General features: G+C 44.3%; 2 protein-coding genes and 2 long non-coding RNA genes across 5 annotated transcripts in view; 2 read left to right on the forward strand and 2 right to left on the reverse strand.

Moving 5' to 3' along the window:
• Positions 1-3,006: 3,006 nt before the first annotated feature.
• Positions 3,007-14,960, forward strand: FGF3 (fibroblast growth factor 3). Its single transcript, XM_006111464.5, has 3 exons — positions 3,007-3,826; positions 6,732-6,835; positions 12,161-14,960. The coding sequence occupies exons 1-3, from the start codon at positions 3,556-3,558 to the stop codon at positions 12,491-12,493; spliced, it is 708 nt and encodes a 235-aa protein (XP_006111526.1). The 5' UTR covers positions 3,007-3,555; the 3' UTR covers positions 12,494-14,960.
• Positions 14,961-15,947: 987 nt separating this feature from the next.
• Positions 15,948-22,812, reverse strand: LOC142829170 (uncharacterized). 2 transcript variants are annotated; one of them, XR_012903554.2, is made up of 4 exons: positions 22,198-22,812; positions 21,707-21,802; positions 20,104-20,174; positions 15,948-17,743 (listed from the first exon to the last, which is right to left on the reverse strand). It is a non-coding gene; the product is annotated as an uncharacterized LOC142829170 (long non-coding RNA). The 2 variants fall into 2 exon arrangements; XR_012903555.2 differs by having other exon boundaries at positions 15,949-17,743; positions 22,123-22,812.
• A 4,380-nt stretch (positions 22,813-27,192) lies between these two features.
• Positions 27,193-55,026, reverse strand: LOC149524346 (uncharacterized). The gene is made up of 3 exons (XR_016349567.1): positions 54,529-55,026; positions 37,683-37,767; positions 27,193-27,267 (listed from the first exon to the last, which is right to left on the reverse strand). It is a non-coding gene; the product is annotated as an uncharacterized LOC149524346 (long non-coding RNA).
• A 13,195-nt stretch (positions 55,027-68,221) lies between these two features.
• FGF4 (fibroblast growth factor 4) overlaps positions 68,222-71,897 on the forward strand; it is a 6,260-nt gene continuing 2,584 nt past the window's right edge. The window contains exons 1-2 of the mRNA XM_006111466.5: positions 68,222-68,910; positions 70,367-70,470. Of these exons, the coding sequence (XP_006111528.2) occupies positions 68,613-68,910; positions 70,367-70,470 (402 nt within the window). The 5' untranslated portion in view covers positions 68,222-68,612. The remainder of the gene's footprint in view (positions 68,911-70,366; positions 70,471-71,897) is intronic.

Below are 71,897 nucleotides of genomic sequence, written 5' to 3' on the forward strand. Positions count from 1 at the left end.
TTGCTCTTAGATTTGTTTAATACGTATATGTATGTATTTAAACAGAATTAATAATATAAGGCAGTGTTAGTCATAATATATTATATATCTGCATATATATATATATATATATATATATATATATATATATATATATATATATATATATATATATATATCAGTAATTCTGTGGTTGCAAATTGGAAATATATATCAGAAATTTATTATTAAATTGAAGCACACCGCTAATAAAATAATCTGCCTCAAATACTTAACATAGTGATTTGGTAGGAGAATTATTCTCTGAATGACATTTACATATAAGAACATTTAGAAACATTTAGCTAACAAGATCAGTATAAAAAGTAACCGCATTTAATGTGGTCCACTTAAAATTACACATTCCAAGTGAATTAATAGGTCATTATAGGTTGTAATTCTAATTTAGGTGCATGCTGTCTAGAACTTTTTCTCCCTTTTACATTAAATAACAGACTCAAACTGCTCCCTGATTATTACTTTGAGACTACAAGAAGCTTTGGGGCATAATTAAAAATATTTCTAGAAAGAATCGGTAGACCACATCTGACGTCCCACCCTCTGTTAGAATTAGACCACATCAAAAGGACCTTTTTTGTTTTCAGAAATGGTCACCAGACAACTTACAATGTACAAGAGTAGGCTTATGTTTTATTGTATAGATGTCTGACTAGGGCAAAACGACTTAAGGTTGCTTGCTATTCAATGTTGCACCAAGTGAGACAAGGTAGCTATATAACCCTTTGATATTTCACTGGAGGTCGTATTCATTTCATTTGAAAGGGAACCATTAATGACAGACTTATAAGTGTTCTTTTCCCTAATAAGTAGAATACACATCGTTTGGGAACCATGTCTGTATTAGATGCCCAAGGCAGAAAGATTTGTAGATGATGGTGCTAATTATGAAAATGGTAACCATAATGTGATCAAGATGGAAGCAATTTGAGCAAAAGTCATTAATGTGTTACTCTTCTACCCACTAGCCTTTTTGGTTTACTATTGTAGGAGGGAAGAAGTATCTTGTGGGATTTTTTTCCGGAGTACTAATGAAAAACTGTCCAGAAATCTAAAGCTGTAGATTGTCAATTTCACATCTTTAGGGGGATCCGACAATCTTAGTGATAACCCTGACTTTATCTATGAAAGGGCTTACATCATATTTATACATAACAATTATATTTCTTGTCCTTTTATAATAGCTATCTGTTTATATAGCCTCAAAGTATTTTCCACATCATCTTAGTACCTAGGTGCTATTTTGTGCAGTAGTTTGTGGGTGGTAAAGAATACATAAAACCCAAAGTACGATTATTGTCCTTCAGAAAAAGTTTGTTTCAGGGAGGACTTTTGTTTGAGTGTTAGCTGAAGGATTTGGCCGTTATGTAATGCTCCTGGGCATTTTTGTTCGATTGTTTGTTTTTTAAGTTTAGTGCCTTCTGTGTTTATAGGTTCGTTTTTTCATGAGCTATTATATTTTATCATATTTGAATACCTTTAAAATATTGTAAATACGTTTTCAAATACACTGTGCCTGCATAATTGCATGTGTGTACCCTTGCACAAAACAACACTAAAGAATTACTTATCCAAACATTCATCAGTTCTAACATCAACTCTCCTCGTGAGGCTGGGACAAAACTTGTGGAAAGAAGAGGGAGGATTCCTGGTACTGGTCGGAAGAGTCGCGCCTGGTTCCTTCATGTATTTGCTTTTCTTCCAGACACCTACAGGGTGAGAAGCCTTTTAGCGTTGGAGGGCTACTAAGTTTTAAGACCATCTAAAAGGGAATCGCTTTCTAGATCATGTTGTGCGCCTGCCATTCCTTTTAGAAAAAGATCGCTCCTCTTCGGTTGTTTTTCCGTCCAGGAGAAGCTTATTTTCTTCTGCGTTGCTTTCAAATGTAAGAAGCTCTTCTTAGCCTCCGAAGGAAAGCCTTATTTTATCTATTTTCTTATAACCGACAGTAAATAAAACATCCTATTGGTCAAGGTCAAATGCTCCATTTTTGACACGGCTCCCTTCCAAGCCGCATTTGAGTGGCCTTCAGACACTAATTTTCTCTCAAACACGTCTATGAAATTTGTAATTATTGACTTGCTTTAGATGCAAATGTAATAAATTAGCTTCTTTCGAGTTACATACCTGGGCAGTACATATCTATATTTGACGTTGGATACCCTTTTGCGATCCTTTTTAATTATAGGTAACTCCCCTAGAAGGGGGAAGGGAGTTGATGTAGTTGTGTGAAGCTACATACTAGCAACTGGAGAAGTCCTAGCGAAACCTAACTGTTTTGCCTGATGTAATTTACCAGTGAACAACAATGATAAGTTAAGGAAAAAAGATTAACACGAATGTCTTGCAAATATATGCAAGAACACACACACACACACACACACACACACACACACACACACACACACACACACACACACACACACACACACACACACACTTTCTCTCTCACTGGGAGTAGTTTGCATCATTAATTAATTTAGAAATGCGTCCGTCTTAAAAGACACATCCAAATATTGCTTACTAGCAACCGTGAATTGATTGATTTACTAATAACTGTTTTCCTTCAGCATTCAGGACAAAGGGAAGAAAGAAGTTGAAGTCACTAAAGACTGACAGTGAAATCCTTTAATACGTATTTTCCTTTTAGCCTGTGTGTGAACCCCTTTTATTATGCTCCCCTTTTAAAATGTGCATTTGTAAAAGCTACTTCCCCACGTTGTTTTATTTGGACGTCAGTCATCCCAGTTGTCATGTATTGTCATCTGCGATGCGGAGTAGCCAGGGCGAAGTGACAGACCCCACAGAGGAGCGCCTCGCAGTATAATTTTCAGATGCATAATTGTTTTATTTTGGATCTTTCAAAGCAGGGCAAGCCAAGGCAGTAACAGTGCTGCGCCCCTCAGATGTGCTGTGGCTGGCTGCTACTGCCCCCCTGCCTTCTCCCCCCCCCCCCCCCGATGCGGTTACCCGCAAGAAGCCACCGTGTGTGCCTCGCTCTGTGTGTGTGATGCTGTGTAATTTTATCCAGGCTGCACTCTGGGAGTTCACACAAGACTGATACCTTTGCCTCCCTGCTTTGTATCAATTGGTCGCAGATCAGGCTATTGTTGCAGGAAGCGTCTTTTATTTCTATGCTCCGTCGATCAACGAATCCCCCCCCCCCCCCCCCGTCTTTTCCTGAAATTCAGTGGCGCTCTCTCTTTCTCTCTCTCATGCATTCAGTCTGTCTAGCTGGAGACCCAAGGAGAACTCTGATCACTGCAGCTCCATCTAATCCAAACAGCTGGGACTCCTCGGTGGCCCCGGCCCGTGTCTATTGATTTAAGTAGCGCTAAGACAGATAAAAGGGACAGATCGAGGCAGATACAATCTTGCCAATGCGTCACGAGTTGAGCCAGTGTGCGCTTTGCAACTGTGGAGGGCTGCTAGCAAGACTTCTTTGATGGGACCCCTGGTGTCATCTGCTCCAAGCCTTGCTCTCCCCAGCAGACTAAGCGCTGCGGCCATCATGCCACGATGGTTATAATCTGGATCTTGCTGCTGCTGAGTTTGTTGCGGGAATCTTGGTCCCAAGGGCTGGCCGCGGAGGTGCTCAAGGTACCTTCTTGTGCCAAAGGCCAGGCGTGTGACCTAAGGCTACGCAGAGATGCTGGGGGGCGCGGCGGGGTCTATGAGCATCTCGGGGGAGCGCCCAGGCTCAGGAAGCTCTACTGTGCCACTAAGTATCACCTCCAGATCCACCCCAATGGGAAAATCAACGGCAGCCTGGAGAAAAACAGCGTCTTCAGTAAGTACCATGCGTGCTTCTCCCCTGCCCATTTCCTCCTCTATTAGCTTTGCAGGGGGCTTCCAATTACCAGCTGAATTGTCCTTCAGGTCTAACCTTAGAAACCAAAGCGATGAACAAGCCTGGGGATATTTAGAGTGAAGTGACAGTGAAACAGACACACGGGGGGTGGGGGTGGGGGCAGATTTGGACACCTTGGCTCTCAGCAGTGCCTTGCTCCAGCGTCAATCCTAACTATGGTGCTACTAGTGGGGGAGGAGGGGGCAGGGTTAAGGGAGCAGAATATGCCCCGTTATTATTAGGATGTTTGTATTCAGATTCAGCCGGATTTTGCCCTGGGTTTCTTTGCAGCCCCCATGTGCCCCTCCAGAAAGCAAGGAGTTCCGAAGTTGCTGAGAGCCGTTAGAGGAACAGCGCTTCTGCCCCGGAGTGTGGGTTTTGTTTGATCACACTGGGTCCATCTCTTTCCTCCCCCCTGCCCTTTTCGTACACAGTATTCGCCCGACTCCTTTCCCCACGGGCAAGGCACAGACGGGAGAAATCCAGATGGGGACCCAGAGCAGAATTATGGCTGAGATGAACCGGGGGCAGGTTCGCGTCCTCGGTTTTCTCCAGAATCGGTGCCCCTATTAAATGACTAGTTCAAGTTAAACCAACTTCCAGGATCCCCCTCAGGGAATTGCCCCCAGCTCGGACAGAAAGCAGCCGGGGCAATGGGCAATAAATCCACCCCCACCTCCGCTTTCTAAAAAAGTCAAACCAGCGTTGTTTCCCTCCCGTTGCCTCTGGTTTGGAGACAGGAGGGGGCCTATAGACCCAATCTCTCCCTCTCCCTCTTCTCTTGCAGCTCAGGTGTAAGATGCACCAATTTACGCCCCAAGCCCCCTTTTCTTTGGGCATCTTCTTTGCCTCCCCCCGCCCTCCGCTGAGTCCCTCGGGTCGCAGGAAGCAGCTTGTCGGGGGGAACGCACTCGCGGGGATCGAGCGGCTGCCTGCCCCCAGCTGTCACTCCGATCCGCCGCAGGCATCGCTCCTCACCTTCCCTTGCAAGGCTCCCGGCCACCCCGCCAGGACCAGGGCCAATGTCCGAGGAGCCTTTGGGCAGCCAATGGCTTTCAGATGAGCTCTCCCGCGTCCGGCTGTGGGCTGCCTCCCGGCCCCCACCCCCGGCTGTTGGGTTGTCTCCTCCTAGGGGGATGCGAGGTGGGAGAGGCTTTTACCCCGGAGGACCCTGCTGGCAACCAGCCGGAATTAAGCCGAAACGGGGTGTGCCAGGAGCAAAGGGCGCTGTGCCCACGACACGACGGGATTTTAGAACACCAGGCTGCACAGGCCAGCGCCCGGCGGTGCGAAGCAGCGGTTCGAACAGGACTTACCCGACTGGGTGGAGATTGAGGGCAGAGCAAGCGGTTAACTCAGCACAATAGGAAACAGCGCCTCCTCTAATGGGCAGGAGACAGGCCTGGCTTGAAACGCCAGGGATCTTACCATTTCGGCTTCTGCGGAGTTACAGAGAGCTTATGTAACCCGCACACTAGTGTGGTTCCCACTGGCTGTGTGGGTTACACTTGTAAACCAGAAGTGCCGAAGTGGGAGCTTCAGAAAGGAGACACACATTTGCAGGAGTATCACAACTCCCCCTTCAGCATCTTCCCTCACACAGTTCTGTCATGATTTGCCTCTTAGCATCTTTTGGCTGGGTGTAACCGCTTTGGGGGGCTGGGTTCCCCCCCCCCCCACACACACACACACTCTCTTGTTTAGTGCATTAGACCTGATCTTCTGTGGGCTGAAATATCTTCTTTTATTGTCATAGGGCAGGTCTACACAGCAGGGCTAAAGCTGAAATAAGCTATGCAACCTGAGCTACATTAATTACCAGGCTCATACACACAAATTACTTTGGATGCCTGCATGCTTTTTTGGTAAATGTGGACTGCAAGGGTGTGAATGCACCCTCATGGTTCCCCAAGTAAGCAGAGAAATCAGCCCCAATCTTTGGCTGGCCAGAGCATGAGGGAGGGAGGCTTGGGCAGCATACTGCTCCTGCCCTCCCCCAGCCATCCAGAGCATGCTTACTTGGGAGATCATGGGGAGTACATTCACACATCCTCCCCCTACCCCATACAGTTCTGATTGTATAGCTTAAGTCGAAATAGCTTAGTTTGGCTTTTGGCACTGTCTACGCAGCAGGAAGTCTGAGGTGGAGAACTGTTCCTCTAACTTCCCTTACGCCTCATAAAATGAAGATTACAGGAGTCGGAGTAAGAAGTCCTCCAGCTCCACATTATGTTGAAATAACTGCTCATAGTGTAGACACAGACATATGTTATTTTGGAATAAAGTTAGTTATTTCAAATAACACTGCTGTGTAGATGTGCTCATACAGTCCTTGTTTCAAGCACTCCATCAACTTTCTGGATGACAAGTTCCTTTCATGACTCTGTATACATCTCTAAGAATCAGCCATCTTACTCCACTTTATGCTGGAGACCTCAGAAAGAGCATTGTCCTGAAATGGGTACCTTTGTGACCAGTTTCAATAAGTCAAGTGCTCTGGTGTCCCAAGAAAAGCATTAAAGGGGATTTGAACTTTTTTATATATACATATAGGATTAGGTGAACCTGTAGTTCAACGTTTGGTCTTTCCTTCTCAAAATAATTAAATTTCAATCAAACAAGTAGGGATTTGCTGTCAGCTTCAAACACTTTCCTTCTAGTTATTTTATTTTTATTGTCTGATTTTGTTAGAGTCCTGTTTTGTGTACATGACTGCAGTATCTCTTCTTGCATGTGTTAGTGTAAGTGTGAACTCGTATTCTGGAGGTAAGTGGCTATTCAGATGTATTTCAGAAAGTTACATATGAAGGGGAACAGCCCATTTCTCTTCTGTTTCTTTTTCTAGGTATTCTAGAGATAACTGCAGTTGATGTTGGAGTTGTTGCCATCAAAGGTTTGTTCTCTGGCAGCTACCTGGCAATGAACAAAAGGGGCAGACTTTATGCTTCAGTAAGTTTCTCTTTGAGACTGGGGTACCTTAACTATTGTATTTAAATGTTCTATATGGGACAAGGGAGAGAGGAAGCACTGTTATCCTGAGTGGACAGGGTTTATCTACTATGCATAAACAGAAAAAAGATTAAATGCCATACCAGCTTTATCTTTGAGTTTGTTCTAGGAAATCAGTTACAGTTTGCAAAATGATTTAAGAGCCACAGAGGACTGGTGTTATAAAAGTGCTGCATATTCTAACTTTTCTGGATACCTCTACATCCAATGAGACAAAAATATTTTTTCTGGAAAAGGCTAATATTATCTTGTCAAGTTTTGGGGTTATATAGAATTAAGCATGAAAAATACATCAGAAGCGAGCCTCTGAAATATATCAATATCTATTCACAATGGCCCAAATTGTACATTTGACACCAGGAGTAGGGCAAAGTGTAAGATGGAACTTGAAAATTAGAAAATCCTTCACTGATGTCAATGGGAGTTTCTCTTTACAGAGTACAAAATTGGGCTCCATGCAAATGTAAGAAAACTAAAGCTGTTGCCAGAAAACAGAGCTATAGGGGGAAAAGCAACTACAAAAAGTCATAAGAAGGTGTAAATAGCACCTCAATCCATTAATTTACCTTTACTCTTTCTTCCAGACTTTTAGGGTGAAATCCAGGCTCCTGTCAAGTCAATAGGAGTTTGCCATTGACTTCAGTTTGGCCAGAATATCACTTCTGGTGTGTAAAATACCTCAGCTTAGTCACCTTTACATTTCCTTAGGTACCAGAAACTATTTACCAACATGTAACTTACACCACTTTATTATCCATCAACTTTGAATTTGGTCCAATGTCTTTGATTGTTCTCTGGCAACCTTGGCATTAAACTGTTATTATGTAGCAATGATACTGTACAAATTCTCAGGAATCCTGCAACATGAAAGCAGATTTTAAAAGAAAAAAAATGCAGGGTAAAATATAGTTACCTGAAACTTGCTTCCCACACCTAGTTATTATATGTAATTCTATTGATTGAGCAATATGATACCTTCTCAAGCTAGGAGAGGTTTTCCATGCACATATGGCATGCATAACTCAATCTTATAAGTGAGTTCTCAGCTAACCTAATATATTTATGTATTTCTATCACCTCCAAAGTATTTTCTGTTTGTTTTATAGGAATCTTTCTGTAGTGTCAAGAGGGACTTGAAAAAGGGGTGGTACATACAGATGATGGTCCTTTGTTTGAATAGTGGACTTCTGTCAAAAGTAGCTTCACCAAAGGAACACTGCTGAAGTGGAATGTACCTTTTGTTGGCTCTGTTATGTGGCACCAGAGACAGGGGCTATCCCTGTGCTCCCAACTAGACCTATTGACTGAGCATCCCTTTTCCAGAATGGTGTTCTTCCACCAGCTCAGAAAAGTAGTCCATCCCAAATGAACGATGGAGGTTAAAGTAAATTCTTACTTTACCTTGTTCAGATTAGATATTTTCCCCCCAGGTCATTTAGGCTGAATTTAAATGCTGGTAACAGACTCCTAAGAAAAAAGGTTCACCTCTCATGAGGGAGAGAAGCAAGAGATGGGCCTAAGGCTATGTCTACACAGCAGCATTATTTCAGAATAACTGACATTATTCTGAAAGAACATAGTCTGCATCTACACAGCAAGTAGTTATTTCAACTTAATGTCAAAATAATGTCAAGCAGGAGGACTTCTGACACCTGTAACCCTCATTATATGAGGTGTAAGGGAATTCAGAGGAAGTGACTTCCTGCTGTGTAGACAGCACCAAAAGCCGAAATAAGTTATTTCAACTTAAGTTACACAACTGGCATAGCTCAAGTTGCGTAGCTTATTTTGGCTTTAGCCCTGCTGTATAGACATCCCTTGAAAGACCTTCCCTCTTGGAACTCTCCCTTCAGTGCAAGAAAGAGGTTCAGGCCACTTTGTGGCTGCAGAAATTGGTCTCAGCTTCAGTTGGAGAGGAATCAGCTGCAAAAGGGTCCTTTGAATTATGAAAAATTGTCTTTGCTACTCCTGCTAATGTTCAAAACTTCTCCTCTGGAGGGGAAGGGACCAGAGTGGGAAAAGCTGTTCTGTTCTCAATTCTTTTGCATGGGGAAAATAACAGGCAACAATTCACACCAGGAGAGAATATACCATGGACTTGTTATACATGAGGAAATGTATTAGATTGAGTCACCGCCTCTGGACTATACACAAGTCTAGAGCCAGTCACTTGAGTGTGCACCATTAGTGTACTGAACCCCAAGGGTTCACACAGGCCCACAGTAGCAGGCCCATGTTTTCTGACTCCAACACTGGCCTTTCAGGTGTCAATGATTCCTGTCTCTGTCTGACTCCCAGCAGCAGGGGGCTGTTAGGGGTATTGTACTGTGCCCCTTCAGGCAGGGCACAATGCTCTCAGTTAGTATTTGCCATGACGGCAGGCAGCCTGTACCAAAACAGCATTCCAATTTATTAGTCAGTTGGCACACAGAATCTGAAAGTCCTTAGGCTACCAAAGAGGGACAAACCCTAAAATACAGGCATTCCCGATCAAGCCAATACAATCAGCCAGCTAAGCTGTTATGGACTTCCTTGCTGGCTCTGCCTCACTCCCTTTGCCCTTAGTCCCAGGTAAGAACTGTCAAGTCTCTCCATAAACCAACCCATATCCCCATTGTTCTATTATGCAATAACTATTCCACTAAAGCGGGGGGGGGGGGGAATCTAAGGCCCAGGGGCTGGATGCAGCCCTTGACTTGCCTGGATCCAGCCCCCAAGCTCCCCTCCCCCAGTATTGGGGAGTCTGTGGTGGTGCTCCAGCCCTTCCACCATCTCCCCCAGAAGCTGGAGCACACAAGGCTTTGGTGTGTGAGGGGAATGTGGGGAGTGTCGTTCTGCTTCTCAGATGGGGACCACATCAGTGAGTGATTCTTTTTCTTTTCACATGTGTGAGGCCCCCAACTGGTTTTTCTATGGGTCAGCAGCCCTCAACCCCCCCCCCCAAAAAAAAATTCCCCACCCCTGAATTAGAGCTATTCTGGAATAACTCCCACTGTGGACACCCTAGTCAAAATAAAAGTGACTTTATTCTGAAGTAATAACTCTGTAAGGCCTGGTCTACACTACATGGGAAGGTCAAAGTAAGATATGCAACTCCAGCTACGTAAATTACGATCAACGTATCTGGAGTCGACATATCTTACATTGCGATTCTGCACCATCCCATAGCAGGAGGCCGATGGGAGCAAATGCAGAAGTGCAGAAGGAAAACTGCCTATGCCTCCCATCAAGATGGTATCTGATAACCACATATATTTGTCTTTTACAACATTCCTGTGAGATAGGGCAGCGATAACAGTCCCATTTTACAGATGGGGAATAGATGCACAGAGAAACGTACAGCCAGATTTTTAAAGGCAGTTAGCTGTCTAAAGATGCAGCTGTCTAGTGGGATATTCAAAATGTCTAATGGGCACATATCTTCATCTTCAGGCACATAAATGCCTTTAAAAATGGCCTTTAATGACTTGTCCGAGGTCACATAAGAAGCCAGTGCAGGGGCAAGATACTGAACTCATTGCCTCATGTGGGAGTTCTCAAACCTCATTTTCATCCGAGGGACAAAACTGGGTGTCTCACATGAAAAGTGAGCATACATTAAAGTGAGCAGCAAGTATGGGGTTTGATGAAAATGAATTTGTCATGGTTATAGGAGGGGAATGGCATAAAGGAGCATGTTTGTCCCACGAAGGATGTGTGTGGGGAACAAGGTAGTGGAGACACCTTACTTAATCCCTCCCACTGATTAGGTTTTCTACCCCTATATTTATACTCAACTTGGTCATTCTAGTAATATCTACTGATCAATTATGTTTTGCATAAGATACTTATTATGCCAATATCTAGGATACATTTTGCTATGCCAAAATATTGCAAAAGCACGTAATAGTTTTTCATCTGTCTCTGGTATTTTTCTCTTATAAAAAATGGGATGTACTAGTTAGTACCAGGTTGTTTCTGGTCTTCTTGGCCTGGTCTTGCTGTCCTTTACAAGTTATGCATAATTGAGCAAGCACTTCTGACTCTCCCCCACCCTTTTTGGCTTTGCCTGCGTGCACCAGACTTGAGTCAGGCCTAGGGTTTGCTTTGTTAGCGATCCATACTTTGGACAAGGCCTAGTAATGCAGACATTGTTGTTCTGGTCAAGGGAGGGCCATCCAGGCTCCCCTACAAGAGGTCATTCAGGATGAAGTTTATGCCCACCTTTTTAACCTCCAACCAGATATTGAGGAAGTTTAAAGGCAACCATTACTTAGGACTTAGATCACTGTAATAGTCCATAGGTGAATTGCATCTATCTATTAATATGCAGTTCATCGTCAAGATACACAATTTTGCCTCCTTAATGGTTTCAAAATGGTCATAGTAGGTAGACACCCAGGAAATTGAAATTATATTTTCAGTGTGCAGACATACAGTTATAGGTCTGTAAATGCAAGCACACTAATATTTTCCTCTTGGTTGGACAAACTGTAATGATACTCCTGAGTACTTATTCACCACTTTCCATCTTCAATGTGATTTTTCAGACATTAATTAATAAATCCTCATATCGCTATAGTTCCCATTTTCCAGATGGGAAATTGAACTCAAGATATTAGGCAATTTGCCCAAATTAACACAGTGATTTAGTAACAATGCTGGTGCTAGAATTTAGAAAGTCTGTGTTCCCAGTTCCATGTTCAAGCCAATGTAAGGTTTTTCTTATTAATTTGCATTGCGGTAACACTTTGAAGTCAGTGATCAGGCCTGTGTCAGTGATCAGGCTCCACTGTGATGGAGTCATATACACATGCACAAAGGAACAGAGCATGTGATCCAAGTACCAGAAAAGAGAAAACAGGTGGATACAACAAACAGATCTAGGGGAGTACAAAGTAATAGTGAGGTGGTTTTGATTAGTGGTAAGTCAATAAAGATCATCTACAGAGGGAAATATCCATAGACACATATAGCAATTTTAAAAGTAACAGTTTGGATTACTGTCCCTTTATTTCAGAATAGTTTGTGAATTGTTAACAATTCTGATACTGTGGGACCTTGTTAATAGATGGAAAGGTAGATAGAGGCTGTTAGTCTTCTCTGAATCCCTTTTATACCACCTTTCTTTCATTCTAATCTTAGGTTGCTTCTTCTATATGATGCAGTCCTTTGTTTAATAACCAATGAAGCCCTCTGTACATCCTGTCCCTGCACTAGTCAGGATGCTGAACTATTGTCTGTGCTGTCTTTCTGGAGCTGATGGCTGTTGTATTTGCTTTACAGGAAACTTACAATGCAGAGTGTGAGTTCGTGGAAAGGATCCATGAGCTAGGGTACAACACGTATGCATCTCGCCTGCACCGGACAGTGCCCAATGGAGCCAACCCCAAACGCAAAGCCAGTGCCGAGAGACTATGGTACGTCTCCATCAATGGGAAAGGCCGACCAAGAAGGGGTTTTAAAACCCGCAGGACACAGAAATCCTCTCTCTTTCTGCCCAGGGTTCTGGATAACAAAGATCATGAAATGGTCCGCGTATTTCACACAAATGTTAAATCCAGAGAGAGTCTACTGAAACCTCCAAGTAAGAATCAGAGAAGAAGGAGAGGACACTAGTGGATTCTTTGGGGAGGCTGGGATGGGGACTGAAAGCAAACAAGAGTTTTTGAAGTGTGCCTAGAAAACAAACAGCAGTGATTGTATGATATAGAAACAGGGACATTTTTTATACACTGTGTATATCTATATATATATATTTGATGTCACATTAAACCTATTTACTTTTAGATATTTTAGAATTATTACTGTGGCAAAAACAAGGGACATAAATTGAGGCACATTCAAATGTAAATTAGATGGATGTAATAATTTTGTCAATGGCCTTTAACATTTTTCTTTTCCTTAATTTTATTTTTTTTAAACTTACTTTAAGATGTTCTCTTATTGGTGTATTCTCCCAGTGAACCATTCTCCACTCGGAACATTTTACACCTATCACCTGTTTCTTGAAAGAAAGCATAGCACTTTTTTAATCCTTTCAGCGGTTTTCCAGTACAGGATTACATTCAAGTTATAATGGAGTACAGAAATATCAGAACTGGTTTATTTTGTAATTTACCTGTATTTATTTTTACCTTTGTTTTGACAAAGTCAATATCATTCTTTTTATCTCCCTTGAAACTAACTTAACCTGAAATTGTAAGGTTACTTTGAATTTAAACATTTCAACAGTGCTCTATGTTGCTAAGGTGTTCTAGAATTTTTTTAAATTAAAACATGAGGTCATCTCATCTAGTTATTTAATGGATTTCTGTGACGCTTGATAAAGCATTAAGCTTTATTAATATAAAGTACTGGAAGATCACATAAACCAGTTTATTAAACATTGATCACTTGCCCACCGACACTTGATTACTTGTCCTGTTCTTTCCCTCTGGAGCACCTGGCATAGGCTACTATCAGAAGACAGGATAGTGGGCTAGATCAGGGGAGGGAAATAATTTTTGATGTGGGGTCCACTCCAAGATTTTGGTAAGTGGTCAAGGGCTGCACTTTCCTATGGAGGGTATTTGAGTCTGGGACAGAGGTTGGGTGCAGAAAGGAGCTCAGAGTAGCAGATTGGGGTGTAGGAGAGCATGTGGGATCTGAGAGCAAGTTTGGGTGAAGGAGGGGGTTCACAATGTGCAAAGCTTTTCCTCCTCCCCCAACACAGAGAGGCAGATGGAACAGCCAACTGCTCTGAGCCCTGGGGCTGCTCCCTGCCTGTGGATCCAGTGGGATGAGCTGTGGGTCAGATTGAAAGGTTTGGTGGGCCGGATCCAGCCCCTGGGCCATTTCTTGCCTGCCCCCCTGCGCTAGATGGATCTTTAGTCTGAGCCAGTGTGGCCATTCTTATGAATCTTATTCATTGCTTTAAGACTAAAATATTAGGAAATAGGAACTCAGGGTCTGCCACTGCTATCCCAATCTCCTACTTGAAGTCAATAACTCAACTGGAAGTTGTATCTTGGGAAAATTAGCCTTCAGGAGAGGACCCTTGATCAAACATTCTCTTTGGGTTGTGTTTTATATATATATATATAAAAAATCTTAGTTCTGGGACTTAATACATTTTAACCTACAGAGAAAAGAAAAAAAAAGATTTGGTTATGATAAAACAGATTCAAGATGGTTTTTTCTATTATTAATTATTATTATTTTAAATGCTTGCTTTTAAATAGAGAGAGAACCAAGTTGCAAAGTTCAAATCCAGATCTGGATCAGTGAGCTTAGACTTTTTTGGTTCAATGCCTTATAGAAATGGGGTCAGTTGCAATTTTTTATTTGAATCCAGAAGCAAACTTTTGCTAAGTTAAGAGTGTGTGTGTGTGTGTCATCCTATTCTGAATGTGTATCTAGTTTTGAAAAGTGGAACTTAACATTCAGTTTATGTGATCATATTAACAGAGCAATATCTGATTTAGAAGTGGTATACATAGACACTCATCATATCAATCAGTATGTTAGTATGAGAGTCAAGGTGATCAGCACCTTGGCAAATCAAGTCCACATATAGCACAGCTAAGTGCAAAAGAGGCTGCAATGGATGCAGGACAGGCAGTAAAGCAGATTCAGCTATGATGTGTGCTTTCAAGGGCTCCTCTCTATGGTCATGTCTCACTGCCTCCCCCCTATCGTAGTGGGCACATGCTTTCTCATGCTCTGGCTGCCCTTGAATTTGTTGTAATTATCTCTTTGGAATCAAATTCTACTCTTAATTACATCTGTGCAATCCTGAGTGAAGTCAGCAGACAGAAAACACATTTAAAGAATATGCCCCATTTATGTGGCAATTCAATTCACCACCATAAACATCAGTGTATCAACTATAATTTCTTTGTGCCCATATAACTCCTGAGGGCAATGAGGGCTTTTCCCTTATTTCCAATTGGAATTGGATTGTTCCCTTTGAGAATAGTCTTGCAGCAATGTTCTAGAGTGATGACGCACAGTTCAGGGGACAATGGGGATTTCAAAAAAATGGATGCAATAGGGAGTAAAGGAGGGTACCAGAGTAAAATTGTTAATTTTCTACCATTATCAAGGCCTGTAGGCTTTTGGATATTGGGCCAGTGGTGTTGCTATCAATTTCCATGTGTCACTAGATCAGAACCTTGCCTATAACTTTGAGGACATTCTAGTCAAGCTCATTCCTTGCAGCCGGGCAAAGCAAAAAGGCAAGCAGAGAGAATTAGACAACAGATATACTGACTCCTTAGAGAAATGTGTACTCATGAAATTTTGCTGTGCCACAAGACTATGAGCATAACACAACTGAAGAGCTTTAGTAAGGCTGCAATTTCTTCTTTAATGCTACATATTTACTTCCTTTTCTATTATGGAGGGTTTGTATTCTTCTTTTCCGTATTTTCACTGGCAAAATGCTTTCCATATGAAAAAAAAAGTACTGAACTCAGACCTTTATTTTAAGCTATTTTAAATAGGCCTTTGAAGCTTTCAGCAGAGCTCAAGTTCAGATGTCTCCAGTTTCCTTTCAGAAGGTTTGAAGGATTTGGGAAGGTGAACAAGCAGATCTATAATTAAAGAACAGTTGATGGTAACTGTCCCGCTTTGTTAGCATTCTCAAGCCACCTCCAAATTTAGATAGTTAAAGAAAACTCTGTCCCGTTTTAGTTCTGCAATAGTTCAGATGCCACCGTTGCATAGCAGAAGAGGAGCCTTTCTGAAACCCAAAGAATATCCCCTTTCTGGATGCAGACCACAAAAAGAAATGCAGTGATATTCATAATCTTCCCTTTATAAAAATACTTCTGTACTAATCCCAAACACATCACTATTACTGTTGTAATCTGTACTTTTTTGGGAACAAGGGTTTGTTTGTGGAATTCCCACAGCGGGAAGCGGGGAAGGTAGTTACACAAATCTTGATGCTGCGTGTAGAGGTAAACAGCGAACTGCAATATACTTTGCAAATCATATCAAACATATAGAATTGGATGGAAAAAATAAATGTTCTGGACAAGAAGTTATCGATCATTTAGAGCAAGGAAAAAATGATCATGTGTGTGCTCGGAAGAGTTAAGTTCCCTAGTTTACACCATACTGATCAGTCACTGGTCAGGAAAAGGGAAATTAGAGACGTGCCTAATACTGTATTTCAAAGGGGAATAAATGTGAATACAGGGAATAGACTTTCTAAATCTATGTTTTAATGCTCAATTATTTAATGCAATTGTAAGTAGAGAACACTCAGGCCAGCAACCCAGCTAAATCTCTTAATCTGAAATGTGTAGAGGGTAATTATGTGATGCTGGATGAATTCAAAGAAACTTTGAGATAGATCTTTTTAAAAGCAGCAGCCACCAGAGAGATGAATGCATTGCCCTGCCTTTCAATAGAGGACTCCGGAGGGCTGTACGTATAGTGCATACAAACTGGAACAGACCCCCTTCAAAGCATTGGGCCACGGGGATTGTATACACCTCAGAGAATCAGACTATAAAAGGTCCTCATGCGGTAGCTTTTTCTTTAAAAAAAAAAGCCACTGCCAACCACATGTCAGGCCAAGACCCTGATCTATTATCCTGCATTTTACTGCCATTAGTCCCTATGTTAAAATTGTTATTACAAAAACATCAGTATCATGCAATAAATGAGAAACAGGGATACAAACAGGAGAGGTATCATGTAGCCCTCATGCTTCTACTCTCTTCTCTGTCACAGAGAGATGCTAGTGATAGCATGCCAAAGGTCTGAAAAACATAGCTAATTAGAGAAATTTTGGCAGGGCCATATGCAGTTCCAACAAAACTGAAATTCTTCCCTCAAATCAGGCTGATTTTGTCAGAATTTCATAGGAAGAAAACTAGGGAGACTGGCAACATCAACATGTCCTGCTTCCATATTTCTGGAATAAAATGTTTCAAGTTGGTTTTGAAATGACTGTTTTGGTTGAGAATGGTTTTCAATTTGCATTACACTATAATGTAAAATTATAAGTGTTTACATTAATTTTAAAAATTTAAACTAGCATTGAAACATTTTGATCTACCTGCAGAGAAAACCTGGAGTTTTTCTTGATGGAGAATTTCAATTTTTTCAGTTTTCATTGCCATTCAAAATCTTGAAATTCTTCATAAAAATTCCTCAGAGCTCTACTGGAAAAAACATCGAAAATAGGTAAGAGCTCTTCTTTCCCTTTTAAGTTCCTGCTGAAAAATGGCAATGGCATATTACTTTCTGAAGTCAGATATGAGCTAGAAGGAAAGAATTCTGCTAGGGTTCTCAGAGATGGTTATGCTATATAGGTGGTATATATATTACTTAGTGCAGCATAGTGAGAATACAGTAATGTATACATGGCTTACATTACTCAGTCCATGGTGTACAGCAAGCATGTGCTACTCAGACAATGGAAGCAATCTGAAAATTATTCTTGAATTTTTAGACATTTCTTAATGGCAATGCAGTTCTAAAACTCCAGCAGTAGAAACAGAGTTTATTTGCGTCCCGCAGTCTGTCTGCTTAGTGAGTCTGATATCCATATTCAGTAGTACACATGCAGGCAGGGCAGCAAAGGAAACCCTCTGGATCAAATTAACCAATTCCTTTTCCCTCTAATGAAAAACATATTGTTTCCATAGCTGTATGGTGAATGGCTTCAAAATAATTATTAGGGGAATATAGTGGCACTAAGATCCTCACGGGAGGGTCCAGCAAGGCAACACAGTGTTCCTAGGAATGGATTAATGTCTTTATGCCCCATGAGTCCTTGAACAAAGGAAATTTCCTCACTTAGTCCAGTTGTTCTAAACAGTACCTTTGAGGCCAGATCCTGCTCCTCTAGATGTGAAGAGGAAAAGCTCCCTATGACATAAATGAGAAAGGATCAGGCCATGTGTCATTATTTTTGACTTATTACTTAAATTGGAGGTACAAATTAGGTGTTAGTCTGAGAATATAGTGCACATTCAAATAAACATGCACCACAAAAAAGCACCACGTGAAAATCCTTCAGTTATTACTACATATAGACCTGATCTCTTTCTGCTGCTCTTTCCCATTCTCTGCTTATTTACAACCTTTCATGACCCTCTTCTGTGCTGCTGTAAGAGTCTTCTCCGCAGATTTTGTTATTTTGAACAGACTTTGTCCCTCTTGCTGCTACATTAGCTTTCCATGTGGGTATAGAACACTCCTGAAAAAAACTTTTTTCCTCTTTCACCTGTGACTCATTTCTCTCCTCAGCCCTTATTTTGCATTATCTTTTAAATTGTGTTACTAAATCCTAGAGAGAATTTCTAACATACAAACTAAAAAATAATTCACTGACTCTTTTGGAAGTGACAGACCATATCTATAGATTGACTGCTAGAAAATGCCATGCTTTAGCCATTAAAAATTTTAGGAATACATTTCTATGGCAAAATTCCAATTATTGAATTTTTTAACTCTGTTTAGACATAGTGCACAATCCTCTAAATTTACACACAAGTCTGCCTTTCCAGGGATATTGCTTTGAAATTTCTTTTTTTGTAAGATCTGACAAGCTATGAATGCAGCAGAATTTGGACCTTATTATAACCTCTACTTCTCATATATTTGCAGCTCACTGGCCAGGAAAGGAACCTGCATCAGTAGATGAAATTGAAGTTTCTATGTAGTAGGCATTCTATTTACTGAAAAGCACCGCTTTAAGAGCCAAATATAAAAACAACAGGGCTTCCCTCAGTCAAAGTAATAGTATAAGGTAGAACTTATTTCAGCCAAAGCAAAGGTATCAAGTATAGTTTACAGCAACCACATATTTGACCCTCCTCCCACCTTATTCCCTGACTCAATCCCCCAGGTCTTTCTAGCACATTTCTCTTATAGAGTAGGGAGTGGGGTGGGGAGGAGGGTTAATTAATTCCCCACAGCTGTCCCAGCCATGCTACCCTGCAAATCCCTGCACTCAAGAAAAGCAGCTGTGGTCTTTCCTCTAGCTACAAATTAACCCCTTCCTTGGTTGCTTCCTTGCTAATCTCTGAATAGGGTTCAATCAAATTTGATTCTGAACTTCATATCTCTAAAACGAGTCAAATGAAACCCAAGATCCAAACACTTCTCAATGTAGAAGTTTGAAATCAAATCTGAATTTTCCCAAATTTCAAGAAACTCAGTGTTGTAACTTGGGAAACTGAGATCTGAATTTAGATCCCAGTTTTTGGTTAAGAGCCTTCTCTGTTTATCAATATGATTATGCTACAACAATTAAATTACCTGAGTAGGAATTTGGCCAAAATACCAGATTTAATTATCCTAAATAGGGCCATAGAGTTTCATGTTTCATTCACACTAAAAGTGTGCTTTGGAACGAGACAGGAGCCCAGGAGAAACAGTTAGCCTGGAGGCTGATACAATTCAATTGTATCTGAATACAATTCAGATTGAATACACGACCCACTGAGGTACAACTCAAATTTATGTTAATAGGGACTGGCCGAGGGTGCTCCTTTTAAACACTAAAGCTGCATCTAGACTGACATGATTTTGCGAAAATACTTTTAACAGAAAAGTTTTTCCGTTAAAAGTATTTGCGCAAGAGAGCGTCTATACTGGCATGTGCCTTTTGCACAAAAGCATCTGTGCCAGTGTAGACGCTCTCTTGCGCAAGAAAGCTCCGATGGCCATTTTAGCCATTGGGCTTTCTTGCGCAAGAAATTAACTTGTCTGTCTACACTGGCCCTCTTGCGCAAGAATACTTGCGCAAGAGGGTTTATCCCTGAGCGGGTACGTCGGAGTATTTGCGCAAGAACCACTGATTTTGTACAGTACAAAGTCAGTGTTCTTGCGCAAATACTCGCAGCCAGTCTAGACAGGCAGCAAGATTTTGTCAGTCTAGATACAGCCTAAGACATTGTTGATACCATCCCAATTATTAAGAATAATAGAGCATCCTCAATAAAAAGTATGTGTCAGGATGCTTGTGAAATGTATACGGTCATTGTTTTGCCTGGGATAGTTACCGATAAACATTGAATGTAACTTTAGTCTCGCTCTGTAAAAGGAAATAGATGTGAGAAATCCCATATTGGAACAGCAGCACCTACACATAATTTCACCATTACTGCTTTGGAGGAGGCAAAAATCTCTGTAGCACTGGTCCAAAGTGAAGGAATAACTCTTGCTGCAGCATTATTGTATGGGGAACCCTTCAAGGGGTGAAAGTAACTTAAAGGACTTACCAGTATGTAGGGCAACTGGGGTCCTGGACAAGGAGGGTGCGGTGGCTCTAGGCCCCTGGAAGGAACAGGACCTTGGGAGGAAGAATTGAAGGTTAAACTCCCCTCATTGACCCTTCAGTACTATCATGGTGATGGCAGCTGGGAGCCACAGGGCTCTGGCAGCAATTTGAGGGGCCCAGGGCTCTGACTGTCACTGCCACACTAGTGGCAGGAGCTGGGGCAGCAGCTTCTTCCTCCCCTTCCTCCTTCAGCGGCCCTACTGGTAAGGTCCTTGAAGCACTGCTGCAGCAGCACTTTAATGTCGGCTGTGTATGGGGCAGTACTGTCAGCCATTTCTTACCCACTTTCACCTCAGGGCCCTACCAAATTCACAGCCATGAAAAATGCATCATGGACCATGAAATCTGATCTCTCCTCTCCATGAAATTGCATCTTTCGCATGCTTTTCCCCTATACCAATTTCAGGAGGGAGACCAGATTTTCTCAAATTGGGGTTCTTGACCCAAAAGGGAGTTTCAGGGGGAGGTGAGGTTGTAAGACTATTTGCAGGGGATCATGGTATTGCAACCCTTACTTCTGTTCTTTCTTGAGAGCTGGGTGGCCAGAGAGTAGTGGCACAGCCTTGAAGGCCTTACTTTGCCAGCAGCAGCTCAGAATCAAGGGTGACAGAACCATACCATGTCATCCTTCCTTCTGTGATTCTGGCTGCAGCACTTCCTTCAGAGCTGGGCTCCCAGCCAGCAGCTACCCAGCTCTGAAGGCAACATCACTGTTTGCAGCAGCACAGGAGTAAGATAACATTACTGCAACCCTCCCCAACAATATCTTTGCTCACCCCCTCCCCCCCAACTCCTTTTTGAGTCAGGACCCTACAATTATGACACATGACATTTTGGATTTAAATACTGAAATAATGAAATTTACTATTTAAAAAATCCTATGACACTGAAATTTACCAAAATAGACTGTGAGCTTCATAGGGTTCTATATAAATGTGATGTTCCAACTTTAAAGAGAAATTGGAAAGAAGGAATAATTTTGATTTCAACGTGAATTTTGGGGCAAATCTGTTTTGGGGTTTTTTGTGAAGGAAAGGGGCAAAGGAAGACATTTTCTGGAAAAGCGATGAAGCATTTGAAACAATCAGAAAATGAATTGTTGAAAGGGTTGCAAGACAGCTGTGAAACCATGTGCTGCTTTTCTTAACAGCAGTGATAGTACATAAGAACGTCCATACTGGGTCTGAGCAAAGGTCCATCTAGCCCAGTATCCTGTCTGCCAACAGTGGCCAATGTCAGATGCCCCAGAGGGAGGAAACACAACAGGTAATCATCACAGTACCTCTCACGTGGAGAGGGATCATATCATAACTTCTATGATAGTAAAGCAGACTAAAACAAATCCTAGAAGGTGAATATGGGGATAAGCTTTTTAAAAATCTTTGCAAGATAAACAATAAGAAAAATGTCTGAGTTGGAAATTTGACATGAATCTCAACTTTTTATACAGCACAGAAATTATGTGAGTTTTTGGTATGGCACTAGTCCACTACATAAAATCCCCTAACAAAACAAATCAGGGGAAAGAGATAGAAAATACAAACCAGTGATGGAGGTGATGGCTGGCACCAGTCTTGTTAGTCCAAGATAGCAAAGTAAACAAATCCCTTCTTCTTGATTAGCCATCAGTAATTCTGGAGCTGATTACAAAATGTCAATGAAAACAATTTCAATGAAAAACAACAAAAATGCACTTTTGAAAATTTCCACACTCCCCTTCCCCAGTTCCCATACATTATTTTCTGATCAGATCTAAATTAGTTCTTTTGTGCATGTATGTGTGTCTTTTACCCCTCCTCCCAGCTCTTCACCATGTGATTATATTCTATAAACCTACCCCTCCCCCCAACACACAAATCTCCCTCTCTCCACTTTTCTTCTGCCATAACATGAAGCATGGATAATCACAGTAGTTTTCGCTAAGCATGGAAAATCACAATAGTTTCATGGACACACACACACTTCATTCAGCAGAGTCTCTGGCTTCTCTGAACCCCAATCAAGGTGACAGAGTTAATTGCAAACATGTTAATACTTCACTAGATTGGATGATGTCTGTAAAATCCTTTCCACTGTACAGACAGTTCTGTTAGTTTCTGCGATCCATATCAGCTGACATTTCCCTAGGGTCTTGGCCACTCATAACAGTCCTGGAGCAAGCAGAAGCCTCGGTGCCATGTGGTTTGCAGTGGGGTATGGTAGGGGCATTTTCTTGGGTTCTGTCCTTCTTTCAGTCAAAATCTAATCCAGTGTGTGAAGGAACCGATGAGTCTGCATTCTTCTCTGCCCTATGAACTGTAAGGAGCCTGTCTGTATTTTCATTGAAATAAGAAAGCAGTCAGTATACTTTCAATAAATTCTTTATTTAAAATAGCACACAAAAAATAAGAGCTCTTTGTCATCTTGCTATTCTCCTTTCTTCTCCCTTTGTTTACCAGATTCCTTCTAGGGTTCTTTGATATGTAATGCATTGTACTAGTGGTAGCTCCATTCATCCCTGCCCATCCCCATCCCCCACACAGAGCTGGGATCTCTACTAGGCATCTTATCTAACCAAACTCCAGTCATCTGAAGAAGTCAAAACTCTAGTCATCTGAAGAAGTGGACTGTGCCCACGAAAGCTCATGATACCATCTATATGTTTTGCTAGTCTAAAAAGTGCTACCAGACCATTTGTTGTTTCTTTCTCCTGAATTATGGCAGACATTAATTCATTATCTTCAAATCATGTCTGATGCTTAAGTTGTCACCAAATAAGTTCAAACTGAAGCCTATTCCAACAAGTCCTTTAATCCTCGTAGAATGAGGTTTACTAGAACGTTGGAATAGCAAGCCCGTTATTTCGAAATAATGGGCTTGTTGCTAAGATGTGGAAAACACTAGTTCAGGATACCGGACATATCCCAAAATAACGCCATTGTCTAGACATACCCATACAGGCCCTCCATTTCAAGGCAGCCCCTGACCACCACAAAAAAAAAAAAAAATCTTGAGTGGCACTGAAACCCACATGCGTAAAATCACAGTCATTCACTCAAATATGGACCAGCTGGTTCTCCATCAGGGAGTGGTGGCTGGGCCAAATCTGTGTGATGAGGGGCCATATGAGAGTGGGGTAGACAATGGGAGTGAGGAAAACTGAGCGGGAGGAATTGGAAGGAGCTGGCCTACCTTGGGACGAGAGCAAGAAGGTGAGAGGAGTACTGGTGAGTGACCAAGAAGTTCCCAGGAACAGTGAGTGAGGAGCTGAGGTTGAGTTGTTGATGGGGAGTATTTGGGTGTATGGAGAGAATGGGGGTAATGGAGAGAATGGGGGTAGTGGGATTGGGGGGTTGTGGCCAATGAGGCTGAGATGTTGTGGGATGTATGTCAGGGCTGTTGGGATATGTGTTGGAGCTGTGAGGATAAATGGGGTCTGGTAAAGGGATCTTGGGGGTATATGTGAGCCTTCAGGGTTCTGTGTGGTATTTGGAGAGAGGGGTATTTGTGGCTGTGTGCGGAATTGGGTATGTGTGGAGCAGAGGTGCTCGAAATGAAGGGGATAATTTCCATAGTGCAGAAGCACCCAAAATTCTTTAATTTAGACCTACCTAAGTAGGAGAAACTATAGGGCTCAGGTATGTAAACATTTCTATCAGGTTGCTCCTTGCTTACCATGAAACACACAATCGGTGCCATCCTTTAGCATAGAGCGGATTGCACTCCCAACTTTGTGCTGGTCCCATTTTTTGGCCAGTGTGTGGGGTAGAGAAGAGCCTGTGACAGAAGTCCTACAAATAGGGACGTGAATACCCTACTCCTTTTTGTGTTGCTCTCCTAGTGGAGCAGGGTTGAACAATTGCTGCTCAGAGGATATGGACTGCTATGACAGGGGGCAGCTGCTGATGGCTGAGTTGTAGGGGCAAGAAGGGAAGAAAGCACAAGCACAGCTGAAAAAAGAACTCTACCACTGTCGTAACCCTGTGTCTATATAATACCTAGAAAGAAATAATTATAATGAAGGAGGAAGGTGAAATACATAAAGCAATTGAATAGTTTACTTGAAGAGAGATGCCCCACACAAGCTTATTTGCCAAGGAAAAGCTCATTTCATTCATCAGTGGGAGATGCAGGTATTTTGATTTCTCTAATGAAAACTAAAATTAGGATGACATTTTCTGATACTATTAAGTTACTTAAAACCACAAATATTTAGTGACAACACTCCTGAAAATCAAAAAAGACATGCAGACACTGTCAAAAGGAAAGCTGATACTTTGAAAGAAAAAACAGAACAAAACACCCCTTCCAAAATGGGGGTTGTACATTTAAGGGTATTTTCATGTTTAAAACCCACCACTAAGTAATCACTTTTTGTGGATGAGATAGCATAAGGCATATAAATCAACTAAAACTTTTTCCAGAACTCTGATTTTCATAGATGATGTTGATGCATCATCCTGAGCTGGATAGTATAATGATGAAGGGAGGGATTTTCAAAGGGACCTGAATGTCAGAGGGAACTAGGCACATAATTCCCTTCTTTGAAAATCCCATTTTAAATATACTACCTCATAAATTCCAGGAATTTGTGAAATGTGGTATCCAATTAACCTTGCTGTTTTAGTAAAAATTTAAGGTAAAGTAACAAGTGCTTCCCATTTATTATAGACCTATAGGCTTTGTGTACACTGCAGGGTTTTTGTGCAAGAAGATTTTTGTGGAAGAGATCTTCCACAAAAACTTATTGCGCAGAAGCATGTCCACACCTCAAAAGCACATTGCAAAAGCAATGTGCTTTTGCACAAGAGAGCATCCACACTGCATGGATGCTCTTGTGCAAGAAAGCTCTGATGGACATTGACAGAATGGCCATCAGAGCACCTGTGCTTTTTCTGCACAAGAAATCCCTGCGGAGCGCCTACACATGCTTTTTTGCACAAGAGCTGTAGCGCAAAAAGGAATTATTCCTTGTGAGGAGAGGAATAACTCTACTGGCAAAAGCCTTCTGTCCTGTCGATTGACTGTATTTTTTTTTTCTTTTTGCTCAAAAATGCACTTGAGGTATTGACGCTCTGCCAGTTTTTGTGCAAAAACCTTGTAGTGTAGATATAGCCATTATGACTACTTCATTGTTGTTGCTGCTTTAATTTTGGGAATACATACTACGTGCAAACTCAATCATCCAAACATTACAGGGACATTGATTAAGTCCGAATAATTAAGATTTGGAGTATCTGAGGGACTTTTCAATGTAAATAATAGATGTCAGACAATATTACTCAGATTACAGGGAAGATGACTGAGGTTTGGATAATCAAGATTTTACTCAGTTTAAAGTGTTCATCCGGGGGGAATCAATTCCTACAGGTCTAAAGGAGTAAAGAACATATGCAAACTGCTATGACCTAGTCAGCAACTTCAAGGTCAATATTAGGAGAACTCAACTTTGCGGGTGGGGGTGGAATTGCACATGGGTTGTTAAAATTTATTGCAATGTTTGCAAAGGGACACCTGCTAACTGTCAGAGGATTCTGCAGCATGTTTTCCTAAGCTAAAACTACAGGTTTTACACAATTTCCAGAAATGCTTGTCAAACTGCTGCAGACCCCATGAACAGTACAAAGCTTTAAAACAGAAATATATGTTTGAAAAATATTCAGAAGAAGATTCACCAAAGCTCTTCTCTTGGCAGTCTATTTATGTGTCTCCAAAAAGATGTGACACTGATTAAATGAGACTGCTGTCTCATAAATACTCAACATGAAGGACCAGAACTCTAGTTTGTATAAATCGGCATTGCTGCATTAACTTCATTGGAGCTATGGTACATCACACTAACTCTGATCTATTCTAGAGACTACTCTGCATGAAAACAAGCTAGTCTAGGGTACTGTAAAGCCACTATGAGAAAAGCTGACTCACATAAGTGAAGATTGCAGGACCTAGCCCTTTATGTCTAAATATATACAGCAGGATTCCAGCAAAACCCTTCCATTGTTAATAGTGAGCCATATTTGAACATCAAGATGATTCAAATCAGTTTTGTGCTGAATTTTTCTGTGTGTTTCAGTCTCTTGTGCTGAAATATTACTCCCCTACACGCTATTTTCAGCTCTGTGATTTTTCTTTGCTTTGAGCAATAAAACACTGTCTGCTCTTCAACACTAATATATAGTCCCTGAGTGAAGGCAAGGCTGCAATTCAAATCAAGACTTCTGTTGACACTATAATCCTTCGGAGCACAACTGGAGCATTTCATGAACAGTAGCAGAGAGCTTTCATTGATTTACTGCTTCGGTATTTAATCAAGAGCCCATGTTCTGCATTAACTGTAACATACCAAAAAAATAAAAATAAAAAAATCCCACACCATGACTTCTAATTGAGGAATTTAACTTGTTGCCTGTCTTGTAAGAAAACATTTGTCAAATATGTGATATGAGGCAGCTTTTAAGAATTCTCCCCTATTTTTAAATTGGAAGGGCTCCAGACATGTAAGAGGGTCCTCCAGATTTTAAATGAGATGTACACCAAAGAGACTGCCCCTCACAAACTAAGATTAGAAGGAGGTGGGGTTATAGCAATTGTACGTTTCCCTTCCTACTGCATCTCTCACTCCCAATGCCCCAGTCTGTAAGAATATTGTACTCAGCTGGGGATAATGTGTTCTGTCCTCAGCTACTTAAAACTGCTATTGACAAAGTTGCCCTACTCCTGAGTTTGTGTTTTGGAAGGCAAGTAACCTCTTCTACTATTGCAACAGTATTCTCCAAATGAAGTGCTTAACAACAGGAGTCAGACTGCACCTTCCTTGTCTTATCCTCATTCCCAATGACTGGGAGCATGTTGCCATCCCCCACTAACCGGAAGACAAGAGTTCCCTAGATTGTTTCCAGTTACGGAGCCAATAGTATTTCCAGTATTTTGGGGTTGTGATTCACAAGAAAGGCATGAGGCCCTGTTAAGGGCTTGTTCAAAGCCCCTATTTGAAGAAATGCTTTGTTTTTCTTGTTTATTGCATGGCTGCAGCTGTAACGATAACACTCACATATAATTTTCTCGCTCGGTCAATCCATTGTCCATGCAGCAGTCATAGTGCAGGATTCACCCTTTGCAGCAGCAGCTACAAGACGTAAGAACAGTGAGCTTAGAATCTGACAGCATTCCCTTTTTATCAACCTCCATCAATACTAATAGGGAGCCCTTCTGTTCTTTCTTAGGTTCATCTCCCACACCCATGAATAGGGCTACACAAACGTAAATTATTCCTTACAAAACCTATATGAAACAGCTACGGATGTTTATGATTATCTCCTTTGTAGTAGCATAGAACCTGAAGCTGAGAGGTTAAGGTGTTTGCCCAAGACCACAGAAGGAGTCAGTGTCAGAGCTTGGATTAGCATTCAAGAGTTTGAACAACTATACTGCACATTTATTTCCAAATAAGCTCTTCCAGAATAGTTATTCCAAAATAGCTTATTTTGAAATAGCACGTTTATACTGCAGGGTTCCCTAATGTAATCCAAGGCAGTCTTCCCTAATTAGTCCAAGGCAGTCTTCCCTAATGTAGACATGCTATCTCAATTTAGAGCCCCAGGAGGTACTGGGGAGGAATAACTTAGAATGGCCTTCTGAGGGGCTATTTTGAAATAGCATCAGTGGAGTGTCTACACACGCCATCTTTCAAAATAGCTATTTTGGAATAGGCATTATTCCTCATAGAATGAGGCTTACAGATTTCGGAATAAGCTGTCCGTTATTTTGAAATTATTTCAAAATAACGGAATGGCTGTGTAAAGGCTCACGTTGTTATTTCGAAATAACGCTAGTTATCTCGAAATAATGGTGTAGGGTAGAAGCACCATGAGTGAAGAATAGAGGTGGTTTCTAGAGGGATGTTAGCATTAGGTTTGTCTAAATTAAAATCAACCAGCAGGAAATATGATAACTGTTCACATATTTTTGAATAGTATGACCCAAGAGTGGGACATAATTGTACAAAGTATCAAAATTATGTGTAAAGGGAGGGAAAGGAAAAAGAATAAAGTAGGAAAAGCATAAGAGAAAACTAATGGAAAGATTGTTTTTAGACTATTAAATAGTCTCCCAGGGAAAAGGTAGAAGCCCCAGCACTTGACAGTAAAAACTAATTTGGATAAAGCACTGGAAAATATTTTGTAGGGGATTATCTACACTTCGCTATTAGGGAGATGTGACCTAATAGGTCTTTTTTAATCTCTAACTTCTATGTTGAGCTGCTGTCCCTGAGACCCAATCCTAATAGTCTCTCCAGTTTTCCAGATGAACTGTCTTCTCATATTTGGCCAGATCCTCAGCTCATGTAAATGAGAAGCTACACTGAGATGAATTTAGTGCCAGGAAGAAAATGGGCCAAATCCTCAGCCAGTGTAAGTGAACAAAGAAGACAGCAAACCTTTGTTCACTAAGGGTACACCTACACAGCATGCTATTTCAAAATAAGCTATTTCTGATTTTTTTTAAATAGCTTATTTCAAAATAGCACATCTACACTACAGGGGAGCCTCAGAATTAGTCCGAGGCAGGCTTCCCTTATGTGAACATGCTACCTGGATTTAGAGCCCCAGGAGGCACTGGGGAGTAATTACTTTGAATGGCCCTGGGGAGGAGCTCTTTCAAAATAGCAGCAGTGGAGCATCCATACTACTGCTATTCCAAACTAACTATTTTGGAATAAGTGTTATTCCTCATGGAATGAGGTTTGCTGATTTCAAAATAAGCCATCCATGATTTTGAAATTATTTCAAAATAATAGAATTGCTGTATAAATGCTTGCATTGTTATTTTGAAATAACACTGCTGTGTAGACGCACCTCTAGATGGCACTACCACAGCAATGTCTACTGTGGGTTAGATTATTCTAACGAGTCGGTGTCCATGTTAAGCTTCATTTTTATAACTGTGCATGGTAATCTACATGATCAATCTTTCAACTTTTGAAAGATTAGAAATCACCTCTCAAGAAAGAAGCCATTAGTCAGCAATCCAGCCACTGAGCAATTTGTTTATGAGGCAGAACCCCATTTGGCCATATACCTTCTTCACACTTGCATAGATGGGAAATGTTTCCTAGTGGGTAGAGCACTACCCTGGGACTCAGGCAATTGGGGTTCTATTCTCAGCTCTGTTCTAACGTGCCCAGAGTCACCCAGCAAGCCATGTCACTTCTGTGCCTCTGTAACATGAGAATTTTGACCTTCTTTACTTATCAGTATAGTGCCTAGCCCAATGGGGCCTTAAATGTAAAGGTCTGTGCACCAACTATTCATTATTATTTCTTGTTTTGAGAATTTTATATGGAAGATATTCTCCAAGAGTTGTCTGTGTAATTTATACAAAACATTCACCAGTGCATGCCTTTATTGGCAAGAAAGAGAAAGATTATTGCAGTCTCTTTCTTTCAGAATATGCAATGAGACTTTCTAACCCATGTGCTGTTAAGGATGAAAGCGCACCCTTCCAGAAATGAAAGAATAATGAGGAGATACTGCTTCATGGATACATTGTCTTCATGGATATTATTGCCATTTTAAAAACAACATTTTCTTTTATTCTTGTCAAGCAAGTTAAATATTCCAATAAACTATTTGCTCTTGGGTTTCTGATATATTAATTAGAGCTCTAATCTGCTGCAGTGAAAGTCACCCCACTGACTTCAGTCATACAGGATCAGTCCCTCATAAAATAATGTAATATGAAATAATGAGAGGGTGAGATTCATTATCACTTATCTGGTGGGGCTGGAGTTATCCAATGGGAAGAAATACTACCAAAGTCCAATGAGATATGAGATACGGTTACCAGGCAGGAATCCCAGGGCATTCAATTACCATGCAGGAATCCCATGAGACAGTATTATCAAGTAGGAATCTGTAGCATTCGGTTTACCACAAGGCGGTAATATTAGATTTTTAGAATGAAATTCTGTGGTATCTTATTTTATAAGAGTTGGCATAGAATGAATAGAGTAAAAAGGCAATGGAAGAAAAACGTTTGCTTGAATCCTGAAACTGGAAAAGTTCCAATTGTTTATCCATATTTCTAGTAAAAATAAAATGTCACGGATTTTTCTGAAGATTCCCTGGAATTGTAACTAAAAGTTTCAGATACTTAGAGGTGAGAGAGGACCAGTTTGTGTTTATTATATTATAATGCATTAATATATAATGTACATGTAATATGCACTCAAATATAATTTATAAGGAGGCCTGATTTTATTGAAGTCACTTTTTTGATTGGAGGTGATAAGAAATCGTTGGCTTTGTGTTTGATTTATAGTGTTTTTCAATTTTTGGCAAAAAAGTACCAAAGCCATAGGGTAGGATAAAATTTTAGATATATTTATTATAGAATCATAGAGCTGGAAGAGGCCTCAGGAGGTCATCAAGTCCAGCTCCCTGCCCAAGGCAGGACCAACATTACCCAAGATTATAAGGTGTTTGGTGAACATGATGTCTTTTTACTTGCTGTTTGTACAATGAGTGTCCTCACTGGGACACTGAATTAACAATAACTGAAAATATTTTCATCTCAACTTCATTTTGTTGCAGCAGCAATAACATTAAAATTAGCAACAAGAAGTAAAAAGAAAATGGTTATACTTTAGATATGTCAAGAAGACTCTAGAGAAGTTTGTCTCTTAGGGTGTGTCTAGACTACATGCCTCCATCGACGGAGGCATGTAGATTAGCCAGATCGGCAGAGGGAAATGAAGCCGCGATTAAAATAATCGCGGCTTCATTTAAATTTAAATGGCTGCCCCGCACTGCCGATCAGCTGTTTGTCGGCAGATCGGGGCAGTCTGGACGCGCCGCGTCGACAAAGAAGCCTTTCTTGATCGGCACAGGTATGCCTCGTGAAACCAGGTTTACCTGTGCCAATCAAGAAAGGCTTCTTTGTCGACGCGGCGCGTCCAGACTGCCCCGATCTGCCGACAAACAGCTGATCGGCAGAGCGGGGCAGCCATTTAAATTTAAATGAAGCCGCGATTATTTTAATCGCAGCTTCATTTCCCTCTGCCGATCTGGCTAATCTACATGCCTCCGTCGACGGAGGCATGTAGTTTAGACGTACCCTTAGGGTATGGATAGGCTGCAGGGGGTTTTCGGGATACCAGAGGAATCCCGAAAAACTTCACCGCATCCAGGAGATGCATTTGCTCTTCCACTTTTTTTTGCAGAAGAGAAATGCACTCATTCGGAAGCCACTGTATTCCTTGCTCTACGAGGAAGAAAGGGACTTTCGAAAGAGGGCTTTTCCCCAACATTTGGCCCAGTCTAGACAGGCCAAATATTGGAAAAGCCTCTTCTGACAAAAGTATTGGAAAAAGCTATGCAAATTGCAGAGCATATTTTGCATAGCTTTTTCCAACAAACAGATGTACTCTAGACATACCCTTAGAATCTAGACTTGCTAGAATGGGACTCCTAAGAAGATTCTTAAGTGTGTAGAATCGTCACAATATTTGTGAATAACCATTCCCTGCAAATCACACTCAAAGTTTTATCTGAAATCCTAATCCCATTGAAACAAATGCAACTTGTATTCATTTCAGCATAGGTCTGGACGTGGGTCACTTCGAGAACCTCCATGTGTTTGGATAACCAGAACTGTTTTTGATTGAAATTTTCCTAGGAAAACTTTCCTTACATAAGATGCCATTGAGGAAAATAACCAAATTGAATAAGAATATAGATGAGAAAAGAAAGTGAGATGAAAAGTATGATGGCAGTGCATCTTGGGAAATGCAAAGAGTAGAAATGAATCTAGAAAACAGGAAATCTGTGTACAATAGAATTGGGATTATAAAGACTTCATCCATAGGCTTTAGAGTAAATAGAAAGACTTCCACTGATTTCAGTGCCCTTTGGATTGGGCCCTAAATGAGGCATGTTAAAGCAGATTCCAAAAGAATCTCATCGTCTCCTTGTTATATCGGTGACAAAGGTGTTAATGTGATAGCTGCAGGAATAAGAATTTCACAAGGCTGCGGAAGAACCTGTCTGCATTATTCAAATGCAGTTGTACAGAATGGGACTTGTGACATTTCCGGTGTAGAAAAAGAAGGGGCTGTTGCAGGAAGGAGTGTAAAACTGAAGAGACATTATCCTGCTCACTCTGTTTGCAAAAATGTTTGCTTGAATGCTTCTGAACAAGAAAGCAGGTACAGCTGAATGGTAGGCTTAAGGAAAGCTAGCGTAGCTTCAGAAAACGGGTTTGGATGCACTGATCATATCTAAATTCTGAAAGACATGATCAAACAGTATTGTGATCATGGGAGAGATCCGGATGTGTTAAGTGGACTTTGAGCAAATATATCCCCTATTGTAGTGGGAAAAGTGTCATGGAGATACTAGAAAGATTACTAAACTGATACAGGTAATGACTAATAAACAAGTTACTGAACTCACGTACTGAAGAAATGCCAATTGTGACTGTTGTGATTTTATGATAAGGATCTCAGCTCACAAGCAAATGTTTTGAGACCATTAGCTCACATACCGTGAGTCATCAAATAGCCATCAGATGGCAATGACTTTCAGTCACTAGTGGTATCTTGACAGGACTGTGTTCTCTGGGGTCTCTGTGCCATTTCAAAATGTCCCTAATATCTAGATACACCATTTAGTGCTTATTGGGTGGAATTGACCCCTGTACAGCCAGCCAGCAGAAAGTCCTAAAAATATAGCTTAAATGGGACATTAGTTGTGCACGGGCCTCTAGACAAAATTTAATTCCTTATTCACAGTAACTAATTTTCATACACTGTAACAAGACAGAATGAAAACAAATCAAATGAACAGAGCTCCTCCGAGTGATTAACAATGATTCACATTACTGTTCCACTTGTTCAGAAAGCAGCAGCCACTCTTAAATTACAGGACTGCAAAAAGCATCTAAACCTGTGTAAAACACCTTGGATCAGACACTCAGTTGCTGTAAATAAACAAAGCTTCATTGAAGTTAATGAACCTTTGGTAGTTTACAACAGTGGAGGATCTGGCCTCTTTCTTCTCCCACGTGAAAGGCGATTATTTAAAAAAACTAATAGTTTAAAAAAATCCACATACAACAAGACCCCATGTAAGTCTTTACAGGAACATGCAGGCTCAGTGTTGAAGAAAGGGTTACAGAGGTCTGCTTCACAGAAGTGGGCATATGCACCTGTCATTATCAACATTGTACACTCGTACTGGTTAAGTGTATGTTCAAATGCCTTCATCCGTTGCACAGGACCAGTTTTCCCTACTTTATCCACCAAGCCCTGCCATCTAGTTAACTTTTCCTTCATACAAACTCTTTAGGCAGTGACAACCCAATATTTAATCTTTACAGTACCTAAGTATGGGCCCAGCTGTGACCAACTCCTGCACCGGTGCACAAAAGAGGAAGAGTTGCAAGAAGCCTGCTCCTTTTTCCCCTTTATATTCCCTGTGCAGAAAGCAAGCCTTCTGGATCTCTTTGAGCTGAGGGAGTTTGTGCTACTGTTAAGGTGAGCTTTGTCAAATAGGGCAAGGAAGGATGGGAAGGCCTTTGCTCCACCTCCCCTCATCTCATTGAGGAGAGAAGCCAGTGGCAGTATTCTGCAGGAGAAGCATGATGCCTTGCAGAGCACCCTGATTAGGTGCCACATCTAGCCCTCTGTAGCAGAATAAATATATCAGGGATAAAACCAGCATCTTCTTTCTTTTCATCATCACAAGGTGTACAGCCATGTCTCCTGAGTGCCCTGGGCTGCAGGCAGTATGGGATTCCCCCAGTCTCATACCTAGCCATGTTAACAATGCTATTTCTTTTTTCACTTTGTCCACACTCTTCTTGTCCGTGGGCTCTAGTCCAACCATTTCACTTCAGTGCATGAGATCAGGCCATTTAATTAAGTGGTATGTTTAGCTTGGGCTTACTTTCAGGTTTCTGTTTATTTAATTAACTGTTGCACTGCTCTGAAAGCAACAGGGTCAGGCCTAGTTTTATAGAGGTGGGAAAGAAAAACTGTCAAACTGGGCACTTCCCAGCATATTGTTTTTGAAGTTTCCTTTTCAATGGCATTTCACATTTCATGAAGTCTCTCTCTTTTGCTGGGAGTTCTCCAATTGCTGTGCTCCCATTGGCCATTAGCATTCACTGACATCAGTGAGAAGTTAGCATATGCATGGTAATTCCAGAAGCACACCGAGCGCATTCTATCCGAACATGAGACTATCCAGTAGCCAACACATGATTGTGCATCTGCCTTGTCAGCATCCAAGATCTGCAAATTCCTGGGTTTGGCAGCAAAAGGGACTCATATGGCTTGTTCCTGCTGCCACTGAAATCAAGAGGCCTTATGCAGATAGACTCATATATTGTAGATTATATTTAACAATAGGCTGGAGAGGAATCTATTACTTTAAAAAGAACAAACTATAGCATTATCTGGCCTCAACCTCATACTACCCAAGTGCCGAGAGAGATTCCAACAGCTGAACAGAGAAGAAATGTAGTTCTAATGAAAATAAAGGAGCTTTATTTATGTAAGACTTCTGGACATAGGCCTTGTGCTTTTCTGTGGCACTCTAGCTGTAAGCTAACACACCATGTGCTGCCTTATGTCACCACAAGGGATCTGCCTATATTTTGGCATGCACTACACTGTCAAGGAATAAAGATCCTGACTGCATTACAACATCAACTCAGCTGCCAGGCCAATGCTTTCACTGGTATGCACTTTGCTCTTACCTCACTGAAACATTTATCTCACACTGTTGATAAGTGATTTAGTTTAGCACCGTTAATCAGCCACTGAAATGCTTTTCTTTGTTTTTAGATTCCTCTGGACACAAGAACAAAAATAATCCCCTTTTTGCAAATGGAAGCAGATAGAAGAGATCACAGGGAGATGATATTTCACTAGCTCTAACTTCCAGCTCCAGAGTTCCTAGGAATGAGGAGAATGAAGATTGATCTCAGCAGCAGAGTAGGACTGAGCTGTTTAGCGAGCCATGCCAGAAGCAAGTAAGCACACGGCTGAGATTTTGAGTGCTGTGCAATACAGAGCTCAAAGATGACCATTACTATTGCACAGGGGTTACCAAGATAAAATATAAAGGCAGAATTTGGCCTACCTGTGAGACTGCATAAAGCCAAATTCCACCTTCAGTTACACATCTGCAACCCCAATTAAATCTGTGCAATTGCACCCATGTAATTGATGGGTAGAATTTGACACTTAATGCTTTTGGAAGCATTATATGTGTGTGATCCTGTTGGCTAGATCACTGTGCTGGGACTCTGGTGAATGGTTTCAGTTCTCCGCTCTGCCTATGGCCTGTTGAGAAAATTTGGATAGCTCAATTCACCTCTCTGCCCCTTGGTTTCCCCATCTGTAGAATGTGAATAATGATAGTGGCCTCCTTTGTAAAAGGCTTTGTGACCTACTGAGGAAAAGTACTCTAGGAGATAGGAAGTATTATTATAAAATGTAGGCATATCTGAATAGTGGTGAGAGACAGACAGACTTGGGATGAACGGGATTTTTTTTTTACCTCAAAAGAGCACATGAGTAAAAGGTTTTGTTCTTAGTGTAAATGATGTCTTGAAACATCTAGAGTACATTGCAGAAACAGTGTCCAGCAACTCTTAAATCAGACAAGCCCCTAAAATTTTCATCACCAGGGTCTGGTCTGCCTCCCAGTGAAGTCAAGAGCAAAGTTTCCTTTTACATCAACGGCAGATGACCTGGACCTGCAGTTTGTGATGTCTATTTTTAAACAAGGCTCCAGAGGTGATCCTGGCACTTGCAGGCTGGGAAGACTAACTTTGGTATCAGGCAAATTGGATGAAACTATACCAAAGAACAGAATTATCAGACACAAACATGAGCATGATAAATTAGGGAAAAGCCAACACAGGTTTTGCAAAGGCAAATTATTCCTCACAAATCTATTAATTCTTTGAGGGGATCAACAAATATGAGGATCAGGGTGAGCCAATGGATATAGTGTACTTGGATTTTCAGAAAGCTTTGACAAGGTCCTTCACCTGAAGCTCTTAAGGATAAGGTGCCATGGGACAAGAGGGAAGGCCCTCTCAAGTACAGGTTGCACCTCCCAAAACCAAAATTTTCTGATCCAGCAAAACACCCCGGCAGTGCAGGATTGGGCAGAGAGGACTGTGGCCAGAACCCTGGGCATCCCGTGGAAGTGGGGCCAGAACCTGAGAGCTGCCACCGGGCAGGAGCTTGTGCTCTCAGCAGCCCATGCGAGTGGATCCAGGGCTGGCGGTAGCCCCAGCAATACACAACAGCCCTGGACAGCCTGTGGAAATGGATCCAGAGCCCACAGGCTGGGACCGGATCCTTAGCACTCAGAAGCCCAACCAGGGCCAGAACCAGAGCCAGCCCCAGCAACCCATGGTAACACAGGTTGCTGGAGCCCAGCAGGCAGTCTAGTCTGGCTGGGGCAGCAGCAGGGAGGACAGCAACCTAGCAGGCAACATGGTAAGGGCTGGAGGCAGGGGCAGATGACCATTTTGCGGGGCCCAGGGCAGCACAATTTCGCGGGGCCCCCCTTTGCCACGGCGCATGCGTGGTGGCGCCACGGTGCATGCGCGGGGCTTCTTGAAGCACGGGGCCCTGGGCAGCCGCCCCGCTCGCCCTGCCCTATATCCGCCCCTGGATGGAGGCAGTCCCCTTATCTCCTCTCCTCCTCTCCAGAGCTGTCAGAATTGGGGACTGTGGCAGGCAACCTTCTTTGGTCCAACAAATTCCCTGGTTTGGGACCAGTCAGATCCTGAGGGTGCTAGATAAGAGATGTCCAACCTGTCCAATCTGGGTAAAAGATTGGAACCAAAAGATAGAAATAAACAATGTTTTTCACCAGAGGTAAAAATAGCAGTGTCCCTCAGGGATCCATACTGGGATCAGTGTCAGTCAACATACAAACGATCTGGAGAAAGGGGTAAACAGCAAGGTGGCAAAGTTTTTAAATGATGAAGTCATTCATGATAATGAAGTCCAAAGCTGATGGTGAAGAGTTACATGGGGATCCAACAAAAGTGGGTGAATGTGCAGCAAAATGGCAAATGAAATTCAGTATTGATTAATGCAAAGCAATGAATATTAGAAAACAAGCTCTTAACTATGGCTACGTCTATACTGCATCCTTCTTCTGCAAAAGCATATGCGAATGAAGTGCAGAGTAGCATATTGCCACGCTTCATTTGCCTAATTAATTAACACCTATTTTTGCACAAGAGGCTTTTGCGGAAAAAGGAGCTGTGAAGACAAAAAATGAGGAAGAATGGCTCTTGCGCAAGAGGGGGGTTTGCCCAAAAAGGAGCCGTCTACCCAGCTCCTTTTTGCACAAAAGCCTCTTGCACAAAAATGGCTGCTAATTAATTATGCAAATGAAGCATGGCGATATTCTACTCCACACTTCATTTGCATAAGCTTTTGCGGAAGAAGGCTGCAGTATAGACGTAGCCTAGATGATAGAGTCTAAATGATGGAGTGTAACTTACCTGTTACCATTCAAGAAAAATCTTGGAGTCCTTGTGAGAAGTTCTCTGACAACTTCTGCTCAATGTGGAGCAGCAGTCATAAAACCTAACAGAATATAAGGTGCCATTAGGAAAAAGAAAATACAAGAGCAAATATCATAATGCCAGTATTGAAAATCATGTTATGCCCATACCAGACAGTTCTGGTCACCCCCTCTTGAAAACAGATAATTAGAAATGGAAAATATATAGAAAAGGGCCACAAAAATGATAAAAGTTGTGGAACAGCCTCCAAATGAAGACTGAAACTGTTTGTCTTAGAAAATAGATGAATATGTGGGGAAATAACTGGGGGTATGTCTACACTACCCCGCTAGTTCGAACTAGCGGGGTAATGTATGCATACCGCACTTGCTAATGAAGCCCGGGATTTGAATTTCCTGGGCTTCATTAGCATAAGCGGGGAGCCGCCATTTTTAAATCCCCGCTGCTTCGAACCCCGTGTAGCGCGGCTACACGGGGCTCGAACTAGGTAGTTCGGACTAGGGTCCTATTCCGAACTACCGGTACTCCTCGTGAAACGAGGTGTACCGGTAGTTCGGAATAGGCACCCTAGTCCGAACTACCTAGTTCGAGCCCCGTGTAGCCGCGCTACACGGGGTTCGAAGCAGCGGGGATTTAAAAATGGCGGCTCCCCGCTTATGCTAATGAAGCCCGGGAAATTCAAATCCCGGGCTTCATTAGCAAGTGCGGTATGCATACATTACCCCGCTAGTTCGAACTAGCGGGGTAGTGTAGACATACCCTGAGTTCTATAAAACCATGACTAGCATGGAGAAAGTGAACAAGGAAGTGTTAATTATCCCTCCATATAACACCAGAACCAGGAGTCACCCTGTGAAATTACTGGGTAACAGGGTTAAAACAAACAAAAGGAAATAGTTTTTCACCCAATGCACAGTCAACTTACAGAACTCATTCCCAGGGATGCTATGAAAGCCTGGGTTCAAAAAGAATTAGAGAAGTTCATGGAGGATGGGCCCATAAGTCTTTATGATTCAAATTGGTCAGGGAAAGCTCTGTGTGTCCCTAAGCCTAAAACTGCCAGATGATGGGATTGGGAGACTGATCACTTGATGATTGCCCTATTCCAGTGGTCACCAACCAGTAGATCGGGATCTACTGGTATATCTTGGAACCTCTGACAGGTGATCCTGACAGGTTTGGCCAGGAGACTATTATGTTTTGGCACTTCATCTGCCCTTCTCAGAACTGCTGTGCTGCTCCTGCCCTCTGCCTAGGAAGTACCCCTGGGAGCCTCCTGATTACTGTGCAGTGCACAGGAAGAAGAGGAGGGGGGTGCTGATGTCAGGGTGCCCCATCCCTCACCCTGTACCCCATCTCCAAAGAGCAGAGGTGGGGCATGGATGGAGAGAGTTTGCTGGCTGCGTTTGGGAGTGGTGCAGGGCCAGAGCAGGGATAAGCCTGCCTTAGCTCCCTGTACCACCACCCAGAAATCAACTGTGGTAAGCGGTACCCAGCTGGAGCCTGCATTCCAAACCCTAGCCCCAGTTCTGAACCCCTCCTTCACCTTAAACCCCTGCCCTAGCCCTGAGTCTCCCTGTACCCAAACTCCCTCCCAGAGCCTGCACCATGAACCCCCTCCTGCATCTCAACTCCTTGCTCTAGGCTCAGCTCAGAACCCCTCCCACAATCCAAATCCTTTAGTCCAAGATCAGTGTCTGCATCCCCCTCCCCCACACCCCAACCCTCTGCCCCCAGCCTGATAAAAGTGAGTGAGGATGGGGGAGGGGAGGGAGCAAGGGCACAGAGGAGAAGGGGCAGGAAGGAGGAGGGGAAAGGGTGTTTGAGTGTGAGGTAGATCCTGAATTGCACTTAAATTCAAAAAATGATCTCTCTCATGCTTAAAGAGGTTGGAGACCACTCCCCTGTTCTGTTCATTTCCTTTGAAACATCTGCCACTGTCTGAAGATGTGATACGAAGCTAGATGGACCATAAGGATGACCCAGTGTGGCTACTCTTATGTGTCCTCAGGCCTGTCAAGAAAAATGTGGGGACCCAGAACATCAAGTTTGCTGCGGACACATCCTTTCCCATTTTACTTTATTTACATCGATGTTACAGGTAGGGATGTTAAAATGCCTTTATTCTGTACTGGTAGCTTAATCAATCATAGAACAATGGCCTCAAATGAGTAGGGAATAAATGTAGTCCAATGTGAAAAACCCAGGAAATTCAGAAATAATGAGCAAATATTCTGACTACACTTTCTGATTTATGGTTGAGAACAAGAAAATAGTTTAGGACCTGAAATCAGACTCTTTTTTCTTCCAACCCATATACTCCATGGTCATTCCAGTGTATGTTTATGAGGAAAGATGTCTTCTCTTCCCAACACATTCACAGGTCAATCTGCTACTTTGTCTGACCAGGGATTGGAACCCTGGGCCCTCAGATTAAGAGTCTGATGTTTTATCATATAAACTAGCCAGGCTCACATAGCCATAGAAACAGGGATTTGGTATCTCCCTAGTATGGCTCCAGCTCTGACTTTTTTCCTGGTCTATTTTGATACAACTGATTTTTAGTCTTCACTTCCCTGCTCCTGCAGCCATCCTATGCTAAAAATAATGACAGGCCCCTCCTCAAAACCCCACCACCACCTCCACACCATATTATCAAATTTTCTGCACTCACATGAAGAATATTCTCCTCTTCAAAGCTATGTCTACACTGGCAGCTTCTTGCACAAGAACATCTTGCATAAGAAAACGTCCACACTGCCACGTGCGAACTGTGCTTTTGCGCAAGAGCTCCCATGGCAGTGTAGATGCTCTCTTGCGCAAGAAATCTCTAATGGCCTGTGACGGGGCAGCCCCGCCCTCGGCGGAGAGCCCCGCACCGGCCGCCCTGTACAGCGGGAGGCGGAGCGCCCCCCGCCGCTGCCCGCGGTGTTCGGCGGCGGCGAGGAACGCGTTGGCCTCCGACGCCCCGGAGGACGTCATCCGGGCGCGCCGGAGCCTAGGCCCCGTTGCCCTGGCAACGGACAGACGCCCCGGCGCGGAGGGCGGGGGCGGCGCAGGACGCCGGGGCCGCGCCCCCGGCGCCAACTTTAAAATGGGACCGCGGCCCCAAGGGGAGGGGGGGCCGCCGACCGCGGGCGGAGGACAGCGCCGTGGAGAGCGGCGCAGAGCAGCTCAGCGCGGCTCCGCACCCCGCCGCACAGCCCCACACCGGACAGGGGAGCAACGCCGAGACAGCAGACTACCCCCAGGCTCGCGGGTACCCCTGACGGCGGCGAACTGGTGAGCTCGGGAGCACGAGGGGAAGGAAGCAGCCCAGGGCAGAGTCAGGGATGACTGGTGGGCTGGCGAGTTAAGGGGTCGAACCCCGTCAGCCGGGTTCGGGTCACTTGGACCAGAACCCTTAGGGCCCTGGGCTGGGGCCCGTGAGAGTGGGCGGGCCCGGGCCCCCCTTCCCCTCCTGCGTTGTTGCGGGGGGGAAACCGAAGACGAAAGCACGGAAAAGACTAGCCGAGGGAGCTCGAGACTCAAGGACCATAGCGAGCCCTCTGGGCAAACGCCGCGGGGCGGCGTGGGGGCGTCACAGATGGTGGAGAATGTGGGCATAGTGGGGATCCTACCCCGGATGTAAGGGGCGATTATAAAAAAAAAAAAAAAAAAAAAAAAACACACACCTACTCACGAACCCAGCCCCCCCCCTAGGAGGGGAAAGGGGGTGTGAGAAGGTTTAGGGAGCACTAACAGGGGGGTGTTTTGTGGTGTTTTTCGGAAAAAGGGGAGTGAGAACTGCACCGGGACACGCCATGGATCCGGCGCAATTCATGGAGTGGGTCAAGGAGACCCAAAGGCAAAGCCAACAGCAGCAGTCAGCCTTAATCCAGCAGCTCACCACCCAGCAACAAGAGCAGCAAAAACAACTGATCCGGGAGGTAGCCGAGCAAATGAAGGCGCAACAGGAAGAGTGGATGAGACGATATCCACCGGCAATGGTGACCCCCCTGAGTCCAACGTGCCCCGAAGAGGAGGGGCCAGCCGGAGAGGGGGAGGTGGTACGCCTGCCCATACGGCTAACTAAGATGGGGCCGGCTGACGATCCTGAGGCATACCTCGCCACCTTTGAGAGGGTGGCGACGGTAGCCCGGTGGCCAGAATCCCACTGGGCTACAATACTGGCCCCATACCTAACGGGCCCGGCTCAGTTAGCATATAGGGGTTTAAGTGACCGCGAGGCCCTACATTACTACCGATTGAAGGAGGCCATACTCGACCAAATGGGGATCACGCCTGAGACGCACCGACAGAAGTTCCGGGGTGAACCCTACAGCGCCGAGGTTCGCCCCCGGGCCATGGCCCAGAAGCTAAGAGAGGCCGCATGGCGCTGGCTGGAGCCCGAGCAACACACGGGGCCCCAGGTGGCAGAACAAGTCGTCCTGGAACAATTCGTCAACATCCTCCCCGCCGGCGGACAGCGATGGGTCCGCAGACACCATCCCTCCACCCTCCAGGAAGCCGTGGAGTTGATGACAGACTATGAGGCCGCCGAACGGGCCGACGGGCGCGACCGCGGGCGGAAAGCCACCCCCTCACCGCGTCTCGACATCGGACGAGGAGTCCAAAGGAGAAGGAGCCCAGAGAGGGACGGGCCGCGGAGATGGGCCGCCGCAGTGAGGCCAGCGCGGGGCGAGGAGGGGCCACGGGAGGCACCGCAACCCCGGCCTGAACCCCCCCGGCGTCAGAGGCCGGGCACCCCACCTCCGGCCCGCGGGACCTGCTTCCGCTGTGGCCAAGAGGGGCACTTCATCCGGGACTGCCCCTATATGGACTGCTCCTACGCCCAGGCCTTGGCGGGGGCCGAACCTGAGGCCAGCGACGGGCAAGGTAGGATATTAAGGACCGTAGGGATAGGGGGTAAGACGGTGGTAGCCCTTGTGGACTCTGGCTGCAGCCAGACGATTATAAGAGCCGATCTACTCCCGGAGGGAGGACCACGGGGCCCGCCGGTCTGGGTGCAGTGCGTACACGGCGATTCCCACCAATACGCTACTGCGTGGGCCCAGATATCGGATGGGGACCGCCAAGAGTGGTGCTACGTGGTGGTCGCCCCTAGGCTAGTGTACCCCGCGCTCCTAGGACGGGATTGGCGGGGCTTCCGCCGGGCCCTGAACGCATGGCGGGAACGAGGGCCTCCCCAGAGAGAGGAGGGTATGATTGGGGACCCCCGCCCCGGCCCACGAGAGGGCGAGGCAGAAGGACCGCGAATACTGGAGCTAGTGGATGGTGACTTTATACAGGAACAGCGGGAAGATCCGTCACTCCGACATGCATGGAGTGCCGCCCGGGATCCGCAGGACGAGGACGCTCCCCAGGCCGACAGGCCGACCAGCCCCTACTTTGAGGTACGACACGATCGGTTGTACCGGGTGGACGGAGGGCAGGGGGGCGATTCAGGGGTCGAGCAGTTGCTGGTGCCAAAAAGGTACCGACAACGCCTCATGGAGCTAGCCCACGCTAACCCCTGGGCCGGGCACCTGGGGGCAGAAAAGACTGTGCAGCGTATCATTCGGCGGTTCTATTGGCCGGGCATCTTCCGCGAAGTACAGGACTTTTGTGGCTCCTGCCCCGAGTGCCAAAAGGTTAGGCCGAAGGGGGTACCCAAAGCCCCCCTGGTGCCGTTGCCCGTGGTGGGAGTGCCCTTCGCGAGGGTCGCCATGGATATAGTCGGCCCGTTGGATAAATCCAAAACCGGGCACCAGTATATTTTGGTGCTATTAGACTATGCAACACGATATCCGGAGGCCATCCCGCTTAGAAACGTGCACGCCAGCACCCTTGCTGCGGAACTCGTGAAGATTTTTGCCCGAGTGGGGCTGCCGGAGCAGATTCTAACCGACCAAGGGACTAACTTCACCTCGAGACTGATGAACGAGTTGTGTAAGTTGTTGCGGATCGAGCGGCTGAAAACGGCCATCTACCACCCCCAAACAGACGGGTTAGTAGAACGTTTTAATAGAACGCTAAAGGAGATGCTAAGGAAGTTTGTAGGGCAGGAGCCCCGGGATTGGGACGCGTTGTTGCCAGCGCTTCTGTTCGCGATACGGGAGGTGCCCCAATCCTCTACAGGATTTTCCCCGTTTGAACTATTGTTCGGCCGACACCCGCGGGGGATACTAGACATTATTCGTGAGAATTGGGAGGAACAGGGGACCCGAGTGCAGGGGTCGGTACAGTATGTCCTGAACCTCCGGGAAAAGCTGCACAGGCTAGGGGAGTTCGCGAAAGAGAACCTGGAGCAAGCCCAAGCCAAGCAAGCCCGGTACTATAACCAGGGAGCTCAGTTGCGGGTGTTCGACCCGGGCCAACGGGTCCTGGTGCTGTTGCCGACCCCCGGCTCGAAGTTGTTGGCCAAGTGGCAAGGGCCCTTCGAGATCCTGAGGCGTGTAGGGGACGTCGATTATGAGGTTAAAGTGTCAGGGAGGAAGAATGACACACGCATTTACCATATTAATCTCTTGAAAGCCTGGAAGCAACGGGAGGCCTTCTGGATCAACCCAGTGCCCCCCGACCCGGAGTTAGGACCCGGGGACCTCGACGGGGCAACCCCGCCCCAGGCCTTCCCCACAGGAACCGACCTAACCGAGGCCCAGAGGAATGACCTGGAGGAGCTGCTACGGACCTTCGGGGATGTCCTGACGGCCGAGCCGGGGCAAACCACCCTCATCCACCACCACATAGAGACGGAACCCCGGAAGACGGTGTGCGAACGAGTACGGCCCGTGCCCCGGCGGATGTGGGAGACGGTGCGAGGGGAGGTGCAGAAGATGCTCCAGTGGGGAGTCGTGGAGGAATCCTTCAGCGAATGGCGCAGCCCTATAGTGCTCGTCCCGAAGCCCGACGGATCACTACGATTCTGCATCGACTTCCGTAAAGTCAATGCGCAGTCGCGCTTCGATGCCTACCCCATGCCACGGGTCGATGAACTGCTAGACCGGCTCGGAGGCGCCCGGTACCTGTCCACTTTGGATTTGACCCGAGGATACTGGCAGATTCCCCTGACGCCGACCTCCCGAGAGAAGACGGCCTTCTCGACCCCATTTGGGCTTTACCATTTTACACGAATGCCCTTCGGGCTACATGGCGCCGCCGCGACGTTTCAGCGCCTTATGGACCGGGTACTGAGAGAACAGGGAAGATGGGCGGCCGCCTACATCGACGACATCGTCGTGTACAGCCAGACATGGGGCGAACACCTCCAACACGTAGGGGCCGTGCTACAGGCTCTGCGGGAAGCCGGGCTGACGGCGAACCCACGAAAGTGCCGCTTCGGGGAAAAGGAGGTAGTCTATCTGGGGTATGTAGTGGGAAGGGGTCAAATACGTCCCGTGGTAGAAAAAGTTGAAGCCTTGAAGAGCTACCCCCCACCCAAAACAAAGAAACAGGTGCGCCAGTTTCTCGGGTTAGCCGGATACTATCGGCGTTTTATCCCAAACTTCGCGACGATAGCAGCGCCGCTAACGGACTTAACTCGGGCCGCGATGCCCCAGAAGGTGGGCTGGTCGACCGAGTGCGAGGTAGCCTTTCAGAGGTTAAAGGAAAGTTTAAGTCGCGACCCCGTATTGGCCCAACCTGACTTTAACCTCCCCTTTACGGTCCTAACAGACGCCTCCGAGACGGGGATCGGGGCGGTCCTCTCGCAGGGTGAAGGAGAGGAAGAACACCCGGTGGTGTACATCAGTCGCAAGCTCTTCCCACGGGAGCGTCGCTACTCGACCATTGAGAAGGAGGCCCTTGCGGTAAAGTGGGCCTTAGACATGTTAAGATACTATCTTTTAGGGGGACGGTTCAAGGTGGTCACGGACCACGCCCCACTCCGGTGGATACAAACTATGAAGGACGCGAACCCGCGCCTGATGCGGTGGTACCTGGCCCTCCAGCCATACGCCTTTGACGTGGCCCACCGACCTGGCGCGCAGCATCAAAATGCGGACTTCTTTTCGAGAAGGTACGAGGCAGACTCGGAAGAAGAGGGAGGGCAGTTAAAGGGGGAGGTGTGTGACGGGGCAGCCCCGCCCTCGGCGGAGAGCCCCGCACCGGCCGCCCTGTACAGCGGGAGGCGGAGCGCCCCCCGCCGCTGCCCGCGGTGTTCGGCGGCGGCGAGGAACGCGTTGGCCTCCGACGCCCCGGAGGACGTCATCCGGGCGCGCCGGAGCCTAGGCCCCGTTGCCCTGGCAACGGACAGACGCCCCGGCGCGGAGGGCGGGGGCGGCGCAGGACGCCGGGGCCGCGCCCCCGGCGCCAACTTTAAAATGGGACCGCGGCCCCAAGGGGAGGGGGGGCCGCCGACCGCGGGCGGAGGACAGCGCCGTGGAGAGCGGCGCAGAGCAGCTCAGCGCGGCTCCGCACCCCGCCGCACAGCCCCACACCGGACAGGGGAGCAACGCCGAGACAGCAGACTACCCCCAGGCTCGCGGGTACCCCTGACGGCGGCGAACTGGTGAGCTCGGGAGCACGAGGGGAAGGAAGCAGCCCAGGGCAGAGTCAGGGATGACTGGTGGGCTGGCGAGTTAAGGGGTCGAACCCCGTCAGCCGGGTTCGGGTCACTTGGACCAGAACCCTTAGGGCCCTGGGCTGGGGCCCGTGAGAGTGGGCGGGCCCGGGCCCCCCTTCCCCTCCTGCGTTGTTGCGGGGGGGAAACCGAAGACGAAAGCACGGAAAAGACTAGCCGAGGGAGCTCGAGACTCAAGGACCATAGCGAGCCCTCTGGGCAAACGCCGCGGGGCGGCGTGGGGGCGTCACATGGCCATTTTAGCCATAGGGCTTTCTTGCTCAAGAAATCCCTGCCGAGCGTCCACACTGCCCTCTTGCACAAGAGTTCCTGTACAAAAGGGCTAACACCTGATAAAAAAGAGCGTAACTCTTGCGCAAGGAGTCGTCTATTACCACACTGTTCTGTAAATTTCCTTGCGCAAGAGCAGGTGGGCAGTGTGGACGCTCTGCAGATTCTTGCGCAAGAACAGCTGTACTTGCGCAAGAAGCTGCGAATGTAGACATAGTCCAAGTGTCCCACATATTATGGCATGTCTACACTACAGCGGTTTGTCGGAAAAGCAGCCGTTTTTCTGACAAAACTTGAGTTATATCCACACTACAATTATGTTCTTCTGCAAGAAAATCAAAAGAACAGAAGGGTTTTTCCAGCATTGGTAACCCTCATTCTACGAGAAAGAAGCCTTTACGTGAAAGAGCTCTTTTCCAAAAAGGCATGTGTGGACAGGGAAGAGGAAGTTCTTTCGGAAGAAGAGGAAAGAGGAAAAAGAGGTGCCCTGCTGGCCATTCCAACCATAGCAATCACAGCTTTCATGCGAAACAGCGTTCATTCAGTCTGGGCGCTCTCTTTCGAAAAGGCAGATCACTTTTTCGATGCACTTTTGCAGTGTGGATGCTCTCTTTCGGAGGAAGTTTTTTTGGAAAATCTCTTCTGAAAAAAGCTTCTTCTGAAAGAAGCCTATAGTCTAGACGTAGCCTTAGAGTGCCTAGTCTGAACAACATCATATTCTATTTACATTTGGATCCCACATCTGACTAAACAAAAATAAACTGTGTATAATAATGTAATTAAAGTTAGTACTACTAACCCGGGAAAATAATAGAAATTTGATTTACTCCCACCTTCAGGGCCCTTTGACAGAATGATGTAAAGAGGACTTACGGTAACTCAGATTCACGGCTTCCAACTTTTAATCAATTTCCCCATTTATTTGGGTAAATTCCATGTAGCCCTGTGCTGTTTGGATAAATAAGGTTTCTGCTGTATTCATTCAGTGGGGGGGGGGGGGGGAGGAGTGCTAAACAGGTTATTATAAGACCAAGACTTTGGGTCTTGAAGGTTTTTTTCTGGCTATGTCTCTGACTGAGTGGAATATTTCGTGACTGTATATAGCATGTGGCAAATAGCATAGCAGTGACTGCACAATACTGTCTGAATTCTCTGGGCAGGGAGTTTTCACTTTGTTAGTTCATCATTCACAACTGGTTACAGTGATTGCAATAGCTCATAATTTTATCCTCCACTCATATCAATGCCAGTATCTCATTCATTAATATTCTTATAGAAATAAGTTTGACTTGGAAGCTAAGTAAATAAATCTCACAAGATGGGTGGTGTTTGACTCTTTTTGTAGGCTCAGCTTTGTACACTGACATTAATAGAAGGTGTCACTAGATCATACTTTAATAGTAAATCTGGGACAAATTCTGGCATTAAGTGCCAATAGAAAGAGCCAGGAAAATGAGAACAAAATTAAGCTCAGTGTCCTTGGTGCAGGCATTTGTTCATTGTTTCACAATGGCAAAACCAAGAAGAGAGCTTATGGCCACACATATCAATCCTTCTACTATGCACTGACTGTACAAAAGCCCGCTGACAGGGGGAGACAAAAGGGGGCAGTTGCTCCAGGGCCTAGCAATTTACAGGGGCCCAGGGCTTCCAGCTGCTGCTACTGCGGCAGCAGCCAGAGCTATGGGCCCTTTAAATCACTGCCGAAGTGCTGCGCCACGAACTCTACACGGCTCTGTGGGCTGGGACTCTGGGAGGCGGAGCATGAGGTTGGCTGCCCAGGCCCGTCTCTTCCAGTGCTGCAGAACCGGCCCACACACCTTGCCCAGAGGGACTGCAGAAGCTGTCAGTCCTCCTGCCTTTACATATTAGATACTGAGTTTATTCCACCCCAGGATTAATGATAATTAGGACCCTACCAAATTCACAGCCATGAAAAATGTGTCACCATGCAATCTGGTGCTTTTTATGCTTTTACTCTATACCAGGGCTACTCAACTTGTGGCCCACAGCCCATTTGTTTGTGGCCCACAGTGCAGTTTGGGTTTACATGGAGCCTGTGGGTGGGAGCCAAAACAAAAAAGAAGTCACTATAATGGTCTTCTGTTGAGATGTGTTTCAGTAGTTACATTCCTGGACTGTCATTGCTCTTTAAAAGTGATGTCATATGGGTGGAAATTGGGTAAATATTGCATTGTATTAATATCAGCAGAACTGACTTAAATGGGGCCTGTGTGTTGTGTAGTCTTTTCTTAATCTTTGTACTCATGCCCGTCAGTGTGAAAGAAGCTATTTGCATATATTTGCATAGATATACAACCACACTTAAGTCGCGGCCCTTGGCATGTGCTGTGAATATCATTGTGGTCCCCTGGGCTTCCAAAGTTGAGTAGCCCTGCTCTATACTATACAGATTTCACAGAGGAGACTAGTATTTCTTAACTTGGGGGTCCTGACCCAAAAGGAAGTTGCATAGGGGAGATGTCATAGTATTGCCACCCTTACTTCTGCACTGCCTTCTAAGCTGGGTGGCCAGAGAGCAATGGTTGTTGGTCAGGTGCCCATCTCTGAAGACAGTGCCCTGACACCATCAGCTGCCTGACTCTGAGGCTAAATCCACCACCACCAGCAGTGCAGAAGTAAGGGAAGTAGTACCACAGTCCCCCAACCCCACAACAAATTTGCAACACCCTCCTCCCCCTCAACACAGCTCCTATTTGGGTGAGGAACCCTACAATTACAACACTGAGAAATTTCAGATTTAAATAGCTGAAATCATGAAATTTATTATTTTAAAAATCCTATGACCATGAAATTGAACAAAATGGACCATGAATTTGTTAGGGCCTACCAATAATGCATTAAGAGCAAAGTCACATTCTTATCATAGTCTCACAAGTAACATATTCAGAGAACAGAAAGGACTGATTTGGCTCAATTTGAAGTGTGGTCCAATTAGAATAACTATCCAATATGCTGTCCCTGCTAAGAATCTCCTGGTATAAGGGTATAAAGATCAGCTTCTCACTTCAGGTCTGTATTTTACATCTCCATAAAGTCCCTTCATAAGGTCAGTAGAGAGAGATAATTTCTGTCTCTAAATTGTAGCAACTAGTAACCTGTTTCTATGGCCCACCTTAACATTATGCTGCCATCTAGGCCTCTGTCCATTAGCTGCTTTCTTAAGTCTCCAACATAATGAAAAGAAGAAAAGAATGAAGGACCACAGCCACTAGTATGTTCTATGCAGTCTGAGTGGCACCTTCCTCCAACATGATTTAGTGCCCCACCTGGTCCCACTTCATTCTGCAGAGGCAGGAGTGGGCCCATACTGAGAAATAACAGTATTGCTATGCAACCAAATGTTGAGCTCCTTTTGCTGTTGCTCCCACATTACTGAAAAATCCTGGGGAATAGTATAATAATCTAACATACCAGCTGAAAACTACAGAACAGAACTAAAGATCACAAGGTAAATAGTTCCGGAGCTCGAGTTTATATGGAAGAAAATATCCATTATATTCATTACCTCTGCTACCTATATATGCAGGACACGAAGCTCTTCTGAGCAGCCTTAAAGGACAATACCACATATATAGTCAAAAGAACCACAGGGTAAATGTCTTTCTGCAACAATGGAATAAAATATAGAACCATGGAGTAAGAGGGTCCAATCCTGCTAACACTTTTATATGCCTTTAAACTTTAAGTATGAGCAGCCCGATTGACGTCAACAGGGCTACTCACATGTTTGAGGTTAAGTACAAAACTTTTAGGCTTCTCTTACCAATTTCAACAACCTTACGGAAATTCTGATGGGAGTGGTATCTTATGTGAGCTATTAAGTACTGGTCAATCAGGAAGGGAAAAACGGACCAATTGAAAGCATCTCTAGTTACTCTCTTTTCTGTTTCTTCATCTGTTTCAACCATTCCTTTACAAAATTTGGCACTCAGCTTCAAAGTATCAATTTACATTTTAATTGATTAACTCATCAGAAAAAAATCAAAATGTTAAAACGTTGACAACTTTTTCCCACAAATATGGTCATAAAATAGTTTCCTTCATTTTCTGCTTGGATTTCAGCATTGGTCTCATGCTATTCCTTAGGCTCTGTTGTAACATTACAAGTAACATCAACATCTGCAGATGAGGTGGGAATAGAATTGGGCTGTAAATAGACTTGGATGATAGTGTATAATAATTTTATTATTGTTGTTGAAAGAACAAAGTTAACTTCACTGGCAGAGTGATGAAAATAGAAGGGAGATTCAATGAAAAAAATAACATCAGGAGGTGGCTGCCTGGAGTTGTGTAGAACCTTGAGGACAGAAACGTGAGGCAGTGTTATTGATTAACTGAAAACCTAAATAGCTCACAAACACAGCAGGCTTCTTCAGCTCAGAAGAGTGTTTCCTGTGTGTATATTCCTGTCGCTAATTGTACCCATGATATTTATTAATATCTTGTGTGGTCTGCTCTGTGGGGAGGTCTGATCATGCTCCCATTGTAATTTGCTATGGATAGGGTGACCAGATGTCCCGTTTTTAACAAACAGTCCCGTATTTAAGACCTCCTGCAGATAAGAACATAAGATGTCTCAACTTTTTCTTTAAAAAGGGCAAATTGTCCTCTATCTTCTGTCTGCTTCCTCCCTATCCGTACTGGTGGGTCTTGCTGCTGCTGGGTGTGCAAGGCTGGTGGCGAGGCATGATGCAGTGTATTGAGGGAGGAGGGCTGACTGTTCCACCTGCCAGTCCATCAGTGCAGCCCCTGCTGTGTGCTGGCTCTTGGTTATAGAGGGGGTAGGCTTCAGGTAGCAGCTGGTTACATGTCCCCTTCTGCGCTCCATTTTTTGCTGTCCTCTCACTGTTAAAAACAGTCCCCTTCCTCCCACCCCCATCGCCATCCCCACTGCTCCTCCACATCCGTGAGCAGGGCATCCTGCTCCTAGTGCTGTGTGGAGAAGCAGCCTCTCATTGGATCACTCAGCTTGTCAACAGCCTGGTCAGTGGGCTCCTTTCTTTCCACTGCCTCTGGCTGAGTCAGCTTCTGGGAAAGCTCAAGAATCCCTACCCCTGTGTACTGGCCAGGAGGAGCCACACTCTCCGTGTGCCAAAGTCCTACATAGCACTGTCGTGGGAAGCCTCTCTGCCCTTCAGCTAAACTCTGAAGTAGAGTGGGGGGAAAGCAATTTCCAGTCTGTTCATGCCCCAAACTTGCAGGCTCCACAACAGCTCTTGAGGCAGGAGCTTACTACCCTTTTCACCATCCCCCTGGGCAAGATAACACTTCCAGGCTGCTCCATTGCCTAGGCACCCTACTCTGCTGAGCCACCTCTCTGGCCATATCCTCTGATGCCCCTGCAGTCAGGTTCCTTGGGCGCTGATGCACAATGCATCTTACCCTTGCCGTAGCTTGGAGACAGGAAGTAGCTGGGTTGTGTCAGTGGCCAGCAGCAGCCTGGAAGTGTTATCTTGCCTTTCAGCCCTGTGTGGGCAGAAAGGGACAAGCTGCTTTCATCCACACTGCGTTAGATGATGGGAATGGGGTAAAGAGAAGGAGTTCTGAAAACACACAGGCCAAGTCATCCCATCTCCCCCACTCCTTCTCTACAGCTGGAAGTAGTTCCCATCCCTTCCTTCCTGCACAATGCCAAAAGGCTGCTGCAGGCCTCATTCAGGAGTGGGTGGGCATGCAATACATTTACCTCAAGAAAATGCAGTGCCAGGTACCAGAAGAGGAAAGTCCATTCTGGTGGCCCAGCCAGGCATAGAGGGCAAAAATGCCAGACAGGGAAGGTTGTGCCAGCCAGTCACCGCCCTGGTGTGATAGAGGTATACAGGGATATGTCTACACTGCACCATTATTTCGAGATAACTAGCGTTATTTCGAAATAACAATGCGAGCATCTACACAGCCATTCCGTTATTTAAAAATAATAATGGATGGCTTATTCCAAAAATCTATAAATCTCATTCTACAAGGAATATTCCGAAAGAGCTATTTTGAAATAAGGTGTGTGTAGATGCGCCACTGCTCCTATTTCAAAATAACCCCTCACCAGGGCCATTCTAAGTTATTCCTCCCCAGTGCCTCCTGGGGCTCTAAATCAAGATAGCACGTCTACATTAGGGAAGCCTGCCTTGGACTAATTTTGAGGCTTCCCTGCAGTGTAGACATGCTATTTCAAAATAAGCTATTTTGGAATAACTATTCTGGAATATTTTATTTCAAAATAAGCGTGTAGTGTAGACGTAGCCCAAGGGTGTGACAGAGGGCAGGTGTGGATGTGTTACCTCTCCTTGTGAGAACCATTAAGCCTTAAAAATAAGATAAATAAAACCAATCCAACTACATAGTATTTCTTTTTAGCAGGAGCTTCATCAGTTTGATGTTAATTTGAACATTGTACAGTTACTGAATACAAGTAATTTTACCAATGTCCCATATTCAGTAAAGGGAAATATGGTCACGCTAGCTATTGACTTCAATGTGAGCAGTCAACAACTGTGCCAAAGTCTGAGACAACCCTTCCAGAAACCTCCAGTATCTGTACATTTGTCACCTTCTTCTACATATCTTCAGTATGTTCGTGTCCCACTAGTCTGGCTTTGTAGTTTCCCTTGCTCAAATTTTTTTTTGGTGGGGGGAAGTGAGGGGGCGAAGCCATTCTGTCAAATTGCAACTAACATTTTCACATGCAAGATTTCTCTCAGCAATTCTTAAAACAAGAATGTGATTAGAATTTAAGAGGATTTTTATAAGCCTTAATATCATCACTATTCTTCACTTAAAATCAAACAACAGTATGGCCACACAATGCCCAAACCATAGTTTATTGATGAATAAGCAATCCTGCACTGTTCTAACAATCCTGAAGCCATTATTAGAAATAACATCAGTGAACACTTGGAAAGTAAGCCACACACCAATTTGGTCTCAAGCTTTTAAACTGTATCATGCACTGTGCATTTTTTATGTACTGTAATGAAGCACACTGAAGCTTATCTTCCAAAAGCTCATTCTGGTTATGAAACAAGTTGTTTGCTAAGTGATACCTTGAGAGCAGTGACACTTCTCTCAAATTCAAGTGTCCACATACCTATGGAACATATTTATACTCTGTCTCCAGGCTCATTTCTAGAGCCCTGCAAATCCACAAATATCTACTTTACATCTGCATCTGCAGATATCCATGGCTCATTTTTGCAGATACAGATGGGGATATAAATTTTGTATCTGCACAGGCCTCTACTCATTTAATTAAGAATGAAATGGTACCGGCTTGATGCATCCTTGTGCAGGTGTTAAACTATGGGAGGGCAATGGACTATGTTAATCTTTGGTGGTACAGTGTCAATATGTTGTTTGCATTACCCTTTTGTACATCATGGAGCGTGAAAAGTAAATGCAAGCTAAAGTTCTGGCCATAGTCAATACTTTAATAGTTTATATTAGAGAAGAAAAATGCTACTGTGGTTATATCTTTAAGTAGGCTTCAGGAAATATGGATTCTAATCCCCTCCGTGCTACAGTCTCACCATTCCAGTGCACAGATTCACTACTGCAGTGCACAAGTTTATTCTGCTGTAACTCCATTGAGTTTGGTGCAATTACACCAGTGTAAATCTGATGTAATACAGAGGAGATTCAGGCCTTAGCTAAATATAAACCGGGAATGATGATAATGCTTTCCTACCTCACGGGCTGTTCTGAAGATATATCTGATAATTTTTGTGAGGTGCCCAAATGTTATGGTGATGAACACTGTAGCAAGGCTTAGGATTAAATAAAGAAAATAGACTCTAATTTGCTTCACAGTTTTGACACTAAAGGTCAACTGGAAAAAGCACTCCATGCACTTCTGAGGGAGGATGAGTTATTCAGTTATCTGTATATATGTTCCGACAGATTGTGCGTTGTGCTTTTCCGGACAAATTTTAAAATTCACCAATACACATCATTTGCTTACAACAGCCAGCTTACCTCACAGCAGCCATCAATAGAAGGGTGATTCATTCAAGGGAGGCCGCCACATGTTGAGCAGACCCATTTATAGCACTTATGCTGCCTTTTAAGGTCAACTAAAAAAAATTCTCACACAAAAAAAAAAGTTAACTGAGGGTGCTGTTTCCCACAATAATAAAAGTTAAGCTTAACAAACAATTATCCTGATTCCCAAAACCCATTTTAGATTATGTTTCCTTTTACTGATTTTCTTTGGCATGTAGTCATATAGCGTATCAGCAAAAGTGTGTATTCCATAATTGGGCAAAAGGGAAAAAGTACTAGTAACTTCAATACTTAAAAACAGTGCAAGGAATAACAGAACAAGAAATGCAGAAGTGTCAGTAATTAATCCAATGCTATGAATACAATGCACTATTCCCAGGGAAACATCTTTTATTAAAGAAGGTCCACTTAACACATTCTCTTAGACCAACAACAAGCAACCCAGGCTGATGAGCGGGCTACATAATTGGCCCTCCTTCATCTCAGTGGGCTGAAAGGCTGTCATAATCAAGACAATCTCCTGGGATAGAATAGTTTCACTAATCTAGAATTTGTGTGGCAGGCCTAGTGAGCCATAGCAGCACTTTGATTGGAGGCAGAAGGAGCGCATGGCTCTCACAATGTTGTGTGAAATCAGTACCCACCTCACTTCATATTCCCTTGCTTTACACAGGTCTCACCTTTGTAATACCAGTAGGAAAAAAAACCTGAACAAAACCAGTGGAATCTGGAAACCCTGCACATGGGCAACGGTAAAGAAAAGGTCTCATGAGCCACACATTCTGATGAGCTGCAGTAGCCCACCACTGTGTTAGATGGTCTCTGTATAGTACTGTGCTGAATACAGTGGCATCCCTATCTGGTTGACCTTCTAGTTTATACTAAAATATAATTAAACTATGCAGCAATAATTGCTATAGAGATTCTTCTGCACAGGGAAGCTATAGTCACAAGAATGGTGATATAGGAATTTAAAATTTTCAGCCATGTAGCCTTAGGTCCCCTGCCTGCTACGAAGACCATTTGGACCACTGGCCTGACAAGCTGGGTCATCTGATCTAGATCATGATTCAGAAGTGCTCTGCTCATACATAGTTAGTCTCTATTAATGGTTTTTTTTAATGCCCTGTGGTTTAAATCAGGGTATGTCTACACTACCCCGCTAGTTCGAACTAGCGGGGTAATGTAGGCATACCGCACTTGCAAATGAAGCCCGGGATTTGAATTTCCCGGGCTTCATTTGCATAAGCGGGGAGCCGCCATTTTTAAATCCCCGCTGGTTCGAATGAAGCCCGGGAAATTCAAATCCCGGGCTTCATTTGCAAGTGCGGTATGCCTACATTACCCTCCTAGTTCGAACTAGGAGGGTAGTGTAGACATACCCTCAGTGATTCTTAGCCTTTTTCCAGCCATTACCTGTAAATATTCTTGTTTCTTGCCATGACCCATGCAAATCCCATAATTCTCTGCAACTATGTGGTGCTGGGTCAAGAAACTGGCTGTGTTTTGCTACTGAATTGAAAGTACTGGGGTTTGCAAGTGTTAGGAGGGCTGTTTTTCAGAGGGGTGAAGTGTGCAGGTTAGGTAGGGTTACTGAAAGATACTGGAGACGTGCTGCAGCAGTTGGGTCCCACTGTGTTTTGTTGTGTGGGTATGAGAGGCTGGCTGTAGGACTGGGGAGAATGCTTCCCCCTTTCTCTCCAGAAGATCATTCATCTTGTCTCGCTGTCCAATAATCTCTCTATTATACATCTGGGTGAATTTACACACCTCGTGCCTGGCATTTTTTCCTGGAATAACCAATAGCAGCAGAACTATGGACTCTCCTCCCCACTCAGCACAGCTGCATATTACACCATATTTACCTTACTTAGAGGAACAATACACTGATGCTGAGTCCAGTCCAGTTTTGCCTTCATTAGTAATTCAAAACTTAGTGCTGAGGATTGCTCTGGCTATACTTAGCTAAAAGGAATAAAATACAAAACCACTGCCAAGGTAAACCTGAGAATAATGGGGATCATTTTAAGGGCAGTGAGGATCTTGGTATGTATGAACAGAATACTGTATTATCACCATGAACTAGAGATTTCTGCAGAGAAGACATTCTTACATAGACTGCCATCACAAGACAATCTCCATGTGGCACCTCAACTAGGGATTGCATGATCCACCCCCTTTTTTTTTATTTGCCTTGGAGGAAAAGTGCAGATAAAATTGCAAATGCTCAGGACTCACAGACATGTTGCTTCATAAAAGCATCCCTGGATGGGCCCTGCTTTTGGGCCCAGGATAAATCTTTCCACCCCTAAAAGTTGAAAGAAAGGCTAACGAGACGCTGCCCTAAAAAGGAGTGACTCATTGCCAGCTCACTTGAAAGCTGGACATTGTCTGGTCAGCAATTGTTACCTCTCGCATTACTAGATTTCCCCCACCATTTTTTGAAAAATAAATAATCCACAAGCTTTGAGGAATCCATCTGTTTAGGAGAAAAAAAATTAGCAACAAATGGAAAAGCATAAAAGAATGGGCATGGTCCTGATTCATTAAAATGCAATGAAGTCCCCTATGTGTTTCCCTGAGATCAAAAGCCAAATATATTCCTGAAGGTCACTTATTGTACCTGCCCTCCAAGAAAACACAGTATTAGGACATCCCTAAGCCTATCAGAGATACTACATGTTCTCGTAGCTCCCTGGTAGAGTCTCTTATTGACCTTAGGTATAAGCCCCTAAAACTTGCAGGTGTGAAGGTGAGAGATATGCAGCTAGGCTACGTCTACACTGGCATGAATTTCCGAAAATGCTTTTAACGGAAAAGTTTTCCGTTAAAAGCATTTTTGGAAAAGCACGTCTAGATTGGCAGGGTGCTTTTCCGCAAAAGCACTTTTTGCGGAAAAGCGTCAGTGGCCAAACTAGACACGGTTTTCCGCAAAAAAGCCCCGATCGCCATTTTCGCAATCGGAGCTTTTTTGCGGAAAACACTACCGTGCTGTCTACACTGGCCCTTTCGGGCAAAAGTATTTTGGAAAAAGATTTTTGCCCAAACGCGAGCAGCATAGTTTTTCCGGAAAAACACAGATGATTTTACATTAGATCGTCAGTGCTTTTCCGGAAATTCAAGCGGCCAGTGTAGACAGATGGCAAGTTTTCCCGGAAAATCAGATGATTTTCCAGATAAACCTTGCCAGTGTAGACACAGCCCTATTGTATTGCAGGCATTATAGGACAAATTCTCAGATCACCACCAGCATACCACCAGATTGAGAGTCATGTTGCTTAACTATGGCTTAGAGGTCAGTTCCAAATGTTATGTGTTAGAAAGACACTGTACCCACAACCAAACTGGAGGGGGAGGATAAAAGAAAATTTATATCACTGATTATCCCTCAGACCATATATGGCTCTGGCCTGTAACCTTCACACAAGGGCCCTCTAGAAATGCACCCAAAAAATTATGCTTCCCAACACGTACAACCGTAGTTGCAATTTTAGGAACAGTTGCCATTCATATCACAAATGTAGTCCAACAAAGGTCTTTCAGAATCCCTCCCATAATTCCTTAATGAGTTTTCATCTCAGCTGTGATTCACTCATATTGGTGAAGGGAGTCAATACCTGCCTTTGCTTTTGTGCTACCATGGCAGAAGGTGCAACCCTACCAGTATTCCTTACCTGCAATTCCTGTAGCTTTAATTTAACAGCTTCCATGCTTCAGGGCAGGACTTCTCCAAGCTTCCAAGCACACAAAGCCCTGCTCTGTTCCTTTAAGAAGGTTTATTTTCTTAAAAATAACAAGTTAGCAAGCAGACAAATAGTCTTAACTCACTGCTTTGTCTTAGGCTTCAGGGTTTTCCTGGCAGCTTCAGAGTTTTGGTGAGCTCTGTTCTGAAGTAGTAGGCTCCAGGACTTTTTCCTGGGTATCTAGTCCCTTCCTCCAAGGACTCAACAGTAAAGTTATCTCTGCTCTGCTCACTGTGGTTCTCCTTCCCCAGGTATAGCTTGTCTCAATCACTCTCTCCTCTATCTCTCATTTCCTGCCCTTTGTAGTCTGAGGTAAAACTCAGTACCTTTTAACTGGACTCACCTGCTCTGACATAGGGTCTCCAGGCTCAGCTGTGCTCACAGGGACCAGGGACCCCATAACACCACCCCCAACTTTTTAGGGAGGAAATGTCCTTTTACAGTGACATTGATAATCATAACACTCCTGGACCTCAGTATTGACCCAGAACAACCCTTTTGTCTTTTAAGGTTTCACAAACACCTCATACAGTATTTCTCATAAATTATGCAGGATCACAGAATATTCTTCAATCCCAGGGACCCTCCAGCAAAACCCCCCAGGGCCAATTACCCTGAGTCATACACTGAGAGTTCAGAATCACATCCCCAGGCTCACCAGCCACACCCAATATATGTAGTCTTATTCTCTACCTGGACTTCAAAGTCCCTGCATGCACAGATCTTTCGGTTTCTGCACAGAGTTTCTACCTCAGCTTCAGGGTCACAAACAATGAGGAATAAACATCCTTTTTCCTTAATGAACAGAAGAACGGTCATAAATTGTTTTTTCTTGATCTTGAAGTTCTGTAATTCATGTTCTGCTGCTTCCAGTTGCTCTTTGAGTTCCCCAGAACAAATAACTCCTGTCTTCTTGTCTATACCAGAGCCCTGTTTCCATTCCTGGCCAGTCACCTCGGCCTTTGTTAGTGTGACCCCATTTGAATCCCCATGCTAGCTTGTTTAATGGGAAGTCCAAATCTGGGTCCCCACAATTCCTTGTTGTATCCTGCCACGCCTGAGACTCTGTCTGCGTCTCCATATACCTTGCTGAGTCTAGAATTCTGCACACTCCTTGTGGAATTGGTTCTACGCAAAACCAGTGTCTGTATGGCTCAGGAGTCAGCCCTAATGGCAACCTACACTACCAGAGATAAGTTTGCCTGGCCATTGCTTACCACTGTGTAAGCTGCCTGTGCCTCCCGTATCAGGAGCAGTGTTCCATGGACTGCCCCTGTTGAATCCTTACAGACTATTGCCTTCTCTACCCTCTCAAATGTTCAAAGGAAGGCCTTATGGTTGTCTTCTGGTCCAGGCGTAACCAGATCTGGAGCCAGCTGACATAGGGTCCCCTCACTGATTGTGTTTCCTGGTGATCCTTGGCTCTCTCCTACAGCTACTCTTGCTGTTGGAAATAAACTGCTTTCCACCTCTGTTGTGCAGCAAACTGGGCCTCCAATTATTTCTGACAGATCTCCATCAGCTTCATGGCAATCCTGAGTCTGGTTATTGCTCTTGTTGTTGCTGTATTGTAGCCATCTCCTGCTGATGGATTCTAGTCACTAGCAGGCCAGTTACCTCCTTCATCACTCCCTGCACCCCAAACTAAATGGGGTCAACCCGAATTTCCTCTTCACTTCTTGCTAGCAGGGTCATTTAAGGTTTCCATATTCTCCACCATACATCATGGTGCAGAGCTTCACCCAGCTTCCAAGTGCATGCTGCCCATGGCCAGTTCCTTTAAGAAGGTTTGCTTTCTTAAAATAACAGTCGTTTAACTTGCTTCTTTGTCTCAGGCTTCAGAGTCTCTGGCCTTCCTGGCCCCTTCCAAGTTTTAGTCAGTTCTGCTCCCTTCCTGGAGCAGTAGACCTAGGGACTGCTTCCCTGGGCATCTTGGTCCAGGAATCCACCATGGGAGTTAGCTCCACTCTGTTGTGACTTCCCATCCCCAGGCACAGCCTGTCTCAATAACTTTTTCCTCCACCTCTCATTCCCTGCCATTTATAGGGGGGATGTTCAGCCCAGACCACTTTAATTGGCTGGATTGGACTCACATGCTCTGAAATAGGAAAACTGGGCTCATTTTTATTCACAGGCTGTGACACTCTGTGGGGAAGGCTGCTTGTTTCTGTAATTCTGTCATCTTGCTTAGCTCTGTATCCATTAAGGTCATGGAGGCAGCAAGGCCTCCGTTTTTCCCATGGGCAGTTGAAATTTACAAACATTCTGTTATCTCAGAAAAGGTCCTTAACAGGGGCTCACAATGTCCCAAATCCAGAGTGGCTGTAAAGAGGAAATAATCAAAATAGTAGTTCTGTGAACCCATCCTTAGCTCAGCCAAGTTGGAAGAAGCGGCGGGGTGGGAGGAGAGGGGAGAACTGGAGAAAAATCTGTTTGGGCATGGAGTCATAAATTACTGGAAGAAAACAAGGTGCTGGGTGGTGCTGAGATTGGCCTTATTGGTGTGCCCTTTTAAAGGACTCTTCAATAAATAGGAATTGGAACAGCCTGCTGGAAAACTGGCAGGAGGGAAAGAGAAGATGATATTCCACCAGCTGGAAAACCAACTCTTCTGTAGCTGGACCCTGTCTTGGTCAGATCCTAGTGTCAGTGAGGGGCTGGAGCAAAGAGAGACTTTGTCTAATTTGCCTAACTTAGAGCAGAGGTAGTCATAATAGCATATGTGTGGGTCATGTGGTTAAGACCATCTCAGCTCTAAGAAACAGCATCAGAAGCTTCTCGGCCCATAGCAGACACAGCCATGGCAACGGCCTGACCCGATGAAACTTGTAGGACCAAACATCATCCTTGTGTAAGAGTGAAGTGAGCTGGGAGACTGGAATGCAGAGCTCAAGAGGAGTGGGCAGGGATATAAGGGGGCTGTAGAAAGGAATCAAACCAGGCAAGAGTAGTGGGTGAGGAGAAGAGTAGGAAGGAGGATGAGGCAACCAAAGAGGTGAAGCTGCCAATGGTGAGGGGGTATTCCAATAGTTGAGAACTTCTGCTAACGGAGAAGATGCTAATGGAGAATAGGAACTGCAGCAAAACTTTCTCCAGGTGAGAAGCAAGAGATTTAATAGCGTGGCCTGTGCAATTTCTTGTATATTAAGAGGACAGATCCCAGATCAGATAGGGACCAGTAGGGATTCTAAGTGCCATAACAATGCCATGGTTGGTTGGCTGACAGCATCTGCTGAATTCTGCATAGAGAGGTCAACAGTATTGCCCCTCAGCCACCCTAAATCTCTGAACTAGGAAGGCTGCATGGGAGTGCTAATCACAAGACTTGAAAAAACAATAAGTGAACAAACAAATAAAGCACTGACAAGCTGAAAGAAAAGGATGCAATGGAACTGAATGCAATGAATGGGGATTCAAACATCTATAGTCTGAGGAGGAAACACTGAAACAGTTAAAACATCAGGTGACAGATCAAAATCACTACATCATGACCTCATTCTAAAGCAAGGGGGGAAATAGGGTATCCAGCAATAAGTATAGACTGCAACATCTGAGCCACTAGAAAAACAGACAAACCATGCAGATGCACACAATCAGGACCCTACAATAATGTTAATCTGTGCTTTTTAAAGAGGTATTTTTGTTCACAAATTCAGTTGTGCCTGAGACAAAGCAACAGACAGAGACAGTAGCTGTTGAAAAAGTCCATATGCATTACAAATAAAATGACACAGACTTCATTGAGCCCTTTGGATAGCCAAACACGTTTGATCCATATTACTGCTGTCTTCGGTATTTGTCCAGTCCCTATTGTAGCTGGCTACTGCTATTCTCCGCTACACTTTTCCAGCTATGATACAACATCATGCCCCAAGATAACAAGGTTTTGATCAGGGCAAGATGTTTACAGCGGCAAGACTCCCAGGCATACAGAGATCAAATAGACTGGCTGCAAGCAAAAAGGGGCGGGGGGAGCAGCAAACCATGGTTTGTGTGCACACTGCCAGCTAATGTGTGTGTGTATGCGTCTGAAACAAGACTAGATGGAGAGGGTCTCCCAGCGACACTCCAGCCATTCTGGGTTGGGCCCCTAGCTTTGCCCTGCATTCCAGCCCAACCTCCTCTCCCAGGACTACTGTCCCCTTTGATATAGAAAGTCAGCCAGACGTGAACGTGAGAAAGCTTTGTCAGGCAAGTCTCCTCAGCAGATCTTTGTGCAGTGTCCTCCAAAATAATAACAATTAAAAGGAGCATGTGCAAAAGAGAAGTGAAGAACAGACTTGCCTGTTTGCATTAATTTAGCTACTTACAAACATAGTGAAAGACTTTTTTTCCCCAACAATGTATTTTAAGAAGTGTGATACCAGTCCATTCCCTGTCCATCCAGATCAAAGAGTCTCAGCACAGTGTTTCTTCAGTAGCAGAGCTCAGGAGATCTATCTTTTGGGCTCAATTACATCTACTTAGTAGGGTTAATAAATAAATAACTTGGTTTTTAAAACTAGTTCAGTCTCTCTCCTTATCGATATACACACACAGAGTGAAATTCTGCTTACTGTTACACCAATGTAAACCCAGAATAACTTTAGTGAAGTAAGTGAAGTTATGCCAGATTTCTTCTTTGGTTATGTCCAGGGCTTATGAGAGGGGGAAGAAATGTGGGGCAATTATACTATGATCTCAAGCTCAGGTGGACCCCAAAACATCTGTAACATCTGTGTAAATAAAGTGAAATGGAAGGGAGAGCCCCAGCAAACATGATGCACCAGGGCCTCAAATTTCTTTTGACAGCCCTGCATTTGTCTACTGCAAGCACACGATGTGATTGCCATTTGTGTAGACAGACCTAAGCGGCCTTAATCTAGCTAGCTCAGATTCTGGAAAAGTGAAGCCTCAGCAGTGCATGCTAGCCATGTAAATAATTACCCTAAGCTCTGAGTTGGCTTGTACAGACTGCATTGATGTACACATTGGTGCAACTTCATGGCTCCAAGACCCTAGTTTGCTAGATTAAAGCTAGGTCACATAAGTCTACTGGAACTGCAATCATACCCTATGATTAAAGTACACACATAACCTACAATTCTTTCTTTCTTTCTTTCTTTCTTTCTTTCTTTCTTTCTTTCTTTCTTTCTTTCTTTCTTTCTTTCCAGAGTATATATTATATATGAGTATACAAACAGAAATCTCTGTTTAGACACAGTCTGTGAATTAGTGATATACCTAGCATGTTTTGAATCTGAATGGGAAGCACAAATGTGAATGCCCTCTAATATATAAGGCCTTGGGGAGTTTGGTGTCCAGAAGCTGATCTCAGTTGTGACATTCAGATGCATTTCTAAAAGACAGAACCAGAGACAGGGGATGAACAATTGAAAATCTGCCATTTTAAATTAAATATATCACTATAAATTACTGCATTACATAAGGCCCAATGTCAGAGATAAAGGACTTGATTTTGGAAGATGTTAAACTTCGATGCTCTAAACCCTCTCAGTTCCCATTCATCTGCAAGAAAGCTGAGGGCACTTGCAAACACCAGGGTTGTTCAGTACCTTGCAGGTGCCCATATGAAAGAAAGACAACATTGTTGGTAAGGCACAGAAAAGAGATATGAAATATAAATTCAGTCCCTGGTTTGTCCAGAGACTTCCTGGATGATTTTGGGCAAATCTCTTAATCTTGCTGCATCTCATTATCACATCTGTAAAATGGGGTAATACTTTTCTCTCTTTTACTGTCTCTTTGGGGCATGGATTATCTCCTACTTATGTGTATACACAGTATATATAATCTCAGTTGGGGACTTTAAGTGCTATTGTAATAAAAATTATAAGGGCAATTGTCTTTCCTTAGGGATAAATGAAGGCATCAGAAAATATGGTTGCTCAGGGGGAAAGGAGGAGGGAGAGAGAAAGTGAGAGGGCAATTACTCAGTTTAACACTGAGGGACTGACAGAAACACATTTTTCTTCTCAAGGATCTTGAATTTTACAGCTACATAAAAAGCTTCTTATAATGAAAAAAATTGCTTTCCATAACTTTTTCATGGGAATAAAAGATGGCTTGTTTTGGGGGCAGAAATTTGTATTTTGCTGTAAAAGAAATCCAACATGTGGGCCAGATCCTCCCTAGAGGTAAATTTACACAGTTCCATTGAAGTCAGTGGCACTACACTGATTAACATCTGGCTTTTTAAGAAATGCAATTTTTCACCTATCCATGTATTAGGTGGGGCTTTGAGGGAGGGTCTTGAGATATAGGGTATGTCTACACTGCATCGCTATTTCAGGATAGCTGCATCCTGGTAAACCTCGTTGCACAAGGGATAAGGCATGGTGCGAAATAGCTCATTATTTCAAAATTTGGCACTGTGTAGACGCACCAAATTTCAAAATAAGCTATTTCAAAATAGATTCAAGACGAGATATGCAATTTGCATAGCTCAAATTGCATAATTTATTTCCAGTTTAGGGTGCTGTGTAGACACACCCTAGGGCAGTGGTCCCCAACCTTTGGAGGTTGCCGGGCGCCAGGGGGCGTGGCCGTTTGCCTGCCGGGCACCAGGGGGCGGGGCCCCCCCATATCTGCACGCCCAGGGCCGGGGCCACCTCCAAGGGCCGCGCATCCGGGGCCGGCGCCCCCCCCAAGCGCCGCGCGCCCGGGGCCGGCACCCCATACTCCAAGCGCCGCGCACTCAGGGCCAGCGCCTTTTCCAAGCGCCGCGCACCCAGAGCTCGGGCAGCCAATTCGCGGTGCTCCCGGGGACGGCGCTCACCGTGCGCCATGCGCCCGAGGCCGGCTCCGGCACTGTGCATGCGCCACGTGCCCAGGGCCAGGCCAGCCCTGAGCACTTGGCGGGCGCACACGAATGCCCCCGCGGGTGCCATGGCGCCCTCGGGCACCATGTTTGGGACCACTGCCCTAGGGAGTTTAATGAAAGTGAAATTGGATATATTTCTCCTTTGATTTATTGATGGTAAATTAAATTATTGTATTCTGTCACACTGCCCATGCATATTATAAATTGAATTATTAATTTCCATGACACCAAATGTTTAGGTAGAAGCATCTTTTCATTGTTGAAATACCACCTACATACATAAATAGCAAATAACAATCATGAATCTCAGCATGTCAACTTTGATTGGAATCTAGTCCTTTTTGCTACCAGACAGGACTTTAGTCAAAGCACTTTTGGAAATGAAGAAATTTTGAGTCAAATTTATGAATGAACCTGTCAAAACATCCTGTATTAATAAACTTGGTAATTCTATGGCAACTTGAATGTAATCATCTAAAAGTACTTTTCAATCTTTTAGGCCCTAATCCTGCAAACACATGCACATTCTTAACCTTAAGTTTCAATGGGTATCTCAAGTTAAGCATGTGCTTGCACGTTTTCAAGATGGAGCCCTGGCCTAGACTATAAACCAGTGGTTCCCAAACTTTTCAGCATTACGCCCCATTTTTGATTTTTGAGAAACCCTCACTCCCCCGCCCCTCCCCCCATAGCAGCAAAACTTGTTGAGAAAAAAAAAGTAACTGACCAGGGCCAAAAAACAAAATAGCAACTTGGGAGGGATTAATGGGGGGGGGGGGGCTGGGTTGCCTTGTGCCCCCCCCTGCAATTTTTTCATGCCCCACAGGGGGGCATGCCCCCCAGTTTGGGAACCCATGCTATAAACTTTTCGGATTGAGGGCTGTCATTCACTCTGCTTCCAGAGTGCTTTACACTGGGGGATGCTGGCCTGGTTGAGGCATTTATCCATTACCATACTAAAATAACAAATATCAATAAGAAGAAAACAATACCAATAATTACCACTCTAGCATCTTCAACAATTTTTGCAAACATTAATAACATCTAATAAGTTAAGGATTTACACATTAATAAAAGTCAAAAAATACCCTTAGGTAACATTTTTTTGCAGATGGGTATATAAAGTGGGACATAGAGCATTTGGAACTAATGAAATAAATTCATGCCATGGGGAATACTATCCAGAAAGCTTGAGTTCTGCACACGCGCTCTAACCATTAAACTGTTCTGCCTGTTGCCAATGTCACCTGAACTGGTATAGCTCTGTTAGCAGAAATAACCCCTCCCCCACCATGTTAGCCTGAAGATGGGCCAGTTTCATCCACAGCTGCATTTAAAAAAGCAGCAGACACCTTCAAACTTTGAATCACTTTAGGGCCTTCCTTGTTTAAGGACTTTCCTGTAGGTCTGTAGGACGATCTGGGCTATAGGAGAGAGTATTGCTGGCAACCAGATAGAGGAGCTGCCGTTTTCCTTTCAGGACCAAATGACACCCTTATTCGTGAAGTAGTTACTTTAGTTCTTTGGCTTCTGTGGGCTAGGAGGGCTCCTAGAATAGGGTGTTGTTCACTGGGAATAAGAGTATCAGGAAGAGCCCCAGAATTGTTTGACACGCTAACCACCGCGCTCCAACCAGTCTTCTAACTTTTGAGGACCAAGTTACCGTCATCCAAAAAGCCACACGCTCTTTCCTGTTTGCTGTGGAGCTGTAGCCTGGAGGTCCCAGGCTATGAGAGACACAAAGTGGGCGAGATAATATTTTTACGTCAGGCTCCTTGTCTCTCTAAAGACCTCTCCTGACCATAGCGAGGACCAAGGAGAGAGAAAGGACTTGGCTGAGGCATGCCACACACGCAATAATATGTGCGCACCTCACAAGAGGAAAAGTTTGCTTAGGTTTAGCGAAGGTCAGAGATTTTCGCACTTAGGTGAGCTGTCATCTGGCTCGGGGCAATTCTCTTTCCTCTCACAGCTCTTGCTGGAACAGCAGGAGTGCTTGCTGGCGTGAAAAAGACTAAACTGTCCTCGGGGCTATAAAAGAGCTGAGTCACAAACAATCCCCCCCCCCCATGCATATTAATTCAGGACCATCCAAAACGGTTCTGACATCCTCCCACCTGAAGACCTCTCGAGAAAGACCTAGGATGAGTCTAAGGCAGGTAACAGAGCGTTTGTGGCTTGCCCTTATGAAAGCAGTTGCAGCGTTATGAAATCAAGCCTTCTGCTCTCAGTTTGAATATTGTATTAATAAGTATACGCCGGGAAATGATTCCAATGAGTGAAAACATCCCATTCAAACGTCTGAAATAACTGTATAATCGAAACAACATTTCAGTACTTAAGTGAATGTGTAACATACAGAGATTAGAAAACAGCTGCTCACTAAAATACCACTCAGTATTTGGAATTAGTTCTGAATCCTCTACATTGTCTTAAAGTCTGGAGTAATGCAATGTATCACGATTTCTTCAAGGAACACTTAGAAACCGAAAAGTTCATTTTACTTCTGAATTTTCCTTTGCCTCTTTGAATGTTTTCCTCTGTATTAAAGATTTCGCCCTTTGGTTTGATAAATGCTCCCCCCTCCCAAAAAAAGTTCTTTCATTTTTCATTTCTTAAACCTCCCATGCAACAACTATTTTGGCTTTTAATGAAGGGATTTTTTTTTCATCGAGCAAACTGTAAACCATGTCGCCTGGATACAGCAAAAGCCGAAATTCCACAGATTTCCACAAAGTCAGACATTGTGTTGAGGGGAAAGCGTGTTGGGCATTCTTTGATTTTTGTGTCCTGCGTTAGCATAGAAAGAAAGAAAGAAAGAAAGAAAGAAAGAAAGAAAGAAAGAAAGAAAGAAAGAAAGAAAGAAAGAAAGAAAGAAAGAAAGAAAGAAAGAAAGAAAGAAAGAAAGAAAGAAAGAAAAGAAAAGAAAAGAAAAGAAAAGAAAAGAAAAGAAAAGAAAAGAAAAGCTGCATGTGATGAACACAAAATGTGACAATTTCTTTCTTAACATGTGCCCCTGCCTCTCCCCTCAAGACACGATACGGAGTTGTTTAGCATCTAGGGGTGATAATGTGACTTCTGTTAAACTGGAGTGAACGCAGCAGCAAGGAGCAGTAGGTGGTGATGTAATAGGTACCAGCGCACATGGATATATAAATATCGTGGCCAGGGCTAAAGCGCTATGGCTGAGCAGCTATAGAAGAAGATCAACACTTCAGACAAGACTTCTGGAGTTGAGATCAAGTTCAGAATAAGATTCAGCTGAGTCGATCCCCCTGCTTTCTCTCCCCTTGCTCACAGGATTTCTTCTCCATGCAGCCCGACCAGGGAAACCACAGCTCCTTTGGTGACTGAGCTCCTGGGATCCCTCCTTTGCTGCTACTTCTCCCTTTTTTTCTTTGATCTAAGTATAAAGTGGGAGCTCGGAGCCGAGTGTATTTTTAGAGCAATTGACTCCCTTCTAACCACGTGTGCTGCCCCTGTTGATCAGGATGACTCTCCCCTCGGCCTTCATGCCAATCTTGCTCCTGGGACTGCTTTCGCCTTGGGTGGTGCGCTGCGTTCCTTTCTCTGCCCAGCACAACGACACCCTGGAGTGGCGCTGGGAGACTCTCTTCTCTCGTTCCATGGCCAGGCTCCCGGGGGAGAGGAAAGAGATCAGCCGGGACAGTGACTATCTGTTGGGCATCAAGAGGCTGCGACGTCTCTACTGCAACGTAGGCATCGGGTTTCACATCCAAGTCTTGCCAGACGGCAGAATCAACGGGATTCACAACGAAAATCGATACAGTAAGTGGCTGCTTTTTGTGTTTCCCCCACCTTGTCAATTTCAAGAGGGATTTATGACTGACGGGGCTTTGGCACGTCGAAGCGCGTCTCACCTGATAGCTGACAGCCTGAGCTGGTGACTTGCCTAAGCTCCCTTACAGGGACAAAACGAAGAGTTGTGGGGGGTCTGTTGTTTTGGGGAAGTGTGTGTGGGGCAGGGGGAGCAAATCAGCGGAAGGGTAATGGGTTATAGGGGCATTTTCCTTCTTGAGGTCCTGTTTGGGAAATAGATTTGCGTTCCCAGCGAGTATTACGCTTTGTATATCAGAGCCTTCTGAGCAGAGAAACACCCGGGCCCCTTCAGAGGGAAAATTATTATTGCAGCTGGTTACCTAGGTATTGTGAGCGGCTTATGGAACGCTTTCCAAAGTCAGCTGAAAGTCGATCCTAAGAATGCATGGTCACACTCATGTTGCATCGATCGACTTCCCCCAGATCCGTTTTGAATCGGGTTATCAAGTCCCTCAAACCAGTGGCATTGATCCTGCTGAAGACACCGGGCTACTAAGTAAAAAAGTGCTTAGCCAGCAATCCCAGCGCCTTGGGTTTGAAAGTCCATATGTATATGCTTAAGTGGCATGAGCATTGGAAATCAATCAGGGGAAATCTTTTTGTTCAGGTCCTCCGTCCCCCCCTCAACCTCCCCCAGAACGTGTTTTAAAAATAATAGCACTGCAGGGCTCTGATTGCTTGCTTGAGAGCGATTTATGGAGGAGGCTACTGTGTATGGATAGAATTGCTTAAAGCAATATTTTTCCTGCTGTCCAAAAGAATCAGGTGTTCTTTCCATGTCAGCATCTGGATGCCCAGCACCACAGCATGCAGGGTGTTCCTCCCCCACCCACAGGTTTTCAAACAGTAAATTGGGATTCCTGAGTCAAAAGCCACTCGCAAACATTAGCACAGTCCAATAGAAAAGCATCTGTTAGTGACTTAACCCCATGGCCCCATGACTTTATCTGATACCCAACTGAAACAATAGGATTTGGGGTTATAGTCAGCATAAGGACACATGTTTGATTTCCTATAAAGTTATTGTTATTTATTTTAACCTGGGCAATGAGTGAGACTCCTTCTTACCATTTAAAATATTACATTTTTAAGGGGCTGTTTTATTTGATGTTATCTAGCTGAATGAAAATGGGGTTCAGTCTTTAAATCACAGGGGGAAACCTGACACACACAATCATCTTTAAAAATTTTAGAACTATTTATTCAAGAAAGTAACTGAGAAGTCACATATAGAAGCATGTGGAGATGTTAGGCAAATAATCATGCTTTAGCCTTGATTGGGAGGGATAGGTTTGAAATGGTCACTGTTCTTGTTAAATGGACCCATATTAAGGTTATCACACATTTTTGAAATGCACTTGTATTTCCGTCTATTTTGTGTGACTCCATTCGTTTTTCACCATAGGTCTGCTTGAAATTTCTCCAGTGGAAAGAGGAGTGGTGAGCCTATTTGGTGTGAAAAGTGGGCTCTTTGTAGCCATGAATGGCAAAGGCAAGCTCTATGGATCTGTAAGTAGCTCATGAGATACTGAGTGACTGCCTGGCTAGATTTAAATTGCCCAATCCCGGGTCCTACATTGTGTTGCTCATCCAAGTCACAGCATTCTTGAAGCACTCTGTCTGACTGTGAATGGAAGGTGTACTGTGCAGAGATGCTGTTGGTGCAGTGCCCTTGATGTAAATTCCATCCTTTGCATTTCTAGCCTTTAGATGTTCTTACTATCCTCCCTAGTGTAAAAAAGTCATTCTGCCAGGGACCACCCATACTGTCAAGTTTGTCCACAAACACAGTGATCATTTGGTTGGGAAAGACCACAAGTTAGTCTGGATAAAAAGCAAGCGAACACACAAATAAAAGGAAGCTCTCCAAATAGGAACAGCTTCAGCTTGGCATATATACCTGCTTGGTTTCTCTGAGTAATTTCTGACCTGTCCCACCTAGTTTTTTGTAATCCTTTATGACACCACAAATCAATACTTAACAGTGATCACTCTTTGTTAATGCTGCAGAACTGACACGCTGCTCTGGTGATGGACAGACGGTCATCACATGGGCTGTGCCTCTTTTGAAAAACAAATTTGATCTGTTCAGCCAGAATGCAAGCATGTCTTGCATTTTACACTGGATTTTGGGAACAAACAGCAGACTGGGTTTCATTTTTTAAACCCACTTGGTGCTAAAAATAATAATACAAGTCTTGTTTCAGGTCACTTAGAACTTTCTCTCTGCTTGTTGCCTTCCCCTTTGTGTAAGTTGCTGTGGGCAGCGTCATTTCAGTCCTATGATCCTGTATGCAAAATTCTGCTTTCAGATTGACTTCTCTGTCAATGACTTCTCTGTTTCTTGTCTCTCCAAATTCATTTTGAAGGAGTTTTGGTTGCACAAGGGCCTGATCCTGCATCCTGTAACTCCACAAAGCTCTAAGTGAAGCAAATGGATGTTTTGCCTGACTGAGGATATGACTATACAAACTAACCAGCTTAGGGTCTGACCCTGCACTGGTGCAGTCAAGAGGCCATTTTGCCATTGACTCCAGTCAAACTAGTATCAGGCCTTCAGAGTACAACTGCTCCTCTGTCATTATCTCCAAGGGGCATCCAGCAGGAGTAGTGGCTGCATTTTGTGTCTTGGGTTTTCTGATCCCCAGTGTTTCTCTAGCGCAGCTTCTCACTCTGGCAGGTTGAGACCTATTTTGCAAAAACTAGTGCTTAAAATTTATAATAGAGATAATCCCAGTAGTTAATTTAGTACCTATCAGTGGCAGTCCAATCCTGTGCTAGTATATGTATCCAGGTAAAGCACTGCCGTCCCTTAATCTTAATGAATCCATGCTTTCTGATGGACCATCTGGCATCTCAATGGGATGATCTATTTAAAAGATCGCTAGGGGAAAATCAGCTGTGTGTTTCCCTTCACCAGGCCTTCACCTGTTGGC

The sequence above is a fragment of the Pelodiscus sinensis genome, chromosome 5, assembly GCF_052426305.1.
Source record: "Pelodiscus sinensis isolate ZL-2025 chromosome 5, ASM5242630v1, whole genome shotgun sequence".
Lineage (NCBI taxonomy): Eukaryota > Metazoa > Chordata > Testudines > Trionychidae > Pelodiscus > Pelodiscus sinensis.

Bases quoted from the DNA above. Each gene is read 5' to 3' on its own strand.
- FGF3 (XM_006111464.5), top strand. From the start codon at position 3,556: ATGGTTATAATCTGGATCTTGCTGCTGCTGAGTTTGTTGCGGGAATCT. The intron at 3,827-6,731 runs GTAAGTACCATG...TTCTTTTTCTAG, and splicing joins GGAGAAAAACAGCGTCTTCA to GTATTCTAGAGATAACTGCA. The intron at 6,836-12,160 runs GTAAGTTTCTCT...TTTGCTTTACAG, and splicing joins GGGGCAGACTTTATGCTTCA to GAAACTTACAATGCAGAGTG.